Source organism: Neltuma alba, unplaced genomic scaffold (genome assembly GCF_004799145.2).
Source record: "Neltuma alba isolate B1F8T4 unplaced genomic scaffold, ASM479914v2 tig00011794_pilon, whole genome shotgun sequence".
In the NCBI taxonomy this organism is placed as follows: domain Eukaryota; kingdom Viridiplantae; phylum Streptophyta; class Magnoliopsida; order Fabales; family Fabaceae; genus Neltuma; species Neltuma alba.
The window spans coordinates 324,684-396,772 of NW_021636415.1; the positions used below are offsets into that span (position 1 = coordinate 324,684).

The following is a 72,089-nucleotide window of genomic DNA, read 5'->3' on the forward strand; positions in this document are numbered from 1 at the left end:
GTCCTTTTAATCCATAACATAAGATGTCAGTTAAACATTTTTCACAAAATAAGGAATGTTAATTAAATCATTAAATATGTTTTTATTTTTTTGAGTTGCATGATTCAGCTATTTGATGCTTACATTTTGAACTAAAAGCAGTATTATTCAATAAATTCAAGTATTTTTTTATTTTATAACTAAACTTACATTTTCAATAATAACTCAAACAACTTTGCTTTTACAAACTGACTATTTATAAAATTAATCCAAACAACTTTTTTACTTTTACACAATAACTTTTATAAAAATCCAATCTAAACATAAACCATATTATCCAATCTAACTTTTTCAAAAGTCACTTTTATAAAATCTAATCTAAACATAAATCATATTATCCAATCTAACTTTTTCAAAAGTCAAGTTAAAAATAAGTTACTTATTTTACCGTTAATTCAAATGGATCCTAAATCAAAAGCTAAAATTTGATGCTTATGCCATCGGAAAAGTGGAGTGAGAAGGGGAAAAATGTGGGTCCTACTTTAAATAATTATTATCATGGAGAGAGAAGTTAAGAGAGAAATAATTAATTGTTACTCCTCAGATTCTATTTATAAGATAAAAAGAAAAGCAATTTTTTTGCCTTATTTATAAGGAGGAGAGAGATTTTTTTTTTTCCTTTGAATGTATAATTTTACATTTCATTTATTATTTATTGACTTTATTTTCATGATGTATAGTTTATATTAAATAAAGATAAAATTAAAACTTGTTGAATTATAAATGAGAGTTAATAGAGTTTAAAGTTTTTTTTAGTTTGTTTGAAACATATTAAAAAGTAATTTATAAATAAGACCATAAGAATAGTCCTTCTAATCCATATCATAAGATGTTAGTTAACTTTTTTCACAAAATAAGAAATGTTAGTTAAATCATTAAATATGTTTTAATTTTTTGAATTATATGATTTAGCTATTTAATGCTTACATTTTCAACTAAAATGAGTATTATTTAATAAATTCATACATTTTTTGTTATTTTACAACTAAATTTGTATTTTTAATAAAAATTCAAACAATTTTACTTTTACAAACTGATTTATTTAAAAAACTAATCCACACGACTGTTCTATTTTTATGAACTAATTTTTATAAAATTTAATCTAAACATAAATTATATTATTTAATTTAAGTTTTACTCAATTTTAATTTTTTAAAAGTTAAATTAAAAATAAATTACTTATTTTGCTGCTAATTCGAACATATCTTTAAGCATCTTGGCAGCTTAATTTAGGCTATGTTTGGATCTCAGTTTGTAACGCCAAAAGTGCATTGGAATGAGTGAAACTACGGTTACAAACTGCAATGGATAAAAAGCATGGTTTGGGTAGCCTGTCTTCTCCAACCAACTTTTGGGCAAACCGTTGGCCGTTTCCAACGCTGGGCTATGGTGCTTTTGGGACGTTTGAAACTGAGATCTATCGTTATTGGAGCATTATTTACTCATAAAAATATGACCTTCCACCGCTTTCCGAAGGTCCTTGCTCCCTGTTCTTCGATCTTGGTAGGGATGAAAGTGAATGACTCTCTCGCTCAAGCTCTGCTCCCGCCGTTCCTCTCTCTCAGTCCTCTCTGTGTTGAAGACGATGAGAGAAAGTCGAGAATGGTGATGGTGAAGGTGGAAGGGAATGATGGTCTTTGGTCCTGCTCTGCCACTCGCTGTTGAAGACGATGAAGGAGGGAAAAAGGTGGTGATGGTTGCGGGGATGTGGTATGCGTTGGTCGATGGTGAGTGATGGATGACTAAGGACGATGAGGTTGGGTATTGGTGTGGGCGGTTTTTTTTTTTTTTTCCTTGGAAGGCTGCATGTGTGAGGTCATATGTATGGGAAGGGTGTTGAAGAATAATCCTTATTCTTCCACCGTTCTGCTCCCTCCAGCTTCGTGAGAAGATGAGATATACCTTTGCCTTAAATGAAAACGCACAGTTTTTATTCTTTTTTTTTAAAAAATAAATATGAGGTCCTCCTTTATTATCATAATAACTATCTATAATATGTTTTCAAATTTTTCTTTGGTAACAAATATTTTTATTTAATATTAAAAAAAACAATAAACTATTATATTTTTATCAAATAATTTTATGTATTTTTTAAATTATTATCACATTAAAAATATAAAATTTCAAAAACTACTATTCATAAAGTCTATATTCTTTTTAGTCATTTTACAACTAAACTAACTTTTCTATTAATCATCCAAACAACTTTCAACTTTTTAACTAACTTTTTAAAAGCACCTATCCAAACATACACTAACTGACTTTTACTCTAACTTTAATTACAAAAGTCAGTTTATCCAGAAGTCAGTTTTGTCCAACGCCAATCCAAACATACCCTTAATCGTTGAGAGACGGATAAATCCATTTCTCTTATTTTGTCTACTTCACACGTGGGACATTTTCAAGCCATTAGCCAACATCACTTAAGAAAGAGAAAGAGAGTAGAAAATCGTCCCCACTTCACACGTGGCAGTCATAGCCACGTCAGCACCTTTTCAAATTTTATCATATCCCGATGGTTGTGTTGTGTCTCCCAAACACAATCCTACCCGTTCAATCGTCAAACCTGCTCGATCATTATGCTTCGCTGTCCCAAGCTTATGCCCTCCTTCTACCTGCAACAGAGTAAAATAATGCTTTTACCGGAGGAATCTTCTGACAACAATACTCTTCCATTAGAGAAGAGAGAGAATGGAGAAGCGTCATTTTTTTGAATCTGACTTCCATAGTTTATATCGTTATTCTTTCTTGTGTCGTGTCATCTCTTCAGGGAGAGCTTCCGACAAGCTGGATTTTCAAACTTGAATACCTTCGTTGAGATTTCGAGCCATTTATGCCTGTTTCTCTATCAGTAAACATAATAAACTATTTCTGGGTGTTTGTATTCTGAGAAACTGTTTCTGGGCATTTCTCGCTGCGGATTTTTGAAGCAATTTTTGTGTGAGACAGAGATTCTGCAGCTTGAAGACGAAGCTACATTGAGTTGGTTTCTCAATCTTAAGGTTGGTCTTTCAAGTTTATTCCCCCCCCCCTGTTGATCTCTGATTTTCTCCCAGATCAAAAAGAAAAAAGATCAATTTTCTTCTTTTTCTTTCTATTTCTTGTCTTTCTACATGAACATGAAGTCTCTGATTTTCTTCTACTGTTTTGGCCTGGGGATATGGAAGCAGAGGATAAGAAGATTAAAGCGGCATTTGATGGCGAATCTTTTGAATATTGATTGAAGCATGTTGTTTAGAATTCTCTTCTCTTTCTTTTCCAATGATTTGTATATGTACTTTCTTCTTCTTCTTCACTTGAAAGAAAGGCCTCTGTCTTTCTGGAACCACGAAGAAAAATATGAGAACCCAGCCAAGGATAGCACTGACTTGACCGTTGATGAAAAGTCCATATCGAGAAATAATTTTAATCGTACCCTCTACCAACTTCTGAAAAGTAAAGTTAGAGATATCTTTCTTGTTTACCAATATACCCCTAGGAGAACACTATATTACATATCAACCCTCCCTCTTGAGCATCTGTTTAACTTTTAACCCTCTAGTGAAGGGCCTTTTTGGAATATCATTAAAGAATCCGCCGTCAGTTTCTAAGTTGACGCCATATCTAGCCGTTAGAAGTCAATTCTATGTTTCTCTTCATTTCAATTAATAAAGTTTTATTCAATAGTGTTTTTCTTTTATTAAAAAAAAAACCGTCATGGTTGATTGGTTTGATACAACTCCACAGACTCGTGGGACATCGTTAGGTACTTAAGTTTTATCGTTTGAATCATGTTGCCAATAAACAAACTACGTTATGATCACTCAATAGATTCCATTTGAGGCCGTTGATTGATGTCGCGGTTGGCCCATGTTGTTCTTTTGCGTCTGGGAATTTTCTATTAGAATCTTAATTTACAATTTAAGAATTTTATGATTGCAACTGCTCCACCACTTCTTTTTTTAATCCTCCGTACTAATCTTACGTCTCTTTTGCCTTCTACAAAACCTCACTTGTTGATCATTTCTCTGAAGACTTGTTTATCTCTTCTTTTATCCCAACCAGATATCAGAAAATGGTGGAGCAACGTGGAGAAGTTGATGACAACAATTCCACAGAAGACTGGTTCTTGCGAGCACAAGAACTAGTACCCTTTGCTGTTAACAAGGCCAAAGAGGTCAAAGGCTTTTCTGGTAGGTGGAAAGTGATTGTTTCAAAGATAGAACAGATCCCATCGTGCTTATCAGACTTGTCTAGCCATCCGTGTTTCTCCAAGAATTCTCTCTGTAAGGAGCAATTGCAGGCTGTGTCGAAGACCCTCGAGGAAGCCATCAATTTAGCCGCGTTATGCGTGAAGGAGAGGTACGAAGGTAAGCTTCGAATGCAGAGTGATCTCGATGCTTTATCTGGGAAATTGGATTTGAATTTACGAGATTGTAGGCTATTGATCAAGTCTGGTGTCCTTGGTGAGTCTGCTTTTCCACTGGGTATGTCTGATGATGTGAAACAAGAGAATGATGTAAGAGAATTGTTTGCACGCCTTCAGATTGGTGACTTGGAGGCAAAGAACAGAGCTATAGACAATCTTGTTGAAGCAATGAAGGAAGAAGAAAAGAGTGTTATGGCTGTTCTAGGAAGAATCCAAATGGCTTCTTTAGTTCAATTGTTAACGGCTACTTGTACTAGGATAAGGGGAAAAGGCTGTTACTGTCATATGTTGTCTCGCAGAATCTGGGAACTGTGAGAATTGGCTTGTCTCTGAAGGTGTCTTGCCGCTTCTTATTCGGCTTATTGAATCTGGTGGGGCTATTGGAAAAGAGAAGGCTGCAATATGTCTCCAAAGGCTGTCCATGTCTGAGGAATCGGCCCGGGAAATTGTCAGAAATGGCGGCGTTGGACCACTAATGGAGCTATCTCATAATGGGGATTCCGTGTCCCAATCTGCTTCTGCTTGTTCTTTGAAGAACATATCGGTTCTTCCTGAATTGAGACAAGCTTTGGCTCAAGAAGGAATTGTGAAAACCATGATCAATCTCCTTGATCATGGAATTCTAGTGGGGAGCAAGGAATATGCTTCAGAATGCTTAAAGAATCTCACATCAAGCAATGAGAACCTGAGAAGGTCTGTTGTATCAGAAGGGGGAGCTAGGAGCCTTCTTGCTTATCTTGATGCTCCAATCCCTCAAGAATCAGCTGTCACTGCATTGAGGAATCTAGTCGGATCAATTGGCGAGCGAGATTTGATCTCATTAGGCCTCCTTCCTCGTTTGATCCATGTGCTAAACACAGGATCTTCTGGAGCTCAGCAGGCTGCTGTGTCAGCAATATGTAGAGTTTTGATCTCTGCAGAAATGAAGAAACTGGTGGCTGATGCTGGATTCATCCCACTGCTCATCAACATGCTGGAAGCTAAATCGACCAGCGCGAGAGAATTCGCGGCGCAAGCCATCGCGAGCTTGATGACAGTAACACAAAACCGCAGGGAAGTGAGAAGGAATGATAAGAGTGTGCCAAATTTGGTTCAGTTGCTTGATCCAAGCCCACAAAATAGTGCAAAGAAATATGCAATTTCTTGTTTATGTTCACTTTCTTCAAGCAGGAAATGTAAGAGGCTGATGATTGCTTATGGGGCAATTGGATACCTGAAGAAGCTTAAAGAGATGGATATTCCAGGGGCTAAAATGCTACTTGACAGATTGGAAAGAGGGAAATTGAGAAGCTTATTTAGCAGAAAATGAGCTTTCTTGATCATGAAAGTTTATCTTTTGTTTATTTGTTCTTGTGAATTATGTTTGTTTGGTTGTTTCATTATCTATATGAAACAAAGTAGCTTCAGGCTGTTCATCTATATAAAATCGATGTTAATATATAATGTGCTCTGTATATTCCTCGTTCTCTCTAGTATGTTATCTTATGCAGTTTGAGTTTCGAGGATGTTGGTATAATAATGCCAAGGTATTGCTTTTAGTAAATTAATGACATCTATTATTAATTAATTAAAACAGTATATTATTGCCAAATTCGTAAGTGTACGATAACTTTTCTATTATAAACAACTAGCTTAATTTCTAAAAGTTTTCAACAAAAAAACAAGTGGCTTGGAACTCCATTTATTTATGCGACCTGTAAGTGGACATTTCGCAGTTTGAACCAACTCTTACGAGCAGTAAAAAAAAATTATTTTTACTAAAATGCGACAAGTGAAAAATTTTATATTTAATTATATTTTATTAATATATATTTATCAATTATATTTATAATAATGATCATTCGTATTTTTAATTTATTTGTTTATTTATTTCATAGTATAAAAACTATATAGCATAATAATATAGACTCTCCCATCCTTATTATAAACACGTATAATAACTTTATATAATTGATGAAGTAGTTAAAACTAATTATTGCTGGTAAAATATCAAAAGCTACGCTCAATAAAAATTACTATCTCCAATCCTTAATATAAGAGTTGAATAATTAATTTGCAAAGAATAAGAAAATTAGTTAAGTGTGTTATTTATCACAAATATATATTAGTTTTCTTAAATCATTTTAATCATATGCAATGAAAACTACCTTAGTAAAATTATCTTTGAAAAATAACTAAAATAAGAAAATTGCGAATAGGGACCCATGACAACATTAGCATAAGTTTTGACAACAATATTATGGGTTTTGACAACAACTTTATAAATAGGTTTTGTATGTATTTTTCAATTTCTAGGATCTTTTTTTTAAGATTTTCTCATTATCTTTCAATTAATGGGGATATTTTGGGGAAAAAATGAAAACAAAGTGAGGTGAGATACTCCTCCGTCCTCAATATAGGACCCAATTGTTGAGTAGTTTTGGTCCTAAATATAAGACCCATTTTTATATTTACCAATTTTCTCTAAATTACCTTTATGGATACTCCATCACCATATCAAGTAGAAGAGGGAGATAGGGTATTAAGAAAATGATTATGATGTTTTAGGAAAAACATGTCATATTTCTTATAATTAACTAACTTACCTAACTTCCTTAATCTAATCAAATTAGTTAAATGGGTCTTATATTAAGGAACGGAGGAGTATTATATTTAGAACCAAATACAATCTCCTTATTAGATCTTATACATGGTTAACTAGTTAAAAGATTTTATAATTAGCTAAAAATAATTGATGAAAAAAAATAATATTTTAAACAAAACATGTTGTATTATAGAGGTGCTTAAAACAAAGACGGACAGGAGTATCTTATTTTCTTGGTGGTCAACTTTAAATGAACATTATTAATATAATTCAAGCACTTATTTTCTTGGATTGCCTTCAAGTAACAGTTTAGTTTTTTTACCCTTTTATCCGATGGATATTAGCACAACTGTAATTTTAGGATCCATTGGCAATTGGTTAGGCGTAGGTGATTGAATGCTTCTCTCACAGAAAGCAACTTTCCTCTTGAGCCTTCACTTTTCTTCTCTGGTTTTGCAGTTGCACGACTGTTTCTAATGTTTTAGAAATCAAAACACAACTCCAGCTATATTTTTATTTTTCTTATGTTGAGTTTAGGTTGGATCATTTCATCTTTTTCTTGTTACTGTTGGGTTGGTTCTGGTTATATTTTCTCCTCGTCTCCTATATTTTTCTGTGTCCGATCCTCCTTCTTCTTCTTTTCTCCCCTTCACTTGGTTGTTTCTCAGCTCTCAGACTGTCCGGTCTTTGAATAATCATAAAGAATTTCAGCCTAAAACCAGTTCCAGCCTAATAGGGGTCGAACGATAGTTTGAAATGGCCCAACCACAAAACTAGTTTTTACGGTAGAAACGAGCCATCCCTTAGTCTAGCTGATAGTTCGACCGGTTAGACTATCCATTTCAGCTCGTTTTTATAAACACTGATAAATAGTGAAGAATAAAACCCACTCATTTTAATTTATTTTTTATCATGTGCCTATCCATTATAGAGTCAAGTTCCTCCCATATATTGGAAAAAAAATGAAACAGAGTTTTTAAAACTAATTTTATCACATCAAATTTGTTAATATAAGTTAAAGATTAGTAGTATTTATAGGTACTGAACATGTAAAATTTATGTTCATTTGTCATAAAACATGTATGTTGATAATTTAAGTCAAGAGAAACTTGAATGAAAAAGGACACAAATATATAACGCATGACTCGTACAGATCATTTTGAAGTTTCTGGGGGAACAAACTTTAAAAACAGACTTCCATTAAATTTTGCTAAAACCAAGCAAACATTAATTTTTTTCTTTTTTTCATGATGCTGATAGATATTTTCCCTAAATCAATGAGTTATCTTGGCAGAATCGCATTTGTTCTTACTAAATTCAATGAAATTATAATAATTTAGTCTTTTTATTATTATGTTAGGAAATAAAATATACTCTTCATCTATACGTTAACTAGGTATATTCTATATTAATTAATTCATTTAGATTAATGCAGAATAAGTTAATAAAAAAATTAAAGGTGAAATAGATTTTATTTTATAAATAAAAGATAAAATGCGGTATTGATGCATTTCATATCACGGGGCTCTCAGTTCATTCTACTTTTTGGATACAAAAGAGGGCAACAAAAACAGCTTCTTGAATACGTATCAATGGTACTGAAAGCCCATAACATATACCCATGAAATAAGTAAATGGGCCTCATTTTTGCTTTGCCAAGCTCAAATCATGCATGAAAAGCCCAAGGAGGGAGGATGCCATGAACAGTAACTTGATGGATTATGTTGACCTAATGGAAAACTTAATCTTTTAGGTCCCTCCAATTTGAAACCGAGCGCAGCTCCGTCCCCTGTTTTTAATTTGAAGCAACTCAGGTCTTTATCATTTAACTTAATTATAATTTGATCTGTGAATTTGAAACTTAATGCAACTCAATCTATATAGTTTAACTACGTTAAATATAGGTACTAAAAAATATAAGGAAATTTACAACTCTTATTTTAGGTTACGTGGAAAGAGAAATGCAAGCGTATAGATGTGAATAAACAAATAAAATATGATGATTTACCAAAAACATAAGAAAATTTACAACCACTATTTTAGGTTTTGTGGAGAATAAAATTGAAGTGTCTATCAGTATTTTAAGAGTTGGACTGAATGTTTAACCAGAAAGGCTAGTGTCTATCAATATTTTAAAAGTTGGACTGAATGTTCAACCAGAAAGACGAGCAAATCATGAGTCAGATGGTCGAATTGGTTAGATTGGCCTGGTCGTGTAATAATTAAATAAAAATAAAAATAATATTCTATACATATACAGTAATATTATAGATATGTCAAATAATTAAAGTAGAATATAATTCTTATAGATTCTTAAAAACTAAAAAAGACGGAAAAGAAAAATGGAGAAAAGAATAGATTTATTCTTTGTCAAATCTTAATTAATGTTTTAAGAAAAATGAATAAATAAATGTTAACGAACGTAATCCCAATTCCCCAGATTTTAGCATTGCTGCATGCCGTATTCAAAGCAAAACATTTTTTTTTTGCATATTTTTCGATACTCCTCCATTTTCCAAGAGGCTTCTTGTATCTCTCTCTTCTCGTCTTCAAACTCATCTTCGTCCATTGCTCTTCCAGATTCAAAATCCCCCATGGTCTTTAATCAGCCACGGTACTCGATTTTTCACCTTCATCCCTCCCTCATCATCTTCGATAATCTCATTTTCTTTCTCCTCCTCCAACCTTTTTACAGTTGTGCGCTTTTGTTATCATCGTTGGAGAAGAAAAGGCAATAAACCATGCTTTCATATTCCTCCTTTCGATTTTGAAACCTTGGTTTATTTTCTTTTCTTGGCTGGTTGCTGTCTTTCTCTCATCCTTCCTTCTTTTCTTTCCTCTTTTCCTGTTCCTTGTCACATTCTGATTCCAAACAAAGAAAGAAACTTTGACGCCGAAACAGAGGCTTCAACCACTCGAGAATCGTCGACAAGGGCTGACTCGAAACTGCGTACGCAAGATTACTCAGACAAAGAAGAACTCGTAGCAGTCAAAAAGGATTCACCCTTGGCTTGTTCTGAGCAACGCAGGACTTGTGTTCTCCTCTACGATAAAACGGCTCTCATCAGCACAACACCCCAACATAGTTCCCACCATGGGTTTCTCACAAGAAGCCGACGAGAGAATCATAGTGAGTGAATTGGGTAAGCCTGTAATTGTATCTGCATCAAACCCAAGTGGGTTTCACTTTTGCATAAGACAAAAGAGGTTGATAATTCGCGGCAGGAGCACAAAGAGGGTTTGAGTATTTGCACGAAGTGGTTGCGCAAAGCATAGTTCATGGTTGTGTCAACTTGTCGAACATCCTCATCGGCATAAACTCCTGTGCCAGAATTTCAGATTACGGACTCAACTTTTTGGCGCCAAAAGAGAAGAGAGAGATAGTGGGGTAGTGTGAACGGAAGAGGGTGGAGGTGTTGTCAACTGGGCAAGAGATGGTTGGAGGAAACAGGGGTCAGGCTAGATGGTGAAGGAGATGTCTCGGATGTCCTAACGGAAATCTTAACCGCGTTAATAGTTTTTTAACAGTAAGGATTAACTAATTTTACAGTAACAAATTAAAGGAATTAATAAAAAAAAAAAAGTATAAGGAACTAATGCAAAATTGATGAAAACTATAAAGACCTCCAAATTAATTTTTCCTAATAATAAATATTAAGATGAATTCCTTAAGCATCTTGTCAGAAAGTTCGATCTCTAACAGTATGTATGGAGGGGGTCTCGTGACTAACATTAAAGCCTTTTAAAAAAAAATCTACGATGCAAAGAGATTAGTCACTGTTATTTATGGTGGATATACTATATTCAACAAAAAAATGGAATTTGAAAAATGGAATCTCCTAGATTAGAAAAAAAATGAAATACTCCTCCACGTTTATTTGATGAGATCCTTACATAAAGATACATATAGACAGGAAAAAAAAAAAATATACTTCTTAATTTCCGTGCATAGTATATTAGTGAAGAAAATAGATATAGTCAGATTCGATCAATATAAATGTTTCAAGGTAAGATAAGAAAATAATGGTTTCGATGTAAATGGTGTGAAACAATCAAGAAAGCAAGAATCTGATGAGAAAATAGGAGAAATCAAAGAGGAAAGGGAGACTGAGGAAAGAAAGCCGAGAGAGAAAATGACCGTAATATGAATTTCCAACATTCAGTTTTTGAAGCCTGCGGTAATCCTAAAATGTTTATAAACTAGGCTAATTACGAAAATTAAAATAATAAACAAAATCTAAAAATGAAGATAATAGGATAGGGGGTTAATCTAAAAATGAGGATAATGGGATAGTGGGTTAAAGTAACTGTCCACTAATTTAAACAAATATAATTAATTAAAATAAACTAATTGATAAAAGTGCAGAATCAAATTAAAAATCAACTAAGTCCTAAATATCTGTATTAGATGTGTATAAAAAACTAAAAACAAAATCTACCCCTAACTACCCTAAAATTCAATACAAATGTTTCAAGGCATAGGGGGGGGGACAATGCCTTTGTTGTAAAGATGCTTCGAGTACAGCCACTTCTTTTGTATACACTACGAAAAAAGACCTTCGGCGATGACTTTCAATAACGGCTTTAAAAACTCACCATTAAAAATTGACTTTTTATGTTGACAACAAAAGTCGCCACTAAAAGTATGACATTCAACGGTGACAATAATAGTTGCCGCTAAACACTTTATCGCTAAAAGTCTTGACTTGTAGTGTCAACTTTTTAGAGTAGACTTTAAGTGGTGACTATCACCAGTGAATGTATGATTTTCAGTGACTATCACCAGTTGTCATTAAGGCTGTGTTTGGGTGACACCCCAAACCATGGTTTGGGGAATAAATCATCCAAACACCCACCCAAAAACCAAAACCATGGTTTTGGAAAAAGCAAAATTTTTTTGCTTTTGGAGAAAAAAGAGAGAGTGTGAGAGCCTATAGGATATGTATTTTGTTATTTTTTTTATAAACATATTTTTTTATAAACATATTTAATCTTGTATTTTATAAATATATATACATATTAATTATTTATTAATTATATTATCTTATGTATTATTAATTATGTTGGTAAAAAATATATTATTAACAATTTTATTCTGTAACACCCTGAATTTTATGATTTAGGATGAGTAGAAAAGAGAAAAATTTATTAAAATTATTTATTTGCCAATTAAAGGGGGAAAATTATGGAATGATGATTTTTAGGGTTTAGAGACATTTTGGAAAAGGCATTTCCCCAAAAATGGCTTAAATAATTTTAATAGATAATTTTAAGAGAAGAATGGTTTATTTTCTCTGGAAATTATGGAAAAATACTTAGAGATTTATATTTAATCTGAGAATTTTAGGATAACCAGCTGTGATGGATAAGAAAAATCCATTCAGGATATTTTGGTTTAATTTTTGGATATATCTTATATTTCAGAAAAATAGGAGAGGAATAATATTGGAGGAACAAATATGTTGGAGGGCAAAATGGTCCAGGAATTTTGTGATACACGTGCTGCCTTCTCTATAAGCCATCTGATTCACTCCTCCATTAAACAACTGATCACCCATGCGTTTTATTTTACTTCACTCGGTGTCCGTAGAAAATCAGAGTGAGAGCGCGAGCGAGAGAGGGAGAGCCCGGGAGAAGAGGCTGTGCTGAATCTTGGTGATCGGAGGTAGTTTTCTTGCATGCAATCAGCGAATCTGCCTAAGGTGAGCCTCCTAAGCACTCTTCTATTGTTGTTTTCTGCAAATGATGGTTAGATATCAAGTTTTGAGTCGCTGGAGTTGGAGTTCTAGTGAGAGAAAATGGAGGAAAGAAGAGGAGGACCGGTTGGTTCTTGTTCTATGGCAAGATTGAAGTGTGTGGTGGTAGTTTTTGAGTTGCATGTCTCTTTCTTTGCCTCTGTTTTACTTTCAGAACTGAATGCGCATGGGTAGTGGTACTTGGAATTTGGATTCGTGAAGCCAAATGGGGAAAAACCGAACTGATATATATATATATAAATATATATATGTGTATGTATATTGTTTAGCCATGGTCGTTCGTTATTTGCTCTGATTTTGATGGCTAAAACAGAGGGAAGGTTGCTGTTCAATTTTGTAGCTCTGTATCTAATAAAACAAAGATCCATTGCAGCGAAAATCTCATTTCATGTGATGGTTTGACTGATCCTTCTTGCTGTTAAATCTGTAGAGCTAGAGTTTGGTATCCGGTGTAGTGTGTATGTATGTGTGTGTGTGTGTGTGTGTATATATATATATATACACACCTTCGGTTGCTGCTCTATTTTGGTTGTCTGAAACAGAGCTTATTCTTCCCCATGATATGGCGTCGGTTATGGTTAAAGGAAGAGAGGGAAGAAAGAGAATGGTGCAGCACGTAATCTAACTTCCTTGTATGATAAATTGTAAAACCAAGTCCTTATATTTTAGTGTGATAGGTGTATATTTTTCTCCAAGCTATGTTAACCGTGGCTTTATTTCAAGTGTGGAAGTTTTGGGTTCTACATACATACATATATATATTTATATATATATAAGTGCTGTATATATGTAATATTTGGATGTAAACCGTGAGAATTATGGAGATTGTGAACGGTTGAAGTCTATTTTCAAATCTGAAAATTCTTTTTGAGATTTAAGGTATAAGGCTAGCTACCCGAGACATTCATGGGTCATTAAAGATGTGTTGGAAATAGAATATTTGTGTGCTAGGACTTAGAAGATTATGGAGATCATGGCTGGAAATAATTTCCATTGATATTTTATGGGAAAATATTGTCCTAATTATTCTATCATGCTTGGGGATTACGGAATAATTAGTGAATCAATTTTATTAAAGTCTGGAAATTTGCTGGAGAAGGAGTAAAGCCATGGAGTTTAATGGAAAGAACAATTAAGAACATATAGAATAATTATTTTGATAGTTTGAATAAGAAAATTATCCAAGATGACCAACTATTAAGTAAGGGTAGAGATTGAGAAAGATTGGGATTTAAAGAGAGATTTTTAATTTATGAATTATAGTTGGACTAAGTATTAATCTACCCTTACTAATATAATAGGTTTTGATATCTGTGAAAGCCCACCGAAGAAGCTAAGAGAAAGGAAGCAAGTAAGGTTTAATTTTGAAGCGGAAGGTTCAGGTAGTAGTTCTTTCCTCCCTTACACTTGTGTATGATTGCTGCATGTCTGTTTGTGCCATATTGCTATTCAAAAAGCATGAGAACATGTAATCCTTAATTCCTTGCATGGATTATTTAGCCGTGATCACGTGTAGCTGATAGACATGGGGCAGTGATTGCCAATTATTTGCGCTTTACTTATTCAGCTTGTCTAACCGACATGGGGCAGTGATTGCCAATTATATGCGCGGCAGTGATTGCCTATTATTTGCGCATTATTTATTCAGCTTGTCTATCTGTCATTGCGCATAAATGTTTAATTGCATTAGCTTGCAAGGTTTTGTTCCATATGGCTTGTTTTGCATGTTTTATGTGATCTGCACATTTGTTTGATAGAAATTACTACTACGGGGATTCTTCGGAATCTCACCCCCCAATTTATGATGAACAGTGAAGGCTAGTAGCTAGAAGGACAAGGAGGTTATTTAAGAAGAAGGTGGGCTGGTTGAAGATCAGAGATACCTGTTATAATTCTGTAAATTGTATAGCAAAACATATAGGCAAGTAACTTTACTTGCTCTATGGAAATATTATTTTGTATCCTTTAGAAGAAGGAGGTGAGCATTTCCAGGTGCACGTATATGCTGTCAACCAAGAGCGTTGCTTTATTTTAAGATTGTATAGTATGAAATTATTTTAGGTGATAATAGATTAAGTTGAAAGCAAGGTTGACATTGGGTCACTCATCAGTTATCTGAAGGTTTGAAATATTTGATCAACAGATTCCAATGTTAAAGAAAAAAAAAATTTCCCTGTCTTTTCCCAGGACGGAAACCTGGTGTTAGTGATTCTCAGACGTTAAAATGATTCTATTAATATATATATAAAAGTGAGGTGTTGCATATTCCTTCAAATTAAAATATATCATAAAATCTATTTTTTTTGTAATTATCATATTAACTTATATATTTTTTTTAGTAATTTGTATATATAAAAAGTGCTTTTGATAACAACTATCCAAACACTCTTATTTCTCAGAATCACTTTTTTACAAAATCTATTCTTCACAGAATCTATTCTTTCCAGAATCTATTCTCTAAAAGTTATTCTCCAAACCATGGTTTGGTTTCATCCAAACACACCCTAAAAATCAAATTTTCAGCAGCAATGTTTTTATGTCATCGTTGAAAGTGTCGGCTACAATTCTCGTTGTTGAAAAGCAATCTCATTTTTTGCAATAATTTTTATTACCAATGATTATAATTTTTTTATTTTCATATTTTAAAGATAATATTTAACATATCAAATTATTAAATGTGTTATTTAATTTATAATGAATGATACATCTATTAATATATGTATTATTTTTTAATTAAACTGGTATATATAGCCAAGGTGTAAAGTTCCAACTTTGATTTCTTTATTTGGTGTGTATACTTAAAAAACAATTATTTAACTAATTTGATATGCATAATATAAAAAGGATAGGAGAAAGTTTTAATAAGATTCCTTTTTAGCTTATAATCAATTGAAGAGAAAAATATATAAAAACTAATTAAATAGATGCAAATATCCATACATTTAATTAAATATAGATATCTTTGAAGTTACACCTATTTAATTATAAAAATATGCACCTATCATAGGCATGTGTTTTCATGTTCCATCCAAATTTTCAAAAAAAAAAAAAGGAAGAAAAATACTCCGATTCAAAAGAAAAGAAGACAAATCAATTAGTTAAAGAATAATATGTTTGATATTAAATACAAAAGCTAGTATAAGGGTTCTTTTTTTGTTTTAACGGTAAGACATTTACTTTGTTTTTCAAATTTATAATTCTTTTTTCTAAACTCTCCAACACATACTAAGGGGTATTTATCAAGAGGTAGTTTCCAAAACAAATAATCATAGGGGCACTTCAAAAAGAAAATCAACATATGGTTTTATACAAATAATTAAGTTAACTAATTTTCTTAATATGTAGTAATTAATTAACTAGATCGTATATTTAGAATCAAAGTTAGTATAGTTTTTGATGTGCTATTCTAGTTTGACAAAAAAAAATTTCCTATATCAATCTAATAAAAACACAATTTGCCAAATCATGTTATGTATAATACGACTTCTGACATATATACGAGGTTATATGCAATTTGTTTTTGTTCTTCCACGCCTTTATCAAGATATCCTTATAGGTAAATGAGACTTAATCACTCTTTTTGTCTAAAGAAATTTATAAATATATTTATATGATATTATATGATTTTTTAAATATTTTCTTGAAATATAAATACAAATCATATAATTAAGCCTATAAAAGTTTAATAAATTTATCCTCAGGCCATGTGGCGTTTTTCTTCACACCTTAATCAAGATACCCTTATAGATAGATTAGATATAATCACATTTTTGTCAAAAAAAAATATTACATATATTTATATGATATTATATAATTATTTAATGTTATCTTAAAATATCAATGTAAATCATACATTTATTCTACAATTTCTAATAAATTAATAGTCAAGAAATAAAAATAACAAAAGCTAAGAATATACTGTAATAATTTGCCAACAAATTTTTTAAAATTATATAATTAATTTAGATGAAAAATAAATTTTAAAGCAATGAAAAAAATGACGTAATCTATAAATGACTTTTTTCATTTTTATATATAATAATTTTAATTTTTAATCAATATATTAAATAATATTAAAAAATGAATATAAATAAAGACTTTAGTGAATGTATTATATTTCATTCATTATATAAATATTTTAATTTATTTAAGAAGATATTATTCATATTTTATCAATATATATCAAAATATAAAATATAATATTAATCTATATATTTCCATAATATTTATAATATTTATTAATACAAACATTTACGTTAACAGATGTAGAATTTAACATATTCATACAATACTATTTATATATTCATATCATATATAGATTAATAAATGTTTATTATAAATAATATTATATATATAATTTTGTAATTAAAAAAAAGAATTCATGACAATTCACATGGCAGGATAAATAACAAAGGGGTTAAGGATTCGAATATGAGCAAGTATATATTTAGGAGGTGAAAATATTAAGTGATGATGTGGCATGATGTGGTGAGGGTTGATGATGCAGCAACATGTGGCAGGTAGTGGGGGAGGCGATGACATGGTGCGACATGTGGTAAGTGGGGGCATGCAGGTGACGTGGCAATTAGGTGGATGATGTGGTGCGACTTGGCAAAGGATAATGATATGTCATTATTTTTTTACACTTTTGGCTGTCACATATAGGGTTGCCGTTGAAAGTGACATTTAGTTGTAACATATGTGCTTTCAGTGCTGAAATTTGTCGCAACTGAAAGTAGTGGCAACCCCATATGTTTCTGCTGAATATCATTTTTAGCAGCTACTTATTTTGTCGCTATTAATTAGTATCAGTGACAATCATTACGGCAGTAACTTGTTAGTAACAAAAAGTCGCCACTGAAAATTTTTAGTGACAACTTTTTGACTATCAATTGTTGTCGAAAATCAAATTTTTTTGTAGTGATAATAATCTATGACTCATTAGATGGAATGTTTATTTTGCTACCATCCAACGACTTGCTGTTATCTTGTTTGATAGGCTAACTAATGACATGGATTTATTAGATGAACATGTCAGCTTCTTCGTGGTTTCCTTCCTTCATATTTGGGCTAGCTTTATCATGTCGGCCTTCACATGACACACGACAAAACCTACCGAGCATTGAACTTTAGAGCCATTACACTCCAATATAATTTAGAGCCATCGTGACCTTTTGATGTTTTTAATCTTTATGAACTTTTTTAATATGCACACAAATCGGGTAAAATGGGTCTCTTAGATCGGACTTGTGACTAAATTTAAAAGTCTCCCTCTTTTGTCCATAACCGGTGTAAGGTGTTAAATTAATACACACATCTGCATTCTTTTCCTGTTCCATTTTTTCAAAGTATTTATTTTAAATTTCAGTCTATCTTAAAAAATATTTTTGGTGCTTAATTAAAAAGTGCATTTTAATTACAATTTTTACTTATTCTAATTGTCAATGACTAAGGAAAAATCTAGTTTTATATAGAAACAATAATATTGTTATATGTTACAAGTGATATTGACATGAAATAGTAATAATTACTCTAATATACAAATTTAATTTAATACAGTTCGTCTAATATCAATGTAAAATTAATCACATTATACTAAGTGAAACCTCTACTTTGATGCCAAGGACAACACGGACTGCAATCTTGTGACTTGCCAGGCACTTTAACTCTCCTGTACCTTTACAATTGAACTTGGCTAAGCACATCTTGTTTATACAAGGCAGTAGCAATCGGGCCTTGACCCATGAGCTAACAGAGGTTGAAGGTTTCGATCGATGTCGAATTTGACCAACTGTGTTAATCACAGCTGCGGCCAACTTTTACAGCCAAGAAAATTAGGTGGGTGGATTCACAACATAAGTATTCGCCGGCAGCACATCTGGGTTCATATTTTTTCATATTAAGCATAAGAGGTAATATAAGTAAGACACAACTACCCCTTTTAGTTTCATCAATAACACCTTGTCTGGATTTGACACGATGGTTTGGGACACACTGCGAAGCTTAATTAATAACAACATGGGTAACAAATGCGTCAGCCATTTGGGCGTGTGTATAGCAAGGAGCCGGTAGTTGGGAGCAACAAGGAACAAAAACCGGACCAGGAATTGAAGCAGTCGAGATAATGGGTTAAAGATCAATAGTTAGATCTAGGTTAGATCAGGTCGAACCAGCTATATTAAAAGAATACAATTTAATTTATAACATTTCAAAATAGAACAAAATTCATAAATAGTAATCATTCAACAAAAAATAAAAAACTACAAAATTAGTTTAAATATTTAATTGCATCAAGTTAACATTAATAAAATATATATCTTCATCACTGTTTAAAATCAAAATCATCATTAAGATCATTGGCTTAATTTAAAAATTCATGTTTCAATAATAAGCACCAATAAACATTAATTCAAATGCTTATTTCATGGCTGAAGGCAGTCACATTCATCATACGACAGAGTTTATTATTCACAACCGAATTTTACTTATTTATTCACGCTTAAACACTTGCATTTGAAGTTATAAATTCACCTATATTTTTTGTAAATAGCTGAATTTGGATTGTAAATCGACGAGTTTTACTTATTTATTCACACCTAAATCCTTACATTTGAGGTTGTGAATTCATATATGTTCTTCGTAAATGGCCAAATTTAAATTGTAAATTGCCTTTTTTTTTTTGTGAATTGTCTAATTGTGCTCGTTCATTATACTTGAGTACTTGTATTTGTTTTGTTATAAGATTAAGTGGTTTGGTTATTGGTTTGGCTATGATTTTTCTTTTGGTGTGTCAAAAGGTCTTGGATTCAAAGCCTTTTAGCCACCTTATTTGGGAAAAACCCTCCGTTGACTGGAGCTCTAACGATAAGACATCAGAGGTGGAAAGTGTGGGTACTTGTGCTCAGGTGGCCGTTATCGGAACTCTAACAATAGTTAATCTTGTATTTCTTTTGTGAAAAACAGCAGGGGTATTATTGTCTTTCACCCTTAAGTTTTAATTGTATTTTAGTCTAAGGGGGTGTACTGAAATTTTGAAATCTTTGGAGTTAACTAATATTAATTAGTTAGTAAGGGGATTTACTGAAATTCTCCCGGTTATAATTAACGGTGGGTAGGGTGGATGGTGATGATGTGAATAGACAGACAGAGACTCGTGTCTTTACGTGATGGACCCATCAAGAGTGTGTGTCCGAATAAATTATCGAAGATTACTTCTTTACCATGAGGTTGTTTTTATGTGATTAAGCGACAATATGATGATGCAGCCCAACAACCATCGTGGGAGCTCTGATTTGCTCTGGCTTTGTAATTATGAACTGACCACTTTTAAATTGGAATTAAATTATTTTATTATGCATGTATTTTTTTTTAAAATATTATCTCTGATTCTTAATATGAGATCTTGTTATTTTATATTTTAGTTCTAAATATAAAATTCTGATTCATTTTTTTATTATATTTTATTATTATTTTTAAAGTAGTCCTTCTAATAATAATGATAGTTCTAACTAATACATTTGATTAGCAAGGATATTTTAGGAAAAATAATACTTATTTATTACAAATAACTAACTTAACTTATTTTCTCAATCTATTTAAATTAGTCAACTAATTTTTATATTTAAGAGCGAAGGTGGTATATAAAATTATCAAGGCACTCCCATGTGTCACTTGCAATGCGACTTCTTCTTCCTCAATTCCTTTCATAACATGGGCTTCTCTCGCATCTGTCTAATCGAAGTTAAATCCCTGCTAACACCTGTTCAATTCACTTTAAAGATTTGTCTTTAAGTTCACTTATATTTGGTTCACGAGACAATAATCATATTTATTAAAAAAATTTATGATTATAATTTTGATAAAAAAAACTTGTTTTAATATCTAAGTTTTTAAATACTAGTTCCAGTACTTAATGTAAGGGTTAGCTAGATATATAACTAATTTGCGGAGATTAAAAAAATTAGTTAAATATATTAATTGTTATAAATTTGTTGTGATTTTTCTAAACTATTCTCTTTAATCATGTGCATTGGAATTACTTGTTAATGGGAACACTTTACAATTAATAAGAATATTATAAAAAATGAAGATAAAATAGATCGAAATCCTATATTCAGGATCAAATCTAAGACCAAACCTAACTAATATCCAATTAGCTTTTATATTAATAACTAGAAATAGTATAATTTTCTCATCTCTTTGACAAAGGAGGTTAAAAAGAGAAGAAGAAAAGAAAAGACCGTGAACTGAAATGAGTCATTGGTTGTTATTATTGATTGAAAAGAAAAGCAAAACATGGAATAAGGTACTGAAAACCAAACTATTAATTGAACTGGTCGAGACAGTGGGTTAAGGATTATTAGATAGACCGGAGTCAACCTAAAGGGTCAAACTAGTGAAAAATAAAAAAATTGAAAAATGATTTAAACTTTTATCATACCATTTAAGAACTAAATGTTAATTCATTATCTTGAATTATAGACAAAATAATCATATACTTACGATTTCTTTCCATCCTTCTTTACAATTCCCTTAACAAATTGACATCATAGCATCATATTAAAAAAATCACTGCACATTAATCCTAGCAAAATATCAAAATAAATGTATGATAACAAAGTATTCCTACCTACAATCTATTAATCACTAAACTAATAATTATTAATAGTTTAAGAAAGAAAAAAATTTTGGCTCAAAAAAGCTTAAAAAAAAAAGCAACTAGGTTAACCTATCAAACCAGGTGGGTTAACCAAGTTGCTCCCCGGTCCAGTTTACACCAGGTCGCTAGGGTCAATTTGACTCCGGTCTACATGTTCAACCAAAGCGATTGATTGGTTTATGAGCTGAACCGCTTTGTCCGGTTCAAATTGGCATACCGTGGGAAATATATCTGTAAACAGATAGAACCCTAGCTTGCTCTATTTACATCTACCAAAGCTGCACGTGATATTTTGGTGAAAGGGCATTAATCTCGTCAATAGCTTTGAAGCCTGATTGGGCAATACGACCCTAGCAATTTTTTTTGGGCGCGTAGTGGTATTAAATGTATTTTTTTCTTGTGCAAAGCCTAGTATATTTAATATAAAATTTTATGTGTATAGTTACATAAACACATATTACGTTTTGTCCTTGTTTATTGAGAATGATATCTGTGACTACTGTTGTTTTATCTGTTTGTCTGTCCCCAATAATTAATTATAATAGGCCACGCCCTATAGGAATCATTAAATCAATAGCAATAAGTCCTGCTTGAAGAAGCTAGTATACGGAACGTCTTGATATAACTCCGGGAGTAGAGATTCAATTAATTGAGATTCCAAAACTAAAGTTTCTCCTCGACCGTCAATTGGTTTAGCCAAGACATTTATAACATGACCCAAATTAGCCTCACTTATTGGTATTTGAGCAATTTTTCCTGTTGTTTTTACCGCATTTCATTATATTCTCTCGCAAAACCTAGCATTAAATTCTATTTTTATTTGATTAAATAAATAGGAAAAAGAATTAATTTTCCCAATTTCTTAATAATATACTAATCATATTGATGATCAATAAGCATCGCATTACATTCCGTATTGTTTTGCATTACATCACCTTCTTTAAGAACATGGGAATTGAATTTCCAGTAATAATTTCTTCTATTAACAGAGAGAGAGGAAAGCTTCAGATAAAATTCAGTCTGATTACTACACCAAAAGGGTGGGAAAATGACGCTGAATACTTAATATTTCAATAAGATAGCTGTCATCTTTTGACATAAAATTTGATGGTTAGTACCAAATAACCATCAAATTTTGCCACCAAACAAATCCCAAGTTTTGAAATTTGATGTTTCGCAGTGAACCTCAGAGCCATTAAACTCCAATATAATTCAGAGCCATTGTGAGCTTTTGATGCTTTCAATCTTTATTAACTCTTTTTCATATGCACACATACGGGCTAAAAACGGGTCTCTTAGATCGTGGTTGCGAATGGTTTGCAAAGTCTCCCTCTTTTGTCCATCACTGGTGTAGAGTGTTAAACTAATACAGATTACGTCAGGTCATCATCGCACTCTGCTTTCTTTTTTGGGTTCCATTTTTCGAAGTATTTATTTTAAGGTTCAATCTATCTTAAAAAATATTTCTGTTCCTTAATTAAAAGGCGAATTTTTTAATTACCATTTTAAATTATTATAGATATGAAAAATTTAAATTAACATTATTAAATATATACTCTATATTAAAATATATCTATTCTAATTGTCAATGATTAAGGAAAAATCTAATTTTATATAAAAACAATAACATTGTTATATGTTAAAAGTGATATTTTACTAATAATTACTCTACTATGCAAATTTAATTTAATACAATTCATTTAATATCAATGTAAAATATAAATCATAAGTAAAACTTCTATCTTGATGCCAAGGACAATACGGACTGTATGCTTCCGTTCTTCATATATTCATGTACAAGGTAGTGACAGCCGGGCCTTGACACATTAGATACTAGAGATGGAAGGTTTCGATGTCAAATTTGACCAACTTTAATAGCCAAAAAAACTGGGTGGGTGGGTTCGTAGATTTATTAGAAAACTAGGCATGATATTTCATCTGAAAATTAATGACGGGTCTCTACTATTGATTTTCTTGCACATTTCAACATTTCCCATTGAGCTGTTTTTTTGTGTGGGTATTTTCAGCTCCAAGGACAATGTTCATGTTCCAGCTCTTCTCGTAACATCCATCCAAGTAACTAACACATTCTTCTTTGGTTCCCAACTTATTCTCTTTAAAAACTAATAAAGTCATCATGTTAGCCGTCACCTTCTCTTGCCTATTAGACACAGTCATGTGTAATACTGTGTCTCCTGTCACTGTCATAATTTCAAGGAGCCTTGTAATACCCGTTTTTCAAAATAATCAAAATAAAAATGAAATAATTCAATAATAAAAAGAAAGTACAGAGAACAACCTATGCAAAAATAAAACAAATTTTTCACTGTTACCTGGATTTAATCAAAGAAATCACAGCCGAATTCGCTGAGAGCAAGCCAGTCTTAAAAAAACCAAAATACAAAAAAAAAAGAAGAAGAAGAAGAAGAAGAAAAGAATGCGTAAGCAAGTTGAAGGAAAAACTAGAAGTTACAGAAGGATGCATGTGAACAAAACCAAGGATCATGAGACTATGGGACTATAGGGATAGAATATGAAATTTGGTGTAAGCTGTTCAAAGGTAACCAGCAGTTCGCGGATTTGACAGGAGAAGAGGAAACATGGGGGCATAGATGATGGAAAAGAACAATAAAGGAGAAGATAATTAAGAAGCCTAACCTTTCCATGGACATAGATGAACATCTCTCCTTCCATATCCATTCCCATTTGGCGAGTTATAGCTGAGAGATGGAAGCTGGGAAGAACAATGGAGGAGTATATATAGATATAGAGGCGGAGAGAAAGAGAGAGGGAGGGAGGGAGTTTGCTATGCCAAAAGTGAACCGTGATGATGTGAATGGACAGGGAATCCATTCGCACACTGATTTTGAGGTCAAAAAAATAAAAAAAAGAGAGACAGAGAATCGTGTCTTTATTGCTATGGACCCATATGGGGTGTGTGATCGAATAATTTATCGAAGATTCCTTCCTTGCCATCGGTTTGTTTTTATGTGCTTTAGCGGCAATATGATGCCAAAGCTCGACAACCATCATGAGAGCTCTGCTTTGCTCTGGCTTTGTAATTATGAACTGACCACTTTTAAGTTGGAATTAAATTATGTTATCATGCATGTTTATCGGGAAAATTATAATGAAATCCAAAAAAATTAATTACTGGTAAATCTCAATAATAAATGAGCTGTTGTCATTTATTATGTTACAATTTATATCATTGCATGTTACTTTATTGAGACTTTTTAGTAATTAAGTTTTTTATTTTGAATTCCAGAACAATTTGCCCGTGTATATTTCGTGTTAAAATATTGCAAGAAAATGTATGTTATAAATTAGTGTGTGTTTGGCAACCTTGCTGATAGATAAAGAGTTTAATCATGTTAGAACTTGAAGTTTGCAAGTTAAATGGATGGTTTTGTTAATGAGATAGAGATATACACATTAACATCACATAGTAATAAGAGGTTTGTAATGAAAATTAGGGTTTAATTATTTAATTGAGAGATTAATGAATTAATTGAATTAAACACTTATTTAGAGACTTGAGAGTGCACTTATAGGCAATTTTAAGTCCTTGACTAGCATAATTTATCCTTAAGAAGCAATTATGATTGAGATTTAATTGAGTACTTTTAAAATACAATGGGGAAAATAATCCTAGAACTCATTTTGTCTTTGGAGCTGAAGAATCACTTTTTTTGTTTTAATTTCTAATTTTATAAATATGTTCGTTTTGCTCTTGGTATATTTGTGCAACTCAAATTAGGTAAAAGTATAATAATTAATATTTGACCGGGTTTTGTAACCAAATTCTCATGAGAACAATACTTTTCTCATCACTTTGTTATTTGTCACAAGCTGTGTACTTGAAAAGCGAACAAAGATGCTACCACTATTTTTTTTTTTTTTACAACCGTTGGTAGAATAACCGCTATAAATTAAGATCATGAAAGCTCTTTTTTTTATAGTAGCAAATATAACCCTGCAAGCATTCGTTATTTTATGTGAGGCTAACATGAAAGAGGCCAGGAAGCAAAGGGGATAGCAAGGTAGAGCCATTATTAAAGTTGCCCCATTATTAATAAATGTGGTAATCTTCTTTGGCTCAGCTTGTAGAATATATACGTGCATTGAAGCTGGGATTAAATTGTGGTTATTAATTATTTGGTGGGGAAACATTACTGAAGATGCTTACTGTATCTAGATATGTGAAGGTGAAAGAACAATCTAAATAGGTTTGCTCTCAAAACGGAATAATGGAATGGCACGATCATGATTCATCAATCACAATGCAACTATCAACAATAATATATAAATTGTCTTCATTGATTCAACCAAAATACTCTCACCCATCCAAAAGTACCAGTGGCTTGCCATTTTTACTTTGAAATTATAATATTTGACAAATGTAATAAAAATATCGTCATTAAATTTTATTTTTTTATCCTCCCTCCCCCCAAAAAAATGCATCCTTATACCCTGCAAAGCCAGGATGCATTATTTATATAACCCCTCTCTTTTTTGCCTTCTTCTTCATTCTCTCTTCATTTTCTTTTCCTTACAAACTCTCTCACACCAGTGAAGGGGGAAGGACAAAAAGAAAAAAAAAGACTTCGTATTTGCAGGCAAATGCATGTACATTATTCGCAATTTTTTTAAATATTAAACAATTATTCTATTATCAAAAAAGATTATTTGCGAAAATTCAAATGCTCCAGTCAGAAACGCGTTCTGTGCTTCATAGTAAATGGGAGGTACTTCCTGAGCAATCTGGGTTTCTATAACACGTTAGTCACTAGTCCACTGAAGGTTTCTGAGCAATCTCATTTTCCTTTTCATTTCTAAGGCTCCATCACATGATTTTCTTAATTTTATGCAGCAGCATTTAATGGTCCCATTCTTTTTTTCCTCCAAATTGCTTTCTTTGATTTAATTCTTTAACGGAGAAACAGTGAAAGATGCTTAGCATGTGTAGATGTGTGAAGGTGAAAAGATTGAAGTTTGTGAGAGGGCAGGACGTGGGTGAAACAATAAATATTTTACTGTATGATATACCTCCATATATCATTCATTGCTGGTGTATATCGAAAATAAAATAATATTTTCAATGAATAATAATTAAGTATAAATTAAAAAATCGTCATCGTTACATTTTTTTAATTCTCTATACTGTTTCTTCTGATTTTCGTCCTGCTCTTTCTTTTTTCTTTTATCTGTTTTTTCACAAGCTAAGTCGTCCTGCTCTTATATTTTGGCATAACACTGTTCATATTTGGTGGGTCTTTCCTGGCTGGTTCCTCTTGTTGAACTTGAAGCACAAAACTTGCCTAAAAGAAGCAGCCCACTACTAAGCTATGGCTTAGCCTTTTTTCTACTCTGTAGGAGAGTTCTGAGACCATTCGATAGCTCTTTATGACTCTGCATCTCTTTTTTCTTTGGTGTGAAATGGGGCAGACGCCCTTCCATTAATTCCTCAAAGCAACAAGTCTGAGGCTACTGAGGCTAGTAGCGCCTTTAGAATCTCTATACGATTGCTCTTTGTTATTCTGCATCTTTTTACCTCTCTTGGTTGACGAATGTTCTGGAGCTCGGGCGCCATTGTATTAAGAGATCGGGAGAACATTGAAGCTTCGAATAAAAGGTAATTTTTCCTCTTTCGAAGTTAGATTGCCTGCAATTATTTTATTGTTTTCTTATCTGCACTTGCCATGGAGTTCTGCTGGTGCTGTGCTACTTTCTTTCAAGTGCTGAGGAGCAAAGTGTTGGCTATTAAGGATAGAATCCGGAATTCCAAGTGTAAAGCAATGCCTGGTGATTTTCCTCCAGGAATTCTACTGGAAATTCTTCAGACTTCCCGACAAGTCTCTTGCGAAATTCACTTCTGTTTGCAAAGCTTGGAATTCCCTGATCACTGATCATACATTCATATTTGATCATCTCAACCGAACAATTCAAGCCAGTAATGGAAATGGTTCCCTCTTTCAGCTCTATCATCGAACTGGAAGAGGCCCCTGGGAGTTCTTCGAGTTTGAGGAATTTTACTCACTATACTCGAATAACCAACAAATCGATCACTTCTCTGTTGAGGGATTCCCACTAACTCGCCTGTCTGCATCGCGTGGTTTATTAACGGTGGTTGGCACTTGCAATGGCCTCGTTTGTATTGGTAAACGGTGGTTGGCACTTGTGAAATACAAATGTATTAGCTCTTGGTAGCGATGGAAAGGCGGTGCTAAGACTTGATAATACATGACCCAATGACACATTTGGTGAAGCCTTTAACAGATGGAAAATGCTTTCATGCTTTTGTTGGATCATATGTTGAGAGTTTGGTTCTCATAAAAAAAGAACCAGACGTTTTGTCTTACTAATCCATCCAGTAAAGGCATGGTTGTCACATGGGGAATTAATTTTGCTAGCTGAATTCTTGCCATAGAAGTCTGGTGTCAGATTTAAGACTAAATGTTACTAGTATTATATTTCTAGTTCTCTCATAATCAGAACTTTCCAGTATTTACTTCAAAGACAGATTTTATTGTCGTTTGTTGTCGAGTTTCTTAATTACCTTTCGTATGTATGAGTTGGTTTAATTAGTAGTAATAAGAGATGTGTTCAAATGAGATTTTGATAATAAATTAGAAATTAAAGTTTAAAGATAAACAGAAGTGAAAATAAAATGGTATGAAAAATGGACATTGTTTAATATACAAAATGCCACAAGCCTTCTTACAAGGGCAGAGCTAGAAACTAAGTACATATACGAGGGGCTCGACGTTAAAAATCATGTATAGCACAAAGGTTTTAGGGAATATCATGCAGCCGGTGGCTATACTTTCTTCTAATTTTTAATCAATCTCTAAATGGTTACTAATTAAAATGACATCTTTTATAATCAGAAAGAGTGAGCCACAACTCGTTCACGTCCACTTCGCCTTCCACACTTCGTCTCTCCGCACGCACAGTTGTGCCATTTTTGGGGAAGACTACTAAGATCTGAATAGTAGAGAGGGTTAGTGTCGTTGAGATTATTGGAACAAAAGTGGTCCTGCAAGGTGGGTTTTGCTCGGTACATGTAATCTGGAAAGTGCATTATGCTCTATTAGACATAACATCAAACACTTTGTATACAATCTGTTTCCTTTCCCGTGCCCATCAGGCACGCTGATTAAACAATGACTAAAAGAAGATAAACCAAACCAAAACAAAACTCTTCTTATATGATTTTTACCCTCTGGTATAATGCAAATTGCAGAGCTAAACGTACCATCCACTTGTTTTACATGATATTCTCATCTCTGTGTGAGGAGGGGGGGAGATAGGGTGAGTGAGATTTCAATTCTTTTGGAAAGCATCTTGAAAATAAAAATCATAAATGCATCAAGTGAGTGTAGGGAGTGAAGAGTAAAGAGATTTTTATTAACTAAGATTACACTAACTTACTTGCTACTCCTCATTCTGTCATGTCCCCTTTTCGATCCCTTTTCACTGTTATTTTGGCCGTGCGTAGCGTCCTTTTGTGTTTATACATTTCAAATACTTCTGACCACTTGTTACTAGTTTAATCAAAGAAATCACAGTCGAAGTCGCCGACAACCAAGCGTATCTGAAAATCAAAATGCAAATGAGAAAAAGGAATACTGTAAGCAAGTCAAAGAAAAATCAGATCTTGAAAGGAGACAGATGCGAACAAAACTAAGAATCATATGGGAATATGGGAATATAGGGGTGGAATATGGAATGTGAACAAAAATCTTCAATATGTAAAACAGAAATTTTCTGTCTGATTAAAAAAAAACAGTACCAAAAAAAGGGATTCCTCAACTAAATAGGTGGCTTTAGAATGTAGTAATTCTGAAGTAAAGCTGAGCATCGTAAGATGCATCATCGCCCAACACATTTACACAAATAAAAGTATCACTACTCATCATCGCCTGATGGAATGAAGTAATTTGGAACACAAAAGAAGAGAAGGGGAAAGAAAAAAAGAATGAGAACGCGTCACAACATGAAATCAACTTCTCATAGCATAAAGAGGAGAAAAAAGAATATGGGTATGGATGAAGAAGAAAAAAATAATAGACCAGAAGATAATTTATGAAATCGCGAAGGAAGCCTAACCTTCCCATTATCTTCGTGCTTTAGAGACTTCATAGTACCTGCATTGGACGAGTGTACAGCAGGAATATATATAGAGGCAGAGGACGAGAGAAAGAGAGAGAGTGTGCTTGCAATGTCAAAGTGAGGGAATAATGATAATGCTGTGCTTCATTGCCATTGGGTGGTCCTTTTATAGCAATTAAATGGATCCTCACTCTTTAAAAAAAATAACGTTAAATTAGAAAAGAATCACTCTTTAAAAAAAATAATAAATGAGAAAAGAAAACTATTGTTATGGTCATTGATGTTAAAAAAATTAGTTAAACTAGTTATTTGTAGTAAAAGTATTTTTGTGTCCCCAAACTATCATCTTTTATTATGTTAATTTGAACTACTATTGATTAGGAGCTTTTTTAATATGTGGAATCAATAAGAATATTTTAAGCAAAAAAATTATAAATTTAAGAGATAAAATATATTAATTTATTATATTTAAGACCAAAATAAACTTTTCGTCTAACTTCTATGCATGTTTCGGACAGTAGAGAAAAACTTGGTAATTTCAACATTTCAATTATTTTTAAGTAGCTTGCGTCTGCCATCTGTATAGAATCACCAAAATGAGTTCACTGGTTCCCTACCAATTAATGCTAATGAGAATGCTTGAAGAGTAGTAATTATCTATTTTATCTGCAGTTATCGGTCCATTCTACTGCGCATATAAACCATAATAGCTAGAAGATTGATAGCTTTAAAAAAATAATGGTATATTAGAAAGTTTAACGACAAAAAAGAAGTGAGAATAAAATGTTGTGAAAAATGGACCTTTTTTTAATATATATAATGCTACAAGCCTCCTTACAAGGGCAAAGCTAGAAACTAAGCATATATACGAGGTGGGTGAAGCAAAAGAGCATGCATAGCACAAACTTTTTAGGGAATATCATTTAGCCTGTACCAATGCTTACTAATTAAACTGACATCCTTTAATTAAAGGAAGGGAAAGGGAAAGCCACTACTCGTTCACATGCTATACAGCGAGGCCGTTGGTGCCATCTTAACAAAACTGAGCACACCTCCACTTCGCCTTCCACATTTTATCTCTCCGCACCCGCGATTGTGTCATTTTTTGGGGAAGACTAAGATCTGAGCAAAAGTGGTCCTGCAAGCTGGGTTTTGCTCGGTACATGAAAACTGACTCATTGTACAAATGAGAAAATTAAAGTGCATCATTCTCTTTTTTTTTTAGTTGCCCAGAATATCCTCTCACATAGATAATAAAAGACTAATCTCTCGAGATACTATCAAGCACCATAGCAGGGACTCCTCCCAATAATATTTTTCTCCATAGACACTGCCCTAAGATACCTAGGACATGATGCTTAAAGTATCCAAGTCCTTTCTATTTGGACCAATACTTGTTAGTAAAGTGAATTATTCTCTATTAGACATGACATCAAACACTTCGTGTACAATCTGTTTCTTTTCCCGAGCCCATCTTCTTGCGTACTGATTAAACAATGACTGAGAGAAGAAAAACCAAAACAAAACAAAACAAAGCCCTTCTTCCATAATTTGTGATGTTCCCTTTTCAGTCCCTCTTTTCTCTCTCTCCAATTTTAGACATTTCTCGCTAACTGTTCTGGCACGTCTCTTTCCTTGGCATCTTTACTTCTTTAGTGGACAAGCTAGCTGGCTTCCATTATTGGAGTATACATGCCTGCCAAACTCCTTATCCCTTTGAAGTTCTGACAAAAATATGGGAAATGGTAATTAGAAGTAGCTTATTTGTCAACATTGATAAATACAGTCACCTATATTTCTTCGATCATCGTGTTCATTTTGCAAGATGACTGTGAATGTGATTGGTAAAATTTTCTTGTTGTCCAAAAATGAGTAAAGTGTTTTGGGGTCAATTATGACGATTAGTTGTGGAGGGCACTATTGTTTTGACAAGAAGTCTTGGATATGTAAAAAACTTCACCCAAATAATAATAAATTTCAAGATGAATACTAATAAAATAAACTGAAGTATCATAAAATCCATTCTCAATTAGAAGGTAAAAATCGTATTCTTTCTTTTCAGGTTTTGCTGATACTCTTGTGAGCCGTAGGTCTGAGGTCATAGATTCATTTACCTACGTCTCCCTTTTCCCTTTGTCTTTAATTTCAGAGTGTTATAATTGTGTCTGTGGGGTAATGATTCTATTTTCGGCTGGGCCTATGACTTGTAGGGTGTGTTTGGGGTCACAGTTGAAGGCCCAAACGAGCTTTTTCACAAACAAAAGCAACTTTTTGGGTTAAAATGCTGTTTGGCTTCACGTTTATGAAATCTGACTTTTGAGGCGAAGCTCTCTCTTTGGTTTTTTTTTTTTGGTTTCCTTTTGGCTTTCACAGAACAGGGCGGTGAGCGAAGCCATTTGGGAGCATTAATTACGTCTTAAATTTTTTACTTACCCATTTACCGTCTTTCTACCTGCATATTTGTCTGTATTTGTGGCTTAAACCAAAAAAAAAAAAAAAAAGGACAGACGTTGTGTCACCATTCAATTTGATTAATACTCCATGTACATATTTTAATTTATATATGTTTTTATCCATTAAATAATTTAGATAAATATTTTATTATTTTTCAATTTCTTCTTAATAAATTATTTTTTATTTTTAATAAGTTTATTTTCAATATTTCTTTTCCAATTGTCACATTATATACATATAATATTAGATATATATTACTTAATAAAACTTATATATTTTTTAATCATTTTACATTTAAACTTACTTTTCATTAATCATCCAAACAAGTTTCAACTTTTTAAATTGATTTTTTTATAAAAATCAACTCAAATATAAATTACATCACACTATCTAACTTTTATCTAATCTGACTTTTACAAAAGTCAAATTGAAAAGAATAACTTCTCTCACTGTTAATCCAAACACACCATAGTAGGCTTATTAGTTGGTGATCTTTTTATGGAACGCGAGCTGTGATAGCTAGTCGACCTTTTCTCTTTTTTTTGGCTAATTCAATTTTTAGTGCATGTTATGAATATATATCTTAATAATTTTGTTGGGAGCAATAAATTAATTTATGAGTATAGAAAGAAAATAATAAATTTAACAATTATAAAGTCTAAACAGATTGGGATTTAAAAGTAATAAAGAACATCAGTTTATAACCAAGAAGCACTGATCGTTGAGCTGGCTTCATTTATGCTAATTTTACGTAATACTAATGCTAGCTATAGTTGATCAAACTTCAGGAGAACACATGTAAATAATATTCCTGCTCACACCCGTTGAATTCAGATTAAAGCTTTAACTCACAAGTTTCATTTAGTTTCCATCTGATAAATTCTTTGAAAAGAGAAGGAACTTCTTGCAAGTCTGATAGATCTATTTCATTAGTCCAACAAACAATATAATGGCGTGTCGTTGGCTGGTTGCAAAATATAAGAATTACATAATTAATTTGAAAAAATTAAGTAAATGAAATAAATTAATTAATTATAATAAATATGATTCAATTTGCTTAAAATACCTATGCACACATTAAAAAGGACAACTAGGTCTCATTTTTAAGAACGTGAGATATTACTATGTGAGGCAATAAGAAGTATACTTTTCCCTTCTATATTCATCTTTATATAATAGTAATATGCTTGCAGAGTTGTTTCTTTTATGCACTGCAAGCTTGTACGCACGCCAAGAATGGCCTTGCTATTAATGCATGCCTGGTTACATGAAAGGGGAAGAGGTAAAAGGGGAATATCGAGAAAATTTACTGACAATATATTTATTATATTATGATTATATATATTTCAAAATTTTGAATTTATCTAATCATCAAAATCTGTTATTTATTTTAGCGTAAAATATACTTTTACTCCTCTAATTTTACACAAAGTTTTGATTTAATTTTTAACTTTAAAAGTTATACTTTACTGTTTTTTAAACTTAAAGTGCATGTTTGGATTGTTGTTTCCAAACGGCAAAAGTGTCTTGGAAATGGTAAAACTGAGATTGCAAACTGAGTTAGACAAAAAACATTATTTGGCTGGGCTAACTTTTCCAACAAACTTCTGGCCTTCAACCTCAGTTGGACTTAACAGAGAAAAATCTGACTTTTCAAACTGCAATTTCAAACGGTGATCATTAAAAATGAGCATCCCAGATTTACTCTCACATTTTTCTATCTGCCTCATCTTCTTTGTTAGCATAATGAGCTTTTATTCAAATCAAATGAATTTTAATTTATATTCATGTTTGTCCATTATATATCTACAATGTGTTTTTAAATTTATCTACAATGTGTTTTCAAATTTTTCTCCGTAACAAATATTTTTATTTTATAATTTTACAAATAAACTATTTATATTTTATCATAATAATTTTATGTATTTTTTTAAACTATTATCACATTAAAAGCATAAAATTTCAAACACTGCTATTCAATAAAGTCCATGCCCTTTTAAGTCATTTTACAACTAAACTAACTTTTCTATTAATCATCCAAACAACTTTTAGCTTTTTCAACTAACTTTTCAAAAGCACCTATCTAAACATATCCTAACTGACTTTTACTCTAATTTTAGTTACAAAAGTCAGTTGGGCTCGAAGTCAGTTTTGTCCAACGTCAATCCAAACATACCGTTAACAAAAAAATAATGATATTGATATCTTGAATGTTAATAAAATATTTTCAAATGTTAACATGTTAAGTTTAATTTTCAAACTAATTATGAATGTCACAAAAAAATCATAATTTAAAACTAACAATTTTATGATCAAAGGAGTAAAACTATGCTGTTAAAATTAAAAGGCCAAACTAAAATCTTGTATAAAGATAAAGGATTAAATGTATACTTAATCTTTATTAAGAACGATCGTTACCAAATCTATCTTGAATTTTATTTCCCAATCAAAAAGTATTTTCTTCGTTCTCTTGGCAATTGGAATATTAATATCATATATCTTATTAGTTAACCTTTTGAAATAATTAAAGGTATTATTTATGATTCTTAATGACCAAATAAAAATAATAAATTTAATATTAATATTTTTTAGGTATTTGAAATTTAATATTGGGAAATACCTCAGTGTATGAATTATAAATACCTTCGTTAAAGTCGTTCATAAATTATAAATTTTTCCAATAAAATTACAAATGAGTCTCTAATTTGTAAATTTTAAATAATTTTCAATTTTTTGAATAAGAAATACAAAATTGTATAATCAAAATTTTATAAATTAATAGTGGATAAATTAAGTAAAAAAGACTGAATTTTTATTTGAAATTGAGAGTTCAAACTTTGTAGATAGAAAAAAAAATATTTTTACTATCTTTCACATTAAATTTTAAAAATTCAGATATAAAGTTTGTTATTTCATTGAAATATTTTTATTTTTTAAAAAATTGACAAAAAATTTAAAAAAATAAAGAGAGGGGAGAAGAGAGAGAGGCTGCATAGACGTGAGAGAGAGAGCAAGGACAAAGCGGACTCCACAAAAAGTAACCGAGGTTTATGTTAGTTAATGAAAATGGCATTTGTAGCATCCTCTTTTTTTATTTTTTTTTATTTTGAGCGTTAGTCTGTGAAATAAAGTATATATTTAAAAAGTATACAATAATTTATGAGAAATATTATTTTTAAAATTTAGTCTACATATATGTCAATAAGATATTAGAAAGGTTGTAAATGGATATCTAATAAAATAACTCACTTAATTGATTATTTTAGACATATAGGTGTGAGGGTTTTATCTGCAAATTGAATCAAGTGATATTATATTAGGCAATAATAAGTAGGAAAAAAATTTTAAGATTTGGAAAGAAAAAAAATCATTTAGATAATATTTAAATCTAATCAGATTTATAATAGAGAAAATCCCTTTAAAAGACAGCTAAATAACCTAAATTCTTATTTAGGTCATTAAATTTGTCAAACTCCTAATTAAGTCATATGACCTGAAGAGGAATTTTAAAATTTTATGAAATGACTTTAATACCCCTTTCATTAGAAACTGAAAGAAAAAAATCTAAATTAGCATATTTCATTTTACAATTAACACATTTCAATTTTAAACTAAAAAATTTTTATCTTTATAATACATTTACATGAAGCCTTTAACAAAATTTTATTTATTGCAATCCAGCTTAAAAAATTAAGAAGTTTAATTACGCAGTTAACAAATTTCAATTTTAAACAATTAAAAGCTTTATATCTCCATAACACACTAACAATAAATCTTTGAATAAAACTTAATCACAATGTAACTTTGAAAGTTAACATGTTCCAATTTATAATTAACTCGTTTCAATTCTAAATTAACAATTTTTTATCCCCATAACACACTTGCAGTAAAACTTGATCACAATACAATCTTGAAAGTTAACATGTTCAATTACATAGTTAACAAGTTTTAGTTCTAAATTAACAGTTTTATATTTGCATAACACGTTTGTAATAAGTTTTTGAATACAATTTGATCACAATACAACCTTGAAAATTAACACGTTCTATTTCACTGTTAATACATTTTTATTCTAAGTTAACAACATTCTATCTTTATAACACGCTCGCAATAAGGGAGTAAAATTTAATATAAAAACTAACTCACCACTACTTACTTGATCGATTTTTCGATTGCAATGGTATATGCCAAGTTTCTCTCATTCAGAGTTCTTAGGCAACACGAGAATGATACAAATTCTCATCTCTCTAGATTTCTAATGAAAAGGGTATTAAAGTCATTTCATAAAATTTTAAAATCCCTCTTTGTGTCATGTGACCTGATTAGAAATTTAACAACTCAAATAAGAATTTGAATTATTAAAGCGTCTTTTTAAGGGATTTTCCCTTTATAATATTTGGATGTACAATTCAGTTTTATTTTAGAAAGTAAATAAGATACACGTTGAATAAAATAAATTAAAAATTTTGAATCACTTAAAGCAAACCTGGATATGTACGTATCCTTTTTGCTTCCCTACCAGTGTGCCGCGGCCTTTCCTGTTCTTTCAATCTCGCTTTCTTTCTATCATTTTTCCCATCTCATCTGCCGCGTTTTCTCATTCCCATCAACATTTACTCACCCTTTAATTTCACCTTTAATTTCCCTCTCAGCTATGTTCTCCCTCCATCTCCATCAAATAAGTACATATAATGCCTTGTAAGCCTCAATGAATCAAATCCCACATGGCATCATGCCACATTGGTTGAGACGCACAATATATATACACCTCCTTGGATCTTCTTTTGTTCTGCGGCATCACCCTTAACACACATACAAATATACTACTTTCGGTCTTTAATATAAGAGTTAATTACTTGATTTGTTGAATCACGTGATGGAGATAAAATAAGAGAAAGAAAGCTGATCACTCAATGCATTAATGGAAACAAAAGTGGCTATATTTATAGGTTTACAAATAAACAAATTCAACATGAATTTTGGGACCCACTGCTACCCACTAATTTAGGGACCCACTGCTGCCCACTAAGTTAAATAATAGCAACTTATTTGACTATAAGAAAAAATCTAGAATAAACCTAGATATTTGCCAATAACAACCCACTGCGTAATTGACTCTAAAAAATAGGAACAACTTAATTAATTAGAATGTGACTCTAATTTATTTGGTTGACCCAGTACGTTTTTTGAATCATGCTTCAACATTCCCGCTTAATTCAAAAATGCACACACTGGGAAAACCTCTAAAATAAAGAAACTTCTCCATTGATAATGCCTTTTTCAGAATATCAACTACCTACTCCTATGTGCTATAGTATTTCAATGTTATCTCCTTTTTTGCTACCAAGTCACGAATGAAATAATAGTGGATCTCAATATGCTTGGCTCTGCTACGAAATGTTGGCTTCTTTGTCATAGAGATAGTTGCTTTATTGTCACAAAATATCTATGCCAATCCCTTCTGCTCTTGTTGAAGATCTGCTAATATTCTTTTAAGCCAAACTGCTTGACAAGCTGCTAAAGTTGCTACAACAAATTTTGCTTTTGAGGTTGACAATGCTGCTGTAGCTTGTGATAACCTCTCAAAATTCCTACTGAGTTAAGCTGATTTAGCGTTCTTTTATTAGGTTTGAAAGTCAATTTTGCAGGAAACAAAGCCTGAGGAGAGTAAAGAATGGAGAAAAGCTGAAAAGAAGTCAGCCACCACAGCCTCTGGGAGAAAACGCCACGGCGGCTCAAACAGAGAGGGAGGAATGCGTCTCTGTAAAAGGCGTCGCGGCGCCTTATTGAATCCGTCGCTGTGCCCAAGCTATCTCGAAGGAAGCCTGTTTAGTATAATCCGCCGCGGCGCCAGAGCCTCGAAGGAAAGCCATTCTATAATAGGCGCCGCGGCGCCTGGCCCCTTACAGCTGTGCGTTTTACATGGTAACTTAAAAAATTAGGGCATATAGAGGTGGATACTCGGTTTTGGAGGGGAGACTTCGACTTTGGAGCAATTTTGGAGGCTGGCCCTGCTAGGGTTTGGAGTTTTGGAGGCTTGGAATCTTTGGGCTTGAAGCTAGAAGAAATTCGAAGCTTATAACTTGATTTTTCTGGGTTTTCTTCTTCTTCCCTTCTTGTTTCTGCTATGACTACTAGCTACTCTTATAGTTGTAGTTCTTTACTCGATATGTATAGCTAAATCTGTTTTTCTAGGGTTATTTTGATCTATTGTATGGATTAAGACTTGGTTTTACTATCTCTTGAGTGTTAATGATAATGTTCAGTTGTTTTTACTTTGAGGTTAATGCTTCCTTTTGTCTAGCCATCATTTGGATTGATTAATTGATTAGTCTAACTTGAGAAAGTTAAATTAATTTGTGAACTTTGATAAAAACATGCTAGTCCAGAAATTTAATTGAGTAAATAGATGGTTTGTCGATAGAGCAGAGATGTATCTGTTGACCTAGCATAGACTAAATGGGTTTTGGTTTTTAAAGTGCAACCTTTTCAAACAAGTGCAAGAGATTGCTGTGTTTTAATCGTGATTGCAAACATTTGGTTTTGACTTGAGAAAGCTTAATCAATTCTGCAAACCCAGGCTAACTGAACTTATTGTGAAGCACTCCTTGAGAAGTAATTAATCCAGTTTCATGAAGTACTCTGGTGAAGAATAACCCTAGTCTCTTAATTGTTTCAAGGTCGAGTTGATTTTATACTGCTTTAAACCATTGTTTTCCTAATTTCATTTCACAAACTCTTTTACAACAATTGTTTCACTTAACCTAATCATATACACAATTATGATTTTAAACTCATCTAGCCTTAGTCTCTGAGGGAACGATACTTTTTATATTACTTGCGACCCGTCCACTTGCGGTTAAGTTATTTGGTGAATAAGTTTTTGGCACCGTTGCCGGGGACTAACGGCGAGAGTGTTTGAGGTTGATTGTCCTTATTGTGTGATTGGTTACGCTTAAGTTTCAGTTAGCATTTGTAGTGGTTATAGGTAATAGTAGTAGTATTTATTTCATTCATTTCTCTTGATAAGTTTGATACTTTTGTTTTCAATTTGAATGTGCAAGTAACCCCTGATGCATGCAAGGAAGACTGGAAGTTATTGTGCAAGAAGTTACTGAAGAAGAATCCAGGTCGGGAGAAACTGAAAACACACCGGAGATTCAACAACAACCTCAGTTACTTCTACCACAGCCACCTGAATTTGAATCAGAAGAAAACATGGCGGAGGAAAATGAGAATGATGTGTACACCCTGGATGACTATTTGGATAAAGAAGGGCAGACTTTTCACTCAAGTATCCGGCTACCAGACATTCAAGCCAGGAATTTTGAAATCAAGCCCGTTATGATTCAACTACTGGAGATGATGGGTACTTTTGAAGGAAATTTTAATGATGACCCAAATGAGCATTTGACCAAGTTTATAGAGGTTTGTGAGAACTTCAAACAAAATGGGGTTACTAAAGATGTACTGCGATTGAGATTGTTCCCCATGTCGTTATCTCACAAGGCTAATCACTAGAACTAAGAGTGAAAACACTTGCTAAAAAACTTCATCTATCATCCAATAAACTAGCCTAATCACTATCTATGTAACCACACAATTTGAGATTAGGGACTTTAGAGTAAAAAATGCTATACCCCAACGTTCCAGTAATGTAGTGCAGGACTCTTTTTGCTGCTCCAAAATGAACTTTTGAAGGTTGTTGCATAAACCTAGATATCACACCAACTAGGAATGAAATATCAGGTCCTGGTATGAGTAAGATAAATCAAACTCCCAAGTAAGCTTTTAAACCTCCTTGCATCTACCATCTCTTCTCCATCTTCTTACTATAATTTTTTTTATTTATATTCATGGGGTACCTATAGGCTTGTAATTAACCATGCCAAATTTATTGAGAAGGTTCCTAGCATATTTCTTTTGTGAAAGAAATATTCCATCTTTAGCTTGATGAACTTCAAGGCCAAGAAAATAATGTGATAACCATATATCTAACATCTTAAACTCATTTATCATTTGTAATTTAAATTCATCAATAATAGCAGTAGAGGAACTAGTGTAAATGATATCATAAACATAATGGCAAACAATGATGAAATCATTACCTTCCTCCTTTGCATTTAACGTAGGCTCATTTTCACTTCTCATATACCCGTTCTTCTAAAGATATCCATCAATCTTGCTGTATCAAGCTCAGGGAGCTTGCTTCTAACCATACAATGCTTTTTTCAGCATGTACACCTTTGTTTAACTACCCTTTTTTATAAAACCTTTTGGATGTGCTACATAGACTTCTTGTAAGTCTCTATAAAGGAATGTAGATTTGACATTAAATTGATAAACTAGTCATTGCATTTGTGCAACTAATGCTAGAACTAGTGTCAGTTTCAAACCGAGCTATTGGAGAAAAGGTTTGTTCAAAAGCAACACCATATTACTATGCACAGCCTTTCGCCACAAGATGAGCTTTGTGCTTTTGCAAGCTTCCATTTGCAATAAACTTTGTCTTGAAGACCCATTTCAAGCTAATTGCATTTTTGCCATTTGGTAAAAATACCATCTCCCATGTTTCATTTTTTCAATGGTTTAATCTTATCCACCATTACTCCCTGCCATTCTTCCTTTTTAGCTGCTTCTTCATAATATAATGGATCTGAAACAATAACAGCAAATTGATAAGTATATATGTCATCAGCGAATTTGGGATTTGGCCTTTTTACTCTTGTTGATGTCCTCAATGGAATTGGCTTAGTTAAAACCTCTTCAAGAGCTGTAGATGAAGAGTTACCGCTACTTTGTGTTATCAATGGTGATGAGCTAACAGGAGAGCTTGTTAGAGTTTGCTTTTCTCCATCATCTAGAGGAACTTCAATAGGATCACAAAGCTCCTCCTATACCTTATTTTCATTCCAATTCCAGCTTGAATTTTCATCAAATATTACATCCCTTCTAGTTAAAATCTTGCCACTAAGAGGGTTATACAATCTATATGCTTTAGATTTTTTATCAAGCTTTTATTGACCTTAAGAATTTATCAAACCATAAGAAATACATCCAAAAATTCATAAGTGACTTGCATTTAGCCTCCTTCCACACCAAGCTTCATATGGAGTCTTATTTATGATAGCCCTTACTGGTGAGCAATTCAACATGTAGATAGATGTTGCTATAGCTTCCACCCAAAACATATTTGAAAGTTCTTTTGCTTGTCGCATGCTTTGTGCCATATCTACAATGGTTTGATTCTTTCTTCAAGCAACACCATTTTGCTCTGGAGTATAAGGAGTTGTTAACTCCCCGTGGATGCCATTTTCTTTATAGAATAAATTGAATTCATTAGACATGAACTCTCCTCCTTTATCTATGTGAAGAACTTTGATATGACTACCACTTTGATTTTCTACAAAAGCTTTAAAGTTTTGAAACTTCTCAAAACTTTCTGACTTGTTTTTTAAGAAAATGCACCCAACTCATACGACTATAATCATCAGTAAATAGCAAGAAGTAATAACTCCCACCCAAGGACTTAGTTTGCATTGGCCTACGTAAGTCAGCATGAATTAATTCTAAACATTTAGCCCTCCAAGCTTTTCCAATAGGAAATGACATCCTAGTTTGTTTTCCACAAATGCAACCCTCACATAAATTAATAGAATTAATTTTTGGTAGTCTAAGAACCATACCTTTACGACTTAGCAATTTCAAGCCCTTTAGGTTGAGATGCCTATACCTCAAATGCGACAACCTAGTCTTCCTTTGCACTTGCAATAAAAGCAAAATTCTCTGTATTGGTCACGTCTAACAAAAACATCTTGTTAGGAGTCATATGGACATGAACTTTTTTGCCTGACTTCTCATTGGTAATGACAAATGCATTGTCATTAAACAGAACAGAACATCTACTTGCCCTTCGTTGTCCAATGCTCAACAGATTATATCCTAAATCAGGTACAAATTGAATATTGTCCAACATTTTTACTTTGCTATTGGTAGTGTCGATACTAATAGTGCATTTTCCTTCAACTTGCATGTCCCTTTGGTTTCCAAGCTGCACCTTTAGTCTTTGTGACTCATCAAGCTCCTTAAATAACAATCTGGTCCTCAACACGTGATTCAAACAACCATTGTCAACAAACCACAAGTCACTTGGCTTATGGTTAGTGTCAATACAAGCCATAAACAACATGTTGTCCTCCTTATTCTTTACTACAAAGTTTATATTCTAATCTTTAAACCAGCAATTAGCTTAGATATGTCCATATTTACTATAATGATAATATTGAATGTCACTTTTGGTGTAACTGTGCTCATTAGATTGCCTTCCTTTGCCTATACCATTACCACGGCCATGACCTCAGCCACCACGGAATCCTCCCATTCTACGACCTCTGCTTGCTGGTCTATCATTTTCTTCCTGATTAGTGGCTGTCGCTTTTACTTGGAATGCCTTCTCATTCCTTTCCATCAACTCATCTATTGAAAGAATTTGACAAATCCTTGGCTTCTTCTATGGCAACCACAATATGATCAAACTTTACAGTCAGGCTCCTTAAAACTTTTGCAACGATCATCTCATCAGAAATCTGTTCACCATACAGTCGCATCTAACCAACTATTGCCATTGTTCTTGCCAAAAACACAGCAATCGATTCATTATTCTTCATTAATAAGGTTTTAAAATCATGTCTTAATGATTGCAATTTCACAACAATGACCTTCGAATCACCTTGAAACTCCTTTCGCAGAATTGATCATGCTTCTTTTAATGTGGTTACTGATGCAATTCGTGAGACAATATTTGAAGAATGAATAGCACCTTAGCATCTCTTTGCTTAGTTGCATTCAGCCTCTCCTCTTCTTCTTTAGTGGGTTCTAATATTTTGATGAAGCTATATTTCACCAAGTCCGAAAACTCCTCCTATATTTCACCAAGTCCGAAAACTCCTCCTATTTGAGCAAGGTCTTTACTTTGATGCTCCACCACTCATATTTCTCTCCATTAAAAATAGGTAAGAGTGATTAAGAAGAAGAAAAACATGTAAGTGTTGCCATTTTAGTAAAACTTTGCACAACAATAAAAGAACCCTCTCTCTCTCTGGTGTTTCCCAAGACTGACCTAAATAGTGTTTCTTTCAAAAACCTAATAGACCCAACCTCACTTTTTACTCTATTGCCCCCAGGATCGAAGCAGGCTCTGATACCAACTTTGTTGAATCATGTGATGAAGATAAAATAAGATAAAGAAAGCTGAACACTCAATGCATTAATTGAAACAGAAGTATCTGTATTTATATGCTTACAAAGAAACAAATTCAACATGAATTTAGAGACCCACTACTGCCTACTAAGCTAGATAATAGCAACTTATTTGACCATAAGAAAAAATCTAGAATAAACCTAGATATTTGCTAATAACAACCTCCTATGTAACTGACTCGGAAAAAAAAGGAACAACTTAATTAATTAAAATATGACTCCAATTTATACGGTTGACCCGGTATGTTTTTTGAATCAGACTTCAATATAATTTGAGTAGATTAAAAGAAATTAGTTGAGTGGTTATTTGTAATAAATATGTATTGTCTTTACTAAAATATCTTTTTTAATCAAATGTATCGGCTAGAACTACCATTATTACAAGGGCTCTCTTAAAATAATAAATAAATATGAGATACAAAGTAGATTGAGATCTTATATTTGTAACGAAAATAAAAATCAAATGTTCTCTTATATTAAGGACCATATGTAGTATTAAAGTCCTCATCTTCACTTTTGGACAAGTATATATAAAGTAATTTATCTATTCAATGGGAGAGTACCTTTTTAGTTTTAAGGTAGTTTGGAGTGTTTTAGAGTAACTCTAGAATACCACTGGCTGCTTGGCTGAGTGGTGTGTGTGTGTGTGTTGGGTGTGTGCGTGCGGGTTTGAGCCCGCTCCTTTGTACCTCAAAGTAACTCTAGAATAATTTTTAGGGCTATATCTTAATGTATGTTTATATGCATGATTCTTATAAACACTCATAGAAACACTATGGAGTAACTTTGTTGTAATTATCTATAAACTAGAGTAGCAGGTAACTTTGAAAATTCTTTCATATACATGTGGATTGTAACAACCCCCGTAATTCATGGTAAATAAACATTTTCAAAAGGATAATTACTTTAAAAGGCTAACCATGGTAGGAAGGATAAACATAATCAAATAGAAATCTACCATAGTCAATAACAAACCAAATCTTTAACAGAGTAGTAGCTACTGTTCTAGAATAGTAAAGATAGTTAATCAAATAAGAAAGGATCAACATTTGATTTTTCAGGTATATATCAAATCGATCAGCAATACTCTGAAATCTCAAATACAATTAAGACCAATTGTAAATGGGCTAGGGCATTTGAAGTCCACCAAAATAACTACCACTACTGCCCATTAACAAGTGCAATCAAAATAACAATCACATATGTCCAAAAAGAGCTCCGCCCAATAGTACAAGTCTAGAATGCAGCGGAAAGGCTATGGTAATGTTAACTAAAACAAAAAGGCCCTAAAGTTTGGCAATATACATCCGTCAAAACATGTATAACAAAATAGAGGCTATACAGAGTTGAAAGGAAAACTCAAGCCTCGGACACCTTCCCCTTGGGACCAACACCTGAACCCTCACCTGAAAAATGTTAAATAACCACGGGGTGAGTCAAATTGACCCAGTAACCACAATTCCAATTCAACAAGTATCCAGGGAGTGATTACAAGATAGCTAAGCGGGCAAAGTACAACTTCAAATAATATATAAGTTAAACAGCTTTACAGAAAACAATATATAATAATTCAAAAAGTAACTTGCATGCATAGAACTTTATCAACCATCCTTATAACCTCCTTGTAACCTCTGACAGAACCCATGGGCTATTCACACATAACAGGATTCATCTCTTTTACAAGACTACACCAAGCTCTCCAATAATGAGGTGTAACTCGGCCAAAAGTTACAAAGCTCATATCGGACCATGGGTTCCCTTTCCTTGGAATATGGAAAGGGGTCATGTCCCTTGGGCTGACCCTTGACCCGGCCAAAGGAAGGGTGATACCGAGGGCCCTAAGAATGTTAATGCCAACCACTGGGCGCCAAGTGGCGGCTATACCACGTGGTATAAATAATCAGACCTCCCACAACTACATTTCAGCACAACCAACACAGCTAAATCCAACCATCTAATTCCACACAATTTCATATCCATAAAGTATTCTCATATTCAATAATCAAGTTTGTTCAACATCAACAAGATATTTATAAGATGAAATAATTCATGCCCACTTAACTAATAAATTTATCAAAACATAAATCTTGATATAGATATATAAATTACTTTTCATACAAAAACCACCATAACACATATTGAGAACATTTATAATATCAACACATGCTTATAATCACATCAACAAGCATACAAGGTAAATTAGAAAGTGGTTACCTCAAGTTCTTGACACAAGAACTAAAAGTAGGAGGATTCAAGACCCAAGAGCCCAAACCAAGCTTACTCTACAATAATAAATTGATAAACATATATTAATATAAAAAGACTAATTAATATAGCATTAAAATAGTTTATTAACTAAATCCCCATAATTGGTTTGCTTAAAAAATTATCTTTAGAAAAATAATAATTCATCTATTCCTCCAAGTGACAATTCCTAATACTTCCCAACTCTATTTCTCTCATTCACATCATTAATAAGAATATTTCCTTCAAATCATCTAAAAATCTCTAAAAAGTGCTTACTTTAACTCTTAGAAAAATAACCATATATCAACTATACCTTCAATCATTATTAAAATCCTATTCCCTTCTTCCATTAATCATTTCCCACTCATTAGAATCAATAACTTAGAATATTTTCCTCAATTTCCTCCAAACACCCAACTTCCACTAATTAAAGTCTCTCCAAGAATCATCAACATTACTATTTCAACAACAATCCTCAAAGTTTAAGCATTGGATCCTCAATATAACCTCAAGTGAACTCAACTAAGAGATAAATTTCGAAATTAATATCATCATTAATACAAATCACAATTTCCCAACCAATCCCTAACTCACATTGCCTCAAATCAACCATCAACTAAAAATCTAAGTCATAAGGCTTCTATTCTAACCCCATAAGCTCCATCAATATCATCAAAATGAGTTAGAAGCCTCAAAGATTAAAAATCTAACAAGCCCTAAAATATTCATTCTTCTGCCATTAGCTAAGGAAAATAAAAGAATAAGGTAAATAAGAAAAGAGAGGATGAGAATAACTTACCAGAAAAATCCCAAAGGAATCCCCAAGCAAACCCCCTTCTATTCCTCACACTCACTCACTCACGCTTACTGTTCGGTGATGGCGGAGCGGCACGGACCAGGGAAAGTGGACGACGCGGAAAGGGGAGGAGGAGTGTTTGAAAGTGGGGGTTACACGTGACCCCCACTTGAAATGCCTTGCTATACTATTTATATATATATATATATATAAGCCACGGCCCAAACAGGGGGAGTTAACCCCCCGCTCCCACCAACAGGCGGTGGGTGGCCCACGTGCCACCCACTCGCCTATTTTATTTTTATTATTATTATTATTTTTTAAAGTATATTTATATATAATATTTTTTTTATCCTTTCATAATTTATATGTATATTACAAATATTATGATTTACAATCTATTCAATAAGCTTTAATATTAAGTATTATGAATTAATCTCACCCATATAACCTAAATCCTATAATAAGATAAAGGAAAAAAAAAAAAGGAATGTTACATGGATCATATGTAATGGTATTGTGATTGACATTCTCTTGATTTTATATCAAATTATAAAAATACATCTATCTACTAAATCTCATTTAATACTTGTTTTATTTTAATCATGATTTATACTATTGGGAAACAAACTAATTATTTCATAATAACAACAGTTAAATTTCTCTGCAATTATAATAATTAGATTGTAACAGTATTATAATTATTTATACTATTAATCTTGGATTAAAGCTGGGAAAACGAGCCTAGTCTGTTGGGTAGTCCTGTTTAGGCACAAAAATTGTAAGGGTCGGTTTTGAAATTTTTTTTTTGAATAAAAAAAGAGATTAAAAAGGCTGGTCTTTTTATTTTTTTTGTTTTTTTAAAATTTTTTTGTATAATTCTAATATTATTAATTTTTAATACTGTTCATAATGTTTCGAATATTTAGTTATTATTATCATTTTGAAATTAAATTTCACGAAATATTTTGATTTATTTGATTTTAGACAATAATTTGTCTAATTAAATTTTAAAAAATGGGTCAATTTGCCCTTTCTCATCTAATTAAATTTGATTTATATTATAGGTGTTGATATTTTTAAACTATTTATATTTGATAAAAGAGTATTTTTATACTTATATAACTTGTGGTTCTATAACTTGAATTAAAAATTTATGAATTTCAATGACAATGCTTCTCAAACTAAAATAAAATAAAAGCTAGACTGCAAAATTTAAAAGTGAAATTCATATAAAGAAGAAAAACTTGATATTTTTGCTACGAAAAAAGAGTATACTCATGAAGAAAAGCAATTAATTATAGTGATGATGAAGTTTTAAAAAATTAATGATAGTGTTTATCTATTGCACATTTGCACTATTGACAAAATTTTTAGATGTTTTCTTGTTGATTAATGTTGTAAATGTTCTTGGAACTTGATGGATATTTAGATATGATGATATTTTATATTTGTGACTTAATTTTATTCATATTTATATCTTTTATTAATAATTTCATTGGTTTATTTTTTTTGATAAAAAATGTGAGAAATATGAAAAATAATATTTTTTCCTTAAATGGTCCAAAAGCCCATGCACCGACCTTGAGCCTATTAACTTACAGGCTAGCCCTAGCAAATTGGGGTGTTTTTGAAAATTCAACCCTGCAGGACTGACCCTTTTAAGCTCGTTGGCTGTGCAAGGCCAACCCGTATTCCCACTTCTATCTTGGATCTCTCTACATATGGGAGTTGGATAAGAAAATATGTATGTTAGACTTGTTTTATATATGTCTTAGTTTGGAACTTTATTCAGGCATGCTTATGTGTATTCAAATCGTTTATAATGTACCTAAAGCTTTTTAAGTATGTTTGGGTAAGTCACAGTGTATGATTTGAATTGGAATTGTTTTATAGTGTTATGATCTAGAATGATGTCATATTTTGGTAACGGTTTAGTATACGAAAGTCATTGCATTTGCATATAGGATGATGGGCTTAAATTAGGAGGAGCAAGTGTATATGATAATAAATTCTTTTACCACATAGTATACTACTACTCAGTGCATAGTAGGTAGCACTTTTTAAGACTAATTCTATTATGTTTTCTTTTGGTTGGGATTATATTGGAGCTGCAAAACATGTGACATCTCTTTAGTATTATCCTTTAAGGAAGGAGGCCATAGCTCGAACTTAAGCTCTATGCCTTTAGTAGGGTACATCTCAAGTATTGATGAGCTTAGAACTATTCAGTCACATGGATTGATTCTTATTAGATTATATGTGTTAGCCTATGATTTTAGTCAATAGTATAAAGATGGACGGTGATATAAGAGAGGCATATTATATCTCTTCATATATATAATGTTTTATATAGAATGTGAGATTGTGTTATCATTACGAATTAAAAATAAGTTTGAGATAAATGTGATGTCTAATTAACATAATTACGTAAACATATAGATTATTATAAATGACTCCATATTATGCTGTGTGAGGTCTGCGTGTATATGTGAGATTTTCAATATTATTGAGATGTCGTATCTCACCCTTTATCTGAGTTAAGGGAAGGCACCAGGAGATTGAGTCCTAAAGCTTTATTGTACTCATTTAATATGTGTTTTTTTATATTTAATTGCCATGTTTAGTTTTCTATCTAAATTTTCTTTTTTTAAGAATTCAGTTGATATTTTGGGTTATTTAGATATAACTTGTTGAGTTGGGCCGGTGTCATTTTGGGGCATAGTTCCTGAGCCCTAATGAGATGTGGCTAATAATTGAATGCTAAGTATGTAATGCTGTTAAATCCCAAGAGCCATCCGCTGTTGATCCCAGGTCCCTTTTCAGATTAAGTGCAAACCAATCCTTCAAGGGTGCTGAAAAGAAGGAGGAGTAATGAATAGGATTTAGAATTTGTTCCCACAAGTTTCGAGCATAGATGTAGTCACGCAATATATGGAGGGTATCCTCACGGCTCTAATTGCAATGATCACAAATAGGGGAGGAAGCTGCCTATATACTTCTCCATGCCTTAGTAGGTAGACGATCATGATAAGCAATCCACATAAAGACTCTTATTCTTTCAATGCCTCCCCATCTCCATATGGCTTTGTAAGTAGCGTTGCGAGTAGAATCTTCACCCTTTTCAATCAAATAGTAGGCACTTTGATATTAAATTCCCCATTTACTGTTTCACTCCAGGATAAAATGTCTTCTCCAGCTGTGGGCATTGGTGGGAGTTTGGCTATTAGGTTATGCTGGACATGTGAAGGGAGTATTGTAGAAAGTCTTACAAAATCCCAAGAACCATAGGCTACCCAATAAGCAACTTTACTCTCTTCCTCTCCTATTGATAGTGGTCTAAGACATAAGTCTTTAACCATTTCATCGTGTATTAGCCACTTATCAGTAAAGAACTTCATAGATTGGCCATTCCTGATATTCCATTTTGATCCCCTGTCAACAATATGCTTTTGCTAAGAGATAAATTTCCAGAGATGAGAGTCACCCTTCTGTGCTTCCAGCAGATTGGATTCGTTCCTCATCATGTATTTGTTGAATAAAACATCAGCCCACAAGCCTTTTGCTCCTATTCTAAGCTGCCAAGCTAATTTAGCTCCGAAAGCATCATTTAGACTGGTAAGTCTTTTAAATCCGAGTCCTCCCTGGAGTTTGGATCAAAGAACTTGCTCCCAACTAATAGGATGAAATCCATGATTTTTATTAAAGCTACCCCAAATAAAGTTTCGTTGGAGTCTTTCTACCTCCAAACAGATAGAGACTGGAATTTTAGCCACTTGCATCGGGTAAAGTGGAATGGCATTGATGACTGACTTTGCCAAAACAATTCTACTAGCTATTGTGAGACAGTTTTCCTTCCAGGCTGACAGACGAGATCTAACATTATCAATTATATATCGAAAAGTATCTTTAGGTCTCCTCCTTCTAGTGATCGGAAACCCAAGATATTTTCCTATCTCACAAGAAATCTTCATATTTGTGATTGAATAGATTTTTCCTCTCAAGTCAACATGCACTTTCAGAGAAAAGAAAACAGAGGATTTATTAATATTGATTTTTTCCCCTAGTGCTGCACAGAAAGCATTCAAACAATTCATCATATGATGGGCTTGTCTCTCTATAGCCTCTCTAAAGAGTAGTAAGTCATTTGCAAACATGAGGTGAGAGATGGCAGGCCCTTCTTTAGTAACCAGGATAGGCTTCCAAGTCCTATTACTAACAGCATCAGCAATCATATGAGAAAGTCTATGCACAACACAAATAGTAAAGGAGAAATAGGATCTCCTTGTCTAAGCCCCCTTTTGGGATAGAAAAAATCATTCAAGGTGCCATTCCACGAAACATTATAGGAGACAAAAGCGACACCATCTTCAACCCAGGTTTTACCAAACCAGAAGAACCAGCTATCATTATTATGAATAGTTGGAGAAATTATGTGTAGATGGCAGAGGATTATGTGAAGAGATCGTGTTGGCAACCACCTGACAGGGATTGGATTAAATTAAATGTGGATGGAGCTGTATCTTCCACAACCTTGAGAGCCGGATGTGGAGGTGCTATATGGGACCACAATGGTACCTGGCTTGCTGGCTTTAAGCATTTTATAGGATCCTGTTCAGTGTTGGAGGTCGAGCAATGGGCTATTTACAAAGGATTGGAATTAGCTTGGTGTATGGGCTTTAAAAGGGTAGTATTGGAATCTGATGCTCATAATCTCATTCAGGCATTACAGGGCGAGAACAATGTGATTGTGGAAAATCTTTTAATGTTGCAAATCAGAAGCCTTTTGGCACTACATTGGCAAGTTATTGTACATTACATCCCTAGAGAGAGAAACCGGGTGGCTGATTTATTGGTGAAGGAAGGATTAAACAATTATGCTTTTTTACATTTTTGTCCTCCTCAACTAAGCACTTTAGTTGCTACTGAGTGTATGGGATTCAATCGCCCCATGAGAAATCTAATGTAGTTTCTGGGCTTTGCCCTCTTTCGTATCCAAAAAAAAAGTATGTAATGCTGTTGAATGGGGTGTTAAGGGTGTTACAGTATTTGTACCTCCATTTAAAAAAATTTATATGTATTTTTATATCCAAGATTTATTTATGGTGCCTAGTGTTCTTTTTGAAAAAAATAAAAGGTGTTTTTCACCTTCACCCATTATTTTATATTGTAAGATTCTATTTGGGAATGGAAAAATTCCTTAAAAAGATGCTTAAATAATTCAAATCCTTACTTGTATTAAATTACTAAATTTGTCAACAACTAATTAGGTCACATGAACTAAAAAAAGATTTTAAAATTTTATGAAATGACTCTAGTGCCCTTTTCATTAGAAAATTAGAGAGATATTAGTTTTCTATCATTCCCGCATTGCTGTAGAGCTCTGAATGAAAGAAACTTAGCATTTATCATTACAAAATCAGAAAATCAATCAAGGAGGTAACTTAGAGTCAGTTTTTTATACTAAATTTTTTTCCCGTAATCTTGATAGTTTCATAGTAACAAAAAAGTTGTTAATTTTAATTGAAATGTATTAATTGCGAAACAGAATATATTAATTTTTAAGGTTTTATTGTCATAAAGTTTTATTTAGAGAAAATCGCAAAAAAAAAAAGACTGTCGAAATTGAAAAGTGCACACAAGGACCTAGTCACAAAAATTATTATCAAAACATATATTATTGTTGTTAAAACCCAAATTAATGTTGTAAAGGGTCCCTATTTGCAATTTTTCTATTTTAGTTGTCTTTTTTGTGATTTTTTCTTTTATTTAAAGACTTTTTACAAGTGTGCTATGGAGATAAAGACTTGTTAATTTAAAATTAAAATGTGTTTAATAGTAAAATGAAACGTGTTAATTTTTCAGATTGTATTGTGATCAAATTTTATTCAAAAACTTATTGTAAATGTGTTTTGAAAAGAATTTAGAATTTAGAAATGAAATGTATTAAATGTGTAATTGAATTTTTTAATTCTCAAGATTGTATTATAATCAAGTTTTTTTTTTCTTTTTTATAGTCTTATGCAAGGGTTACAAAGATAGAAATTTGTTAATTTGGAATTGAAATATATTAACTCCGAAATGAAATACGTTAATTTATAACTCTTGTCTTTTACTCCCTCTGTTCCTTATTATAAGAGACATTTGATGCTTATAGCATATTCCTATATATAAGAGACACTTAAAAGTTATCTCTACTTTTTTGTGTTGATTTCCTATTTTACCTATATTTATTGTCTCCAACTCACACTCTCTCTTCCTCCCACTTCTCTTTCTTTTAATAATTTAATTGTTCTTTCTCATGCTCTCTCTCCTTATTAATGAGGGCATTTTTGGAAAAAAATTATACTTTTCACATATTGATTGTTCTTAACTAATTTTAACTGTTTTTTTATCAACGTAATTCGATTATTCGTCTCTTATAATAAGGAACAGAGGGAGTAGAATTCAATGAAATAGGCATTAGAGTTATTTTATAAAATTTTAGAATTCTACTTTGAGTTATTTGATCTGATTAAGAGTTTAATAAATTTAATGGCCCAGTTAAGAATGGGGTTGCTTAAGCGTCTTTTCATAGAATTTTGCCTTTGGAAACTGGTGCGCCTTTAAACGTTAGATTATACGAAGATATACTCATTGCCATCTGTTAGGTTATATTCAAGAAAAAAGTTTATTGAAATGGATGGTGCTAGTTCAGGCAAAGAACGAAGCCTCCTACAATTTCTTGCCACAAGAAATTCCAATCCCAAAATAAGATGGAGTACATAATGCAGCTTCAAATCATCAATGAATCCACGGTATTGTCAAACAAGATTAACTTCGGAAGCTAGGCCCAAAAGTCTTAAGCCACTAAAACCGAACCAGTCTTCTGTCTCTAAAATTTACATATCTAATTTGCACAGTCATTTCTATTTGAGTACAATATAGTAGCCGTCCTTGTATTTTTATCTAAATTACAAAATTTTATCTTCTATTTTAAAATAATATATAAACCTCTCATGAAATTAAAATGTATATTCTATTCAACCGTTAGTTGACTGTTAAATTTGACTTTTAAATTTTTGTTTTGGCAAAAACCCCCCTCCTTCACATATAAGCTATTTAAACATTTATACTGTAGAAAATAATTTTGATAAATATATTTTGAAAATTTTTAAAATATAATAAAATATTTTATAATTTTAATTTTTTATCACATATATTGAAACTTATTGATTTAGGTTTAGAAAAGATATTGAATAGATTTTTTTCATCATATAATATAAATTGCCTAAGTTTAAGATTTTAAATTTATAATTTATAATTTATAAATAAATTAGAAACATTTAGAACTTATTGAGTCAATTATATATTTATTTAAATAATTAATCAAATTCCCATCCAAGATTTTTTTCTTATATTAACTAAATTACTTAATTTTCTATCCCAATATGATAGAAACATAGAAAAAATAATTATCTGCAGAAAATAAAAAAATAAAATTCAGGAAAAGGGAAAAAATTCTTCAAGACTTTTTGGCCAAAATATTGAAGGGTAAATTCATAAATAAAAATAATTTTAATACAAATTTCAATTAAAAGGTATCTTTTTAGAATATTCTTAATAGAGTTAAAAGTTTTGACTTAAATGTATGTTTTTTAAATAGAGAGAATGCCTGTGTAATTATGGAAAAAATACAAAAGAGGTCGGAGTATTTTATTCTTTATATTTTCATGCTTTATTTATTATTATTTCTAAATCATTTTTTCACTTATCTAAAACAAACAAATTATTTGAGCCTTTTGATAGAAAAGCCACATCTCTAGTTTATATTAGTTATCAACTCCGGATATTCGATTGTTTGTTATGAAAAAATATTAAAAATTTTTCAAGTATAAATGATTTAAATCATGTTTGAGTATTTTGCAATGATATTTCATACCACGGCCGGTACTTAATCTAACATCTAGTTGATTAATTTAAAGGGATTAAAAGAATAAATAAATTATTTTAAGATATTATATTTATCGTTTTTCTCCAAATTAATTTACCTGACTTATAAAATGATATATAATCTATTAATATGCATAAGTATTTTAGGATATTTTATGGTATTTAAGTAATGTTTAATACAAGTGTGATTCTAGTCTAAGTTTAAGCCTTTAGGTTTATAGAATATATTTTTAATCTCTCAATATCAACATAGGAAAGTTCAAGGAAGCAAAAAGAGAGGATGAAATATGAAATCAGTTTTTTTTTTTTAATTCAAACCTGGGAAGAATCCTATTTCGAAAGAGGAAAAAAAATAATTCGTGGTATTTACAGGTTTTTTTTTTTTGCCAACTTTGGTATTTACAGTAATACAGAAAGATGAGAGATATAAATAAGTAGGTGTAGTGGCTGCGAGTGTTTCCTGCAAAAGGTTGCTGTCATTATTAGTGTTCCCTTGATGATGGCATTAAAATGCAATAGAGTGAAAAAGGAAGTGGCTCGAGCTAAGATGATACCAGTGGAGTGTTTTGGTTAAGATTTTTTAAAGTGATTAGAGGCGGGTTTGAAATAAATATATTGACATGAAAGTTTTTTTTTCCCTTTCAGTATTTGTGGTGTTTTTCAAATACTATTTAGAAGATGTTTGGATAGAAATAAAACTATAATTTTAAAAATAATTTTACGACTTACAAAACAAATATATAAAAAATATACTTCGATTTGAAAAAAAATGTTGGCGGCAGCACCTGCAAAATAAATAGTTAATCCGAGTCACGTCCTAAAGACGCTGTCCTTAAGAGCTATTCCGCAACCACTGGTAGATAAGGATGCGACACTCCCTAGGATTAAACAGATCCTTCTTATATAACAGGGTGAGCAGAACAGCAGAAGATAGTAGTAAACTCAGCTGGTAAGAGAACACACAAGAGAGAGAAGAGAGAAGCTCGAAAACTCTAGAGCTGTGTGTATTGAACCTTAGACTAAAGCACCCTTTTATAGGCTCCAAATAAAATGAACGTTGGCACCATAACAGCACAACATTCAATGGTCCGTTTTCCTCATTGAATTCAAATCAATCAAAATTGAGTATATGAGTTCATGATAGCATTGTGGAGGTATGGAGGTTTTATAACGTATTAGAATTATTTATGATTTAACCGTTGGAGGCAAAGAGATAAAGCTTCCGGTTGGATTTTCAAAGTCGCCGTTTGATATATTAAAGACGTTTAAAAGCTTTCAATGCATCACTCCATTTTGAATTTCATAATCATCTTTTAATACATTAAAAATGTTTAAAAGCACTAGGATTTAAAACCTTTCAAGGCGTTAGATAATCATAAGAAAATTTCCGTTGAATAATTTAAATGCTTCAATGCATTAAAGGATTTTAATGGGCCACTTTTAAATCTCTTAATGCATTGGAAATCCATTTAAAACTCTTCTACATTTGATTTTCCTATTCATAATAATAATAAGAAAATCTGTCTATGATTAATACTCAATTTGTTTTCATCTTTTCACATTCCCAATTAATGTAGGATCCTTTCTTTGACACACCCAGAAATATTACAACAAAAAATACATCTCAAGAGTATTTTTATAACCTTCCAAATACTCCTAAATATGAGAAGTGTTGCGAGGCCTCACATGCATATAATTATTAGGCACTAAGAGGGGCGAAGGGGAAATTTCACCTAAACCTCACTGTCTGGATTTAATTTCCAATCAGGCCAGTAAGCTCCAGAGATTCAAAAATATCAGTGGATTGTATTGAGAATAGAATGAGATCAAAACTTCTATGGGCATTCAAATTAAAGTTGGTCTCAATGTTCATATGCTCTTCTCATCGTCGTGATGGTAGTGTTATGGAGTTTCCCATCTAAAACTCCTGTTGTTATCATCTTCTCTACCATGTTTCGGGGTGTTCTTCCAACTTCACAGTATGCTTGATTAGAACCACTGAAATAAACATGTTTTATGTAAGTTAAGATAAAACTCTTCTCATATACTTATCTCGCATTTTATAAATTATGATTAAAAAATTGCTTATAAGTAACAACATGTGATGTATTTATGAAAACTAGATTGTGTAGGCTGCGCATATTATAAGTCATTAGAAAATTAAGAAAGCAATAACATGAAATATTACTTTCAATCCTTAATATAAGAACTTGTTTGGCTTTTAGTCATTATAATAATAGTACTTTTAACCAAATACACTTGATTAGTAAGAATATTTTAAAAAAGATAATATATATTTATTACAAATAACTAATTTAATTAATTTTTTTAATTTACTTAAATTAATCAACTAAAAAACCAGAGATAGGAAATGTATCATCTTCTTTGGCTAAGATGTTGCAGAACACACCCCCATCCTCTTGTGCGTTGAAGCTGGGTATCAAACTGTGGTTATTAAATTTTTGGTGGGAGAACAATACTCCCTTCACTCTACAATATAAGTCACTTCTAAAAAAATGAGTTGGTCTAAAATATAAATCATTTGAAAAGTAATCAATGTTTATTTATCAATTTTACCTGTACAATTAATGCTTAAATGCAATTTTTTTATATTTTTCTTTGTCCGTCGCTACCTCATTTAATGTAGGTAAACTTGGAAAAACTTTTCAATTTGAGACACATTTAATTAATTAACTGCCACTCTTCAATATTGATGAACTAGTAACAATAACATACTTCTCTTGTTCTATTTATACGGTAAAAAGAAAAAATAATTTTTGGTCCTATAAGAAAAGAAAATTTTTATATATAAAATAGGAAAAAATTTGAAAAACTACTGAATTTTAAATGAGAGTTAATAAAGTTTAAGAATTTTATTAGTCTATATAAAATATATTAAAAGAGCAATTTATAAATAGAAACATATAAGTATACTGTGAACCTGAGAAAGTAATAGGAAAAATGACAAATAAAGACTCCCAACATGTGAAACTACTATTTGTGACTCTTAATTTGAAATATACCAAATAAAGACCTGTTTCATATTGCAAATATGAAATCTTAATAAAATGTCTGAAATGACAACTCAGGTATACCAAATGACAAATTGACTATAGAAAATAACAAGTTCACTTTCGCAAATAACAATTTCAATAGACTGAATCACAATTTGACTTCCGACCAAATCACAATTTGACTGAACGACATTTCAGATATTTTATTAAAATTTTATATTTGTAAAATGAAACTAGATCTTTATTTACTATTTTTTAAATTGAGTCTCAAATAATAATTTCACGTATTAAGAGGTTTTTATTTGTTATTTTTTCAAAATAATAAGGATGCTTAAAAGTCCTGTCCGTTGTGTTTGACCCTTTCTCTTTTACCCTTTCCAGTTCGCACATCAGATGGCCATCTCGAGGCTCCATCATGTGAACCCTCCTGGCCATAAAGAGACGAACCAGCCCGGGCATACCTGGGAAGTCGCGCATCAAAGCCCATCTTGAAGACGATGAAGATATGGGTCTGGGATATGGAAATCGACTGTAGCAGTACATAGCCAGAGCCATGTGTGATTCTGTGATTTTCCCAGACAACGGGCATGCTTTCGCGTTACTTCGGTCAGGCAAGTTCATTACCAAATCCGACGCAATTGGATAGTGAAATCTCTAGCAGGCTCTTTGGCTTGGATTAGAGTTTGGATAGTTATTATTATAAACATTTTTTATATATACAAATTACTAAAAAGACAAAAGTTAATATAATAATTATATAAAAAATAGATTTTATGATATATTTTAATTTGAAGGAATAAAATTGTTAATAATATATTTTTTACCAACATAATTAATAATATATAAGATAATATAATTAATGAATAATTAATATGTGTATATATTTATAAGATATAAGATTAATATGTTTATAAAAAATTAATTGAGGGATGTTAAAGTCATATTATTGTTGAGATCTACTCTGACAAGCACAATCATACTCTCCAATTTGAGCCAGAAGCAGAATGAATTCACTTCTCCTGAAACTATGGTTTTGGCCCAAACTATGACTTCAAATTATGACATCAAAATTGATACTGTTTGGGTGACATTCCACCCAAACCATAGTTTTGCCTCTCAAACCATAGTTTTGGGAGTCACCCAAGAGGTCCTTATTGTCGTATTATTGTCCATGGAATTCTTTATATAACTAGCATAATATACACTTCTAGATTAAAAAAAAATTTGACATATCCGTGCTGTACTTTTTTTTTGAAAGAATCCAAAAAAAAAAAGCTTCCAAATTTGCTACGTGATTTCAACTGTGATTTTTTTAAAAAACTAAATTCAGGTGACAGCGAGAAATTCTTTTCACAGTTTATCTATCTGTTTTATATTTTTCATTGAATAATTTTCTTTTATTTTGATTATTTTTGGAGTATTATGAAGCTCCTTGAAATTATTCTGAAAACGGTTACAACCCCATGTTTATTTTTCACAATGCTTCTCATATAATACTCTTTTTATTGCTTGCCCCATGTTAAGTCATAGATAATTATTTTGAGAAATAAAAGAGTTTATGAGAGGGTTTATTTCCAAAAAAGATTACACATAATTTAAAAGCTGTTTTCTTAAATTAACAGCTTATTTTTGTTAAGAAATTCAAGAAAAATGGCTATTTATTTAAAATCACACTTTTTTTATAAAAAAAAAGTAAAATAGTACCCAATATCAATACCCTAGCTGTTTTTTAGTATTGTAATTTTAAGAGAATCTTTTCAAATCTGATACAATCTCACCTTTTCTTTATTTATTTAAAATCACACCTTTTCTTTTATTTATCTTAACAATTAAAACTAAATTAAAATTATATTGAAAATTAAAAAATAAGTGAGGTTGCTTTAAATTTAATACACAAAAGGCATTACATGGGCCCTTTATATTTATAATGTAATCCTAAAAAGAATAGAGCACTAAGTGAGATTGCACCAAATTTATAATGTAATCAATTATCCAAGCTAAGTGAAAAGAAAATTTTGTACTCATGTGGTAATTGCATTCTTATTACTTTACTGAGACTAGTGTGATAATAACAGATAATTTCTTTTGATTTTGTAGGTTCTTTGAGTTTTGTCAGAATCCACATGTGAAAAACTCATATAGATGAATGTATAATTGATTAATTTTCTTTCCTTCTCAGTGGAATCAAACAAGTTGGCATGACTTCCCATGCACGTAAAGTATCACGGGGCGCCCACGTCAGATGCAGCGCGTCTTCTTCATTTCCTCGTTTATATCCCCCAGTCGTGAGTCTATAGCACAATTCTAAGAACACCAATACTCAACTATTTAAGCACGGAGAAAAAGGTTAAAAAAAAATCCTATTATCATGAAATAATATACTCCTTCCGTTCTTTTTTATAAGTAACAATTATCATCTCTTATTTATTCTTAAATATTACTCTTCCGGTCCTTAATATAAGACCCAATTATTGAGTTGGTTTTGGTCTTAAATATAAGATCCATTTCTCATATTTATCAATTTTCTCTAAATTACCCCTATAAGTACTCCTTCAACCATAATCAAGTAAAAGAGGGAGAGGAGGTATTAAGAAAGATGATTATGGTATTTTAGGAAAAATGTGTCACATTTCTTATAATTAACTAACTTACCTAACTTCTTTAATCTAACCAAATTATTTAAATGGATCTTATATTAAGGACCGGAGGAGTAGTAACATTTGCAAGTTGTCTTAAATTTTCATAGCCAATTTTTTTATTTGTCCCCCATTAATTATTCATTTTACCACTCAATATATTATTTCATTTTCCAAACCATCATCTCTTTCCATCACACATTCTCTCTTTTTCATAATTCTTGTTAGGGAAAATGACCACAAAATTGTATCAAAAAAAAAAGACCACAAAATACCATATGAAAATAAAAAAGACAAAATAGGCATCCCAATAAGCAAAATGACTAAATGAGCATGAGGTATCAATCTGAAATTTTTACTTTTAGCATAAAGACTGAAATGCCCATGGAGTGAGAGAAAAAGAAGCTGAAGGTGAAAAGAAAGCAAACAGAGGAAGACATTGACGAAACACGCAAAGAAGGAAAGAGGAATATTAGAAATGCTATTATCTTACTCCTCCGCATCACTATTATGTAGATATTATTGATTTGGTGGGTTTTGATTGTGGGTAAGAGTGATTGTATCAAGAGAGGGAGTGAACCTGTGAGATTACGTAAGTGAGTAAAAGTTGATGGTGGGGTTTGGGTTCTTCATTTTTGTGGCTACTTCATGGTGAAATATGGACAGGATTATTGGGTTTAAGGGTTTATATTCAGTATTTGGTGAATGATGTAGCAAAAATCAGAAAATGATGGCAAGCAATTACGTAATGTAACTGCTGTCATATGCTTGCTGGTTTTTGGTAAATACCATTACGTGAATAGTATATTTCATTACACATGTAGTTAATTATGAAAGTTAATGGTTTAGTGTTTACTATGATGTACTTCAGGTGCACATCCACTAAATGTTTATTTATGCTTACAAGTTGTCCATTCAGTGAAAACAGGTTTACAAAACCCATTGAAAAAGTAGTCACTTTCACTATAAAAGTTGTAAATCCCACTATGCGTTTTGTAAAATTTAGCATGAAATTTTATTAGTGATCAGAAACAGGTTACTTATCTCTCAAAAATAGGTTGCAAAACCCATTAACAAAGCGGTCACTTTCACTATGAAAGTTGTAAATCCCAGTATATGTTTTGTAAAACTCAGCGTGAAATTTTATTGATTTTTAGAAACAAGTTGCCCATCTCTTGAAAACAGGTTGTAAAACCCATTTAAAAAGTGGTCATTTTCACTATGAAAGTTGTAAATTCCACTATGTGTTTTGTAAAATTCAGCGTAGAATTTTATTAGTTTTTAGAAACAAGTTGCCCATCCTCTGAAAACATATTGCAGAACCTATTAACAAAGCGGTCACAAGTAGTGAAAATGACCACTTCTTAAATGGTTTTTGTAACCTATTTTCAAGGGATGTGCAACTTGTTTTTAAAAAATCAATAAAATTCTACGCTGAATTTTACAAAACACATAGTGAGATTTATAACCTTCGTAGTGAAAATGACTACTTCTTAAATGGGTTTTGCAACCTATTTTCAGGAGATGGATAACTTGTTTTTTAAAAACCAATAAAATTTCACGCTAAGTTTTACAAAACATACACTGGGATTTACAACTTTCGTAGAGAAAGTGACTGTTTTGTTAATAGGTTTTGCAACCTATTTTTGGGAGATAGGTAACCTGTTTCTGATCACCAATAAAATTTCACGCTGAATTTTACAAAACATATAGTGGGATTCACAACTTTTATAGTGAAAGTGACCACTTTTTTAATGGGTTTTGTAAACCTGTTTCCACCGAATGGACAACTTGTAAGCATAAATAAACCATTTAGTGGACATGCACCTGAAGTACATCACAGTAAACATTGAACCATTAACTTTCATAATTAACTACATGTGTAATGAAATATATCATTCACCTAATGGTATTTACCAAAAACCAGTAGTCATATGACAGCAGTTACATTACGTAATTGCTTGCCACTATTTTCTGATTTTTGCTACATCATTCACCAAATACTGAATATAAACCCTTAAACCCAATAATCCTGTCCCTATTTCACTACGAAGCAGCCACAAAAATGAACAATCCAAACCCCACCATCAACTTCTACTCACTTATGTAATCCTACAGGTTCACTTCCTCTCTTACTACAATCCCTCTTACCCACAATCAAAACCCACCAAATCAATAATATCTATAGAATGGTGATGCGGAGGAGTAAGATAATAGTATTTCTAACATTCCTCTTTCCTTCTCTGCGTGTTTCGTCAATATCTTCCTCTGTTTGCTTTCTTTTCACCTTTAGCTTCTTTTACTCTCACTCCATGGATATTTCAGTCTTTATGTTAAAAGTAAAAATTTCATATTGATACCTCATGCCCATTTAGTCATTTTGTTTATTGGGATGCCTATTTTGTCTTTTTGATTTTCATATGATATTTTGTGATCATTTTCCCTTCTTATTATTATAATAATTTTTTTATTCTTTTTTTACACTCCCCCCATAAATAAGCATATTTTTGAGGGGAAAAATGTTCTAATTTTTACCCATTTACGCCCTCTGTTCCTTTTGTTAAGCAACAACTATCATTTCCTTCTTATCTTTAAATATAAGTAATATTTGCAAGTTGTCTCAAATTTTTGTAGCAAAATTTTTATTTTATACCCATTAATTACTTATTCTAATACTTAATATATTTAGTATCTCATTTTCCAAACCATTATCTCTTTTCATCACACATTCTTTCTATTTCATAATTCTCTTTATTATAATAATTTTTTTATTATCTTCCTCTCACTTTTTTTTCCCATAAACAAGGGTTGAAGAAAAAACTTGTAATATCTACCCATTTATTACCTTTAACCAACTTTTTAATATATGTGATAGAGTCTAATGTTACTTATAAAAAGGATAGAGAGAGTATCTAGCTTGTTTACAAGTTAATCTTTAATTTAAAAGATCAGCACAAGTGATGTGGATGCATGCAGGAAGGGATCGACCATATAAAGTGAAATCGGTCCAATGAAATAAATACTGCATAAATGAAACTGTGTTGAACACACCGCACAAAAAATGCCTTTTTTTTTTTTAATTGGAGAGAAAATGACCGTTTGGCTTGTTGAGGATTTTTCTTTGTTTGTGACCGGACAAGTGTACGAAATAAGATTTTAACTTGCTCACCGTATTGTTTTTGTTACTTACATTTTGGCTTTCAAATTTGCTAAGTGATTTCAACTGTGATTTTTCTTTTAAATTAAATTCAGGTAACAGTGATAAATTTTTTTTACAGTTTATGTATCTGTTTTCTATTTTTCATTGAATAATTTTCTTTTTATTTTGATTATTTTTTGGAGTATTATGAAGCTCCTTGAAATTATTCTGCAAACGGTTACCACCGGAGAGTACGATGCATGTTTATTTTTCACAATGCTTCTCATATAATACCCTTTTCATTGCTGGCCCAATGCCAAGTCATAGGTAATTATTTTGAGAAATAAAAGAGTTTATGAGAGGGTTTATTTATTTCCCAAAAAGGTTACAAATAATTTAAAAGCTGTTTTCTTAAATTAACAGCTTATTTTTGTTAAGAAATTCAAAAAAAAGCTATTTATTTAAAATCACACGTTTTTTTTAAAAAGAAAGTAAAATAGTGCCCCGTATCAATACCCTTGCTTTTTTCTCAGTGTTGTAATTTTAAGAGAATCTTTTCAAATCTGATACAATCTCACCTTTTCTTTTGTTTATCTTAACAATTAAAAATAAATTAAAATCATATTAAAAAATTAAAAAATAAGTGAGATTGCTTTAAATTTAATACACAAAAGGCGTTACATGGGCCCTTTATATTTCTAATGTAATTCTGAAAAGAATAGAGCACTAAGCGAGATGCACCAAATTTATAAAAATCAGTCAGCATCCGAGCAGCTTTCCCCCGCTTTATATTTCTTCCCCTTCCACGACACTTCTGCAGAAGGAAGAGGGGGTGGCGAGAGAGTGAGAGAGAGATCCCGAGAGAGAGAGAGAGCACCTGTGAGGTCGTTGCCGGTGGAGGAAGAAGCCGGAATTCGCTTCCGATCAAGGTAAGCCACCTAAATCTCTCCGTCTTCTACTTCTCTGATTGGGGTGGTTTTTTTTTGGGGAAAACGGTGAATCTTGGTTCGAAAAGCGGGGGAAACAATGGTAAAGGCCTAAAATGGGATCTAAAGGCAGATTAAAACTTAGAGTTATGTTAATCGTTGCTTGGATTGCTCTGAATTGTGAAGTTCGAAGAAGGGGTTGCTACTTCTGTGTGTGTCCGTATTTTTCAAGTTGTTCCCTCCCTCTGATTGCTGTGCTGCTGTAATGTCGCAAGATGTAATATGTGTGTGTTTATGATTTTGATATGGGTGAAGGACCGAGTTGTTTATTTCAGAAGTTTTTTTTTTTTTTTTTTTGGGGTCAAAATTTCGGAAGGGGGTTTAATCGGTTTTCATTTGGGGACTGTGTTTTCTGATGCTAAATGAATAAAGGATGTCTACAGATTCTGAAATCAATAGTCTTGAAGTTCTCTGAGTTGTCGAAATCGTGAGAATTTGGTTATCTTTGCTATGATATATCATCTTATAAGCTTGTGTGTCTGTGTTCATTACTGCTGGGGCTGTTGATGCTTGTGTGTCTGTGTTCATTACTGCTGGGGCTGTTGATGCTTGAGGTTGTGGGATTCAAGTTTTGGAAATTCAGAAGCTGGTACGGTAGTGTTCAGAGTCTGTTTAACGAATCTGAATTATATATTAGCATGTTCTGAAAGTAGAAATAATTTACAGATTCTACTGCTACTTGAAACGTTTTGCAGGTTAAAAGCTGATTATATACTTGTAAAATATGGGGAAAACAAGTGTATACCTGTATGTGTGTGAGTATGTGGGTCATTGCTTGTGAATTCATGCTTGTGGAATTAAATTATCGAGACATAAAACTGATTTTCGGTTTTTTTTTTTTAAATAAATCTTCTGGTTTGAGGATTGAAGAACTAGAGATTAAAAACTGATTTGGACATAATGATTTATGTCTCTAAGTGCTGAATTATGGTTGTGCTGTTTGAATCAGATTGTTTTATATCCTATGAGCTCAAAGTAGAAGCTGGAAAATCAGTTTTAAATTACTGTTTGATGCCTTCTTTGACTAATCAATTGTTTAGCTATCTAAACTATGCTTTAAGTGTAAATTAGAAATATCTTTTAGGTCATGTGGTGTTGATGTCTGAATGTTTTGAAGATTAAAACTGATTTAAATACTCATCAAATGTGAAAGATAAGCATATGTATGCTGATACGTGTGTACAAATGATATATATATGTGTGTGCTTCCCCAAATTGTTAAAGTTTAGAAATTATCTATAAAGTGCTGTTCTAGAACTATTAAATGCTAAGTAGGTGAATTAAAGTGTTAAAAAGCATGTTTATGAATGCTTAATGATCAACGAATCTGCTTGGAAATATTATAATGGTAATTTTGGAGCCAGAATTCCCTATATATATGTCGGGTCTTGTGATAAAGAGGAAAAGGTAGTGGAATATATTTTAAGAGTGCTATTGATGTTACTGAATGCTAAAGGATTATTCTAGATGATCAAATAAGAGTAAAGATGCTGGAATGGTAATTAAGACGTAATTGTTTGTGAATTTGTGAAGTTAGGAGCAGTAAAATGATTTGCAAAGTTAATGATTGACACTGTCAAATGTTAAATAATTATTTTATATGTCGTGAGTCTATGTTTAATCAAAGTTTGGAGGTCAGAAGCTGAAATACTCCTTGTTTTATACTGCCTCTAGTCCTTATATAAGACCCTATTGGCTAATTTGGAAAAATTAAGTTACCAAATTACTTTAAAGTTCATATTTATAGTTTTTCTTCAAACTACTTTCCTTTATAAATTGATATTTAGTCTAATGATATATGTAAGTATTTTAGAAAGATCATGTAATATATATTATAATTAAGCAATTTAGTAACTTCTTTAATTTCCCTGATTTTGTCAATTGGGTCTTGTATTATGGACCCGAGGTAGTGACTATATATGTGATAAAGCTGAAGGCAATGTTGTTAGGCGAACTGTACATTTACTGGTGAAGCTTGAAATTAATTATAAGTTGCTGTTTGGTGTTGCACATTTGTTATTTTTCGCATGAGTTTCCCCCTATATGCTAAAGATGAATCTCAATGCAATAGCTGGAAATGTCTTAATCCGGAGGCAATTTATTATATATGCATAACATGTTTTATATCCTTTTGTCTTAATAATAGAATATAGACACATACACATGACCGGAATAATATTTTTAATTTCTAGTTTTAAATTCATTGTTAATGTTAATACTTTTTAATCAACTTATTATAATTATTATAATGTTATAGGAAAATTTTTGCATTAAAAATGACATATAAGTGGAGGGGGAATCTTATTATAAATTCATCTACTTAAAAATGTTTTCATATTTTGGACTTGGCGCTGCCTAATTTTAATTTTTTACTTAGGGAAAAATGTGTAATTTTTTAGACTTAAAACAGTTGCTTCTACCTTCCAACTCATATATGGAGGGATATTATGAAATTTCTTATTTTTTTAGTTGCTTATTATGATGAGGTGTTTCTTTTAGGTTCTGCCTTTTAAGTAGATTTGTATTCTCTAAAATTTAAACTAAGGAAGATATAATGAGAAAAAAAGCAATAGGCAAAGATATATAAATGTATATTATAGTCAATGAAAGATTCCATTTGAAAAAACTGAACAAAGGATTTTGTTTGTTACAGTAAATTATATTCGTTCAGTTTTTAATGTAAGATCTGATTAACTAATTTGAATAGACTAATGATACTAGTTAAATTAGTTAATATGATATGTTTTTTTATAAAGCACCTTAAGTATCTTTCTTAATTTCCTCTCTTCCTCTTCCATTTAATTATTGTTGGGGGGTATCAATAGAGTTGCTTGGAGAAAAAATTGATAAAATCGAAATTCTTGATCAATAGAGGAACAATATCACCATTTTTGTTCAATAAGATACCAAAGTGGATGATTGACTCATTCCATACTAGAAAGAATCGCAGGAAATCTTACATATAAGACCAATATTAACTGCCCAATTAGGTCTTACATTGAGGACCTGGGAGTATTATAATTCCTAATCTCACATTATGCAATAGTTATTTTGAATAGCTATAAATTTTTTTTAAATTTTTTGACTGTTTTGAATTAATTTCATATTATTGAAAAGGGATGTATTATATTTTATTGAGTTTCTGTCATTAGGTTCTCATCTTGAAATCTTGTATTTATATGTAGGGCGTTCAAGTAAATTGGAAGAGCTAACAATTTAGACAACCCTAATCATTACTGTCAAGAATAGTGTGACAGAAATGGTGAACAAAATTTTGAAATTATTTTCATAGAGGATTAGAGATGTGAATGTTGAGGGAAAGGACATAGATCTACTAGCAGTAGAATATAAGCAAATGAAGGTATTCAAGTTTTTACACAGACAAAAATACCTATATTCGACTGCTAGTTTGCCTATATTCTACTGCTAATAGGACTATGTTTTTTCCCTCAGCATTCACATCTTTAATCCTCGATGGAAATAATTTTTAAATTTTCTCCACTATTTCTATCACACCATTCTTGACAGTATTCATTAGGGACGTGTCAGTTGTTATAGTACCAGACACAGGTGTCGCATTTGACTTTCACTCCATCCGCCAATGCTGTTCACAAAATTTTTGGATTCTATTCGTTTATGGTACACTTATTCTCCTTCATTTCCACCATTTACTTTCTGTGTATGGCTGCTTCTCCTTCCCAATTTGCTCTTAGAGATACATTCCTTTCAAGCTTTACCTTGCTATGTCCTTTATATATGTTCGTCTCCATTGTTTATTTGGGGATCTCTTCTCGTCCTGGTGATTTAATTGCACAACACTTAACAGGATTATATTTTGTGGTCATTAGGCATCATCCTTTTGGTTTTCACATAGCTCTCCACATTCATTGGTCCCACATTTTCTGCCATTAGTTGAAATTCACATGCAAAACAGCACTGTTAAAAAGTTTTTGGATGAAAATAAGTGCTTATATCCTAATACACACACATTCTCTGATTGTGTTAGATTTGAGTACTTTGGAGCCCAATTAAGGGCAGTTTTGCCCAAAGTGTATTTTACATCCACACGGACTCAAACTTGAGACTTTGTGGTTAAAGAGTCAAAACAAAGGATCGATTACTAATATATATATCATTGCATTTCCCATATTTACTGTTGAAGTTTGAAATTAACTATAAGCTGCTGTTTGGTGTTTCACATTCATTATTTTTCCTATGAGCAGCTTGTAATTTTGTTTTTTTTCCTATATGCTAAAGATGAATCTCAATGTAATAGCCAGAAATGTCTCAAGAAAATTGGAAATATGGTGGAGAATCTTTTTCCTAAGGCAATTTGGGTTCTGTTTTTTAAATAGATTTGTATTCTCTAAAATTAATAAATAAATTTTTCCACACACATGTATCTTTTTGCCTGTTACATTTGTTCTCATTATGTGTGTGTGTGTGTGTGTGTGTGTGTGTGTGTGTGTGTGTGTGTGAAACTTGCAAATTTTCTAATTTTGGAGGAAAAAGATTTTATGCGTGAAAGGCAATATATTTATTTGATATATATGTGTTTCAATTTTAGGTGTTCATTGATTTTTTTTTGAACATTTTATTTTGTAACATTATTTAAACACTTCTTATGTTGACGAAAGATTCCATTCAAAAAAACTATAGAGGATATTTAAATGATTTTATTCGTTACAGTAAATTGTAATAATAATTCCTAATCTCACATCATGCAATAGTTATTTTGAATAGCTTAATTTCATATTTTTGAAAAGGGATGTATTATATTTCATTGAGTTTTTCTCATTAGGCTCTTATCTTGAAATGCTGCACCCCTGTTGGGTGTTCAAGTAAATTGGAAGAGCTAACAGTTACGATACCCCTGATGATTACGGGCAAGAATGTGTAAGAATGGTGTGACAGAAATAGTGGAGAAAATTTTGGAATTATTTTTGTTAAGGATTAGATTATTAGAAATGTGAATGCTAAGGAAACAATCTAGTCATACTAAAAGTAGAATATAGGCAAACCAAAGTATTCAAGCTTTTGCGCAAATGAAATGGCGACCTGAGTTTATTATTTCTGTTTGTGCAAAAACTGAATCCCTGTTTGCCTAAGTTCTAGTGCTGGTAGCATTTACATCTTTTATTCTCAATGGAACTAATTTCAAATTTTTTTTTTTTTCACCGTTTCTGTCACACCATTCTTGACAATAATTATTAGGGGTGTTTCAATTGTTATTGTACCAGGGGCTGGTGTTGCTATTGACTCCCACTCTATCCACCATGCAAAATGTTTTGATTCTGTTCATTTGCAGTCCGCTTCTCCCTCATTTCCACCATTTGCTTTCTGTCTATAGCTGCTTCTCCTTCCCAGTTTGCTCACTCTTGGGAGATACATTCCTTTCAAACTTTGCTTCGGTATGATCTTCATATATGTGATATGTCCGTCTCTGTCTCCATTGTTTATTTGTGGATTTCTTCTTGTGCTGGTGATTTATTCATGCTCGATGACTACAGTCAAGAATTGCACAACACTCGGGTTATATTTTGTGGTAATTGGGCATCATCCTTTAGGTTGTCACACAACTCCCCACATTCATTGGTCCCACATCGTTCGCCATTAGTGAACTTCACATGCAAAACACCAATATTAAAAGGCTTTGGGATGAAACTAAGTATTTATATGCTAACACACAATCTTATATTTGAGTATTTTCGAACCCAGACTCAAACTTAGAACCTCATGCTGCAAGAACCAAATCCTTTCCCATTTGGATAAATCCTTGTTGATTATTAATATATATTATTGCATTTCCTATATTTAGTGTGACCTTAGATTGTACATAGCTTTCTTTTGTGATGACTTCCGTTGGGATATCCTATTACTGAAATAAAACTTCACGGCAAAAATAAACTTGACATGTGAAAGCCAGCTGCAGCATGGCGCTGCCTCCTTGTCTCCTCTGCTTCATTGCCTCATTCATGTTAAGCCTGCATGAATGACTTTTGCATATGCCGCCAAAAATATATGCACACAACATAAACTCAACACGATGCATGGAAGTAAAGACAAATCAACAAGCTAAGTATATACTACTCCTGCGTGCATGGATAAAGCTGGGCGTCCGGTACCAGGGAGTGAAGGTGGCCATGGGGCAAGTTTGCGAGTCGCGATGGAGATTCAGGGGTAGACAATCCAAGGGCAGAGTGTGGTTGGGTACTTTTGACGCAGTGGAGGAAACAGCCAGGGCTTATGACGAGGCCCAAGCTGCTTGCTGCATGAGAGGCTCATTCGCATTTCTCAGCTTCCCAAATGAATATCACCCTGGTTCTAACATTGCAACGTCATCTTCTTCAGCTCCTTTGAGGAGCCGCCATGAAGTGCTCAAGTACTTGGATGATAAACTCTTGGAGGAGCTTCTGGACTGAGGAGAAAAAGAATAAGGGGAAGTGATGAATCTTTCTGGGGAATTATTATCAAGTACCCTGCAGTTGTATATAATGTGTCAGTGAACATGTTCTCACTTATAATAAATAATTTTTTTGGGTGCAATTCTCTCTTTAAAATATTTTCTTTGTAACAATGAGCATCTCAAAAACTTATGACCCTAACTATTACTAGAAAAATAATCTTGGGTATTGGATGCTCTAAAAACTATTTTAGTATATTGAGTGCTACTAGAAAAATACTTTGCAGGGAAGATCCTGTGTTGAACAAAATAACTCGTGGTCTGATCTAGTCTTGCCTATTTTCAATCTAAGGTTGGGCTAGATCAAATTTGGTTCCCTAGACTGTTTGGGCTGGTTTTGGGAGTTTAAAATCTTGATTTGCTTTTTTTCCTTCATGAAAGGTTATATTTCAACTTGATAAATACAATTAAGATAGTAAAAATATCTGTAATAATATAAACTCATCCTAAAACATTAAAACTTAGTAATAAATTCATAAGAATATCTAAATAGTATATAACAATTGTAAGAAGCACTATCTAAATTACAAAATATTGAAAAGAAATTCACCTAAAAGCAGATTGGACTAGACCTAACGGTCTAATAACTAGGTTGATAACTTAGTCCAATTCAATTAGCCAATCTGGTTTGATTTGGTCCGAGTTCATTAAAAGGCTTATTGGGATTGGACTGAACTACATAATCTCATCAGGTCAAAAAACAAAAAAAAACAACTACACAATCTCACAGTAGACCAGATGGGATGGGATTGCTAGGTTTTTACACACCCCTACTCACAAATTGTGGCATAATCATTTGCATATCAATGTTTTAATGCTCTTCCATGGCTCCATATCAGCTACGCACACAGTTTACTGTTCCAAAGGGATTTGCCGGCTCATGCTAAGCATTTTGAAACTTGGGATGGCTTACAATTAGCTTGCAATATTTTATGGGGCTTCGTGTACGCCGACATCAAGTGCTCAGATAGTTGTGGGGATATGGAATTTGAAATTCAAAACGAGTGGGCTTTGCTAATTACCCGCCAATTCAAGGCCTATCCAACTTGATGCCACACTTAAAATCATCCATTCGGTTTTCATCCACTTCTTCTGCCGCCACACGTGCAGTTGAGATGTTGTAATACTATATCCTCCCACTGCTGTTATTGTCATATTTAATTTAATTAATTTTTTTTTGGTGAAAAAAAGTTTAGGTGAGTTGGGTCCCGGGAGCTCACCAAAGCCAGGGCATGCCTCCAGGCTCAAAGAACGCTTACAGAGGTACTTACAGATCGCCCACCAACAAGGTCCTCACATCTTTAATTTAATTAATTTATTGCAACAATGATATCATCATAATAACAGGAACTGTATAAAGATGCAGGGGGTAGGACTTATCCATCCCATTCCATGGGTGGAAGGCGTCATTTGGCGTTCCAGGTGTACTGTGTTGATGCATAGCTTCATCCACTGCTATGATGGTTCAAGGAGTGGTGAATCTATTAAAGAGACGAAGGTGGTCATTATGTTATGATGCACGGCTTCATGTTTGGTTTTGTTGATCATCTTGCGTTTTTCATTATGTTTTCCATTATTTCATTATACATTGTGTTAAATAAT

General features: G+C 32.2%; 3 protein-coding genes and 2 long non-coding RNA genes across 5 annotated transcripts in view; 3 read left to right on the forward strand and 2 right to left on the reverse strand.

Annotated features, from left to right (window-relative positions):
• The first annotated feature begins 4,093 nt into the window (after positions 1 to 4,093).
• Positions 4,094 to 5,881, forward strand: LOC114718053 (vacuolar protein 8-like). The gene is given in 2 exon segments (XM_028903302.1): positions 4,094 to 4,711; positions 4,713 to 5,881. Coding segments are annotated over 2 exon segments (1,662 nt in total). The 3' UTR covers positions 5,757 to 5,881.
• Positions 5,882 to 23,415: 17,534 nt separating this feature from the next.
• Positions 23,416 to 24,175, reverse strand: LOC114718028 (uncharacterized). Its single transcript, XR_003737775.1, has 3 exons — positions 24,105 to 24,175; positions 23,780 to 23,829; positions 23,416 to 23,647 (listed from the first exon to the last, which is right to left on the reverse strand). It is a non-coding gene; the product is annotated as an uncharacterized LOC114718028 (long non-coding RNA).
• Positions 24,176 to 28,117: 3,942 nt separating this feature from the next.
• Positions 28,118 to 28,994, reverse strand: LOC114718052 (uncharacterized). Its single transcript, XR_003737777.1, has 2 exons — positions 28,881 to 28,994; positions 28,118 to 28,433 (listed from the first exon to the last, which is right to left on the reverse strand). It is a non-coding gene; the product is annotated as an uncharacterized LOC114718052 (long non-coding RNA).
• A 41,080-nt stretch (positions 28,995 to 70,074) lies between these two features.
• LOC114718047 (ethylene-responsive transcription factor ERF096-like) lies at positions 70,075 to 70,446 on the forward strand. The gene has a single exon (XM_028903296.1). It carries the CDS (start codon positions 70,075 to 70,077, stop codon positions 70,444 to 70,446), a length of 372 nt encoding a protein of 123 aa, XP_028759129.1.
• Positions 70,447 to 71,719: 1,273 nt separating this feature from the next.
• Positions 71,720 to 72,089, forward strand: part of LOC114718048 (uncharacterized) — a 1,856-nt gene continuing 1,486 nt past the window's right edge. Inside the window, exon 1 of the mRNA XM_028903297.1 lies at positions 71,720 to 71,750. Coding sequence (XP_028759130.1) covers positions 71,720 to 71,750 — 31 coding nt within the window. The remainder of the gene's footprint in view (positions 71,751 to 72,089) is intronic.

What these genes read in the sequence shown, in the direction of transcription:
- LOC114718047 (XM_028903296.1), top strand. Translation starts at nt 70,075, where the DNA reads ATGGAAGTAAAGACAAATCAACAAGCTAAGTATATACTACTCCTGCGT.